The sequence below is a fragment of the Populus nigra genome, chromosome 6 (assembly GCF_951802175.1).
Source record: "Populus nigra chromosome 6, ddPopNigr1.1, whole genome shotgun sequence".
Taxonomy (NCBI): domain Eukaryota; kingdom Viridiplantae; phylum Streptophyta; class Magnoliopsida; order Malpighiales; family Salicaceae; genus Populus; species Populus nigra.
The window spans coordinates 9,361,417-9,433,505 of record NC_084857.1 but is presented as its reverse complement, the minus strand read 5'-3'; the positions used below and the strand labels follow the sequence as shown (position 1 = coordinate 9,433,505).

Here is a 72,089-nt window from a genome sequence, read left to right as displayed (position 1 = left end):
AGACTTCTGGGTTATGTGTTCCAAAATTGCTGGAAATTACTCTTGTCATTTTGGGTTTGATCAGTAACAAATGAAATGAATTCATTTTGCGCCGGAAAAAAAGAAGACAGGATTGATAATTGAGCTACAAATTCATTCTAATTAAAATAAATTTAACTTTTTAAAATAAATTTTAAATAGAAAATTCATGTTCTCTCTGTCTTTAGCTCTTCTGCTCCCATTAATTTCTTTAACTCTAGATTCCATTGTTGTAAAGGGAAAATCTGAATAAATCTTTTAGTTTTTACGTCTTAATTAAATGTGTGTTTTTTCTAAATAGCATTGTTAAAATCTTGAAAGATATGTTGCAATCGGATCATTTACTCTTGAAATAAGAATAGGAACTACATGCACTTGAGGTCTTGACTTAGTAGTGGTGGGGCTTGTTCCCTTCCTTTGCACCTGAATTCGAATCTCATTATGCATTATGCATGTTTGTCATCTCCGCGGTGCCTTACATGCTCACTGAGTTTGTAGGATGTTCAGTGGACCGTGGGATTGGTCGTGGTGCGTATAAGCTGGCCCGAACATCAACGTAAATAATAATAATAAAAAAGAATAGGGAGTACATTAATAATCAAGAACAGTTTTCTTTTCTGTTTTATTTTTTATTCAAAATTCTATAGATTTGCTCTTAGTTTTTATTTCATGTTTGGTTCATATTTTTATATTATCCGGATAAATATATAATTGGTGCTTCCTAAACAGTTTTCCCAAAATTTCTTTACTGGATCCAAGAATTAACGAGACAAATGTCTACATAATGAAGCTTCAGAGGTGAGAAAATATCATTTTTGCAATGATGCCGTCCCCTGCAATTCAATATAATATGGATGCCATTTCTGCTTCTTCTTTTTTCTTTTTAGAGTGATTTTATTTTTGCAATTCAAAAATATTTTTTAATTATTTTTTCTAGTATTTTCAAATTATTTTCATGTATTGATTTAAAAAAATAAAAAAAATATAATTTTTTAAAAAAATGCTTTAAAAAACCAAAACACAAAAAAATCCAAAAATACTAGAAAATCACAAAAACACGGAAAATTCGAAAGGAAAATCCGAAAAAAACCCCGTACCACAAAAACCTGCCACCTGTAACCCTCTACACACACACTGAATCATGTTTAGTTAACTTAACCAAATGAGGCGGTTACTTTCTAACCCAACTGACTGGTCCCCATTTCCCTCGTCTTTCCAGTACATAATCACACGCCCTCTCACCTTTCCATATATACATGTCCTAGATCCGTCCACAGACTCACTCTATAAATATTTCTCTCTTAAAAGGTTACTCCTTGCTATCCTTGTAAAATACAAACACTGTCCGTCCTCCCTTCTATTTCCCTTTATAAATTCTCACCTTTCTCTCTCTTTCTGTCTCTGCAGTCTCATCATCAGGCAGCATTAGGAGGTACTAGCTGCAGCAGCCTGCTGCAGAAAGACATTTATCCTCTCCAGTTTGCTATTTAAACGCTTTCGTCCTCCTCTTCTCCATTTTGCCGTTTCCCTCTTCTTAATTTACCAATCAATGCCACTTACTTTCCACTACTAGCCCTTTTCAGCAAAATCACCACTCCCTTGTCTTGATTGCTATATTTCAGTCGAAAATATATATCTAAGAAACCATGATTAGCTGGAATGATCTCTACAACGTTTTGTCCGCTGTGATTCCTCTATATGTTGCCATGATCTTGGCTTATGGGTCTGTTCGGTGGTGGAAAATTTTCAGCCCGGACCAGTGTTCCGGTATCAACCGTTTCGTGGCGATATTCGCAGTGCCACTACTGTCATTCCATTTTATCTCCACCAATGATCCCTATGCTATGAACTTCAGGTTCATTGCGGCCGACACGCTTCAAAAAATAATAATGCTGATCGCTCTGGGAATTTGGACTAATTTCACAAAAAATGGAAGCTTGGAATGGATGATTACCATCTTTTCTGTCTCGACTCTTCCGAACACTCTTGTCATGGGCATTCCTCTGTTAACCGCCATGTACGGCAACTACTCGGGAAGCCTAATGGTTCAAATTGTGGTGTTGCAGTGTATCATTTGGTACACTCTCCTCTTGTTTCTTTTCGAGTATAGAGGTGCCAAGATGTTGATCATGGAGCAATTTCCTGAAACTGCAGCCTCCATTGTTTCGTTTAAGGTTGATTCTGACGTGGTCTCTTTAGATGGCCGAGATTTTCTGGAAACTGATGCTGAAATCGGTGATGATGGCAAGTTACATGTGACTGTCAGGAAATCCAATGCCTCCAGGCGGTCTCTTGGGCCGGGTTCTTTCTCTGGAATGACTCCTCGGCCATCAAATCTTACTGGAGCTGAGATTTATAGCCTGAGTTCTTCAAGGAATCCTACTCCAAGAGGGTCTAATTTCAACCCTTCAGATTTCTACTCCATGATGGGAGTTCAGGGATTCCCTGGAAGGCATTCAAATCTCGGCCAGGCTGATTTGTACTCAGTACAATCTTCAAGAGGGCCAACTCCAAGGCCGTCTAATTTCGAAGAAAATTGTGCTCCAACGGCTACTTTATCCTCTCCTAGATTCGGGTTTTATCCAGCACAGACAGTACCCACGTCTTATCCGGCACCAAATCCTGAATTTGCCTCTACTGTCACTACTAAAACAGCAAAAAATCAGCAGCAGCAAAATAGCAAGGCAAACCATGATGCCAAGGAGCTGCACATGTTCGTGTGGAGCTCGAGTGCATCACCAGTTTCTGAAGGAGGTGGGCTTCACGTATTCGGTGGGGCTGATTTTGGTGCATCAGAGCAATCTGGACGGTCTGATCAGGGCGCCAAGGAGATCAGGATGTTAGTTGCTGACCATCCGCAAAATGGGGAAACCAAAAGTACATTAACTCACAGCTACATAAGCACAGCTAATTAATTATCCAATTAATCAGTTAATCATTTTACACGTTTTGATGTTTTAGTCTAACTTGTATTTGTATTTTTAAGCTATTCCACAACAAGATGGAGATTTTGCTGGCGAGGACTTCAGTTTTGCGGGCAGAGGAGAAGGAGATGACGACCAAAGGGAAAAAGAGGGGCCCACTGGACTTAACAAACTAGGGTCCAGCTCAACAGCCGAGTTGCAACCAAAAGCAGCCGAAGCTCCAGATTCCGGTGGCAGTAGGAAGATGCCTCCGGCAAGCGTTATGACCCGTTTGATATTGATCATGGTTTGGCGCAAACTTATTCGAAACCCCAACACATACTCCAGTCTCATTGGTCTCACTTGGTCTCTAGTCGCTTTCCGGTTAGTTTATCGATTTTGTATATCTATAGTTATTTTTTCCTTGGTTTAATTAATTTGAAATGTCACCAATCTTACTTTATAGTATACAAATACTATGATTGATATATTTGGTGTTTTACTAAATGATTGTTTTTTTAAAAAAAAATTGCAGGTGGCATGTGGAAATGCCTAAAATAATAAAACAGTCAATCTCCATACTGTCTGATGCTGGACTAGGAATGGCTATGTTCAGCTTAGGTGAGTGGTCATAATTATTGTGATTTTCAGATAACGTAATCATTTTTTCTTTAACCTTTCACTGTCTCCTCGGTCACACAAGTGCTCAAACGATACATTCAGTCGATATTGAATTAAGGGACCATTCAAAAGGACACATACTCATATACTTACACAGTACCATGCAGTAACATACTATGTTATATACTTGTTCCTATATACGCAGAGTGTTTTTTGGCTCAGGTCTTTGTAGAGACCAGAGAGTGGATGTGGCACATTTGTTACCACACTAGGGTCTAAAGGTACTGTAGCTCGGTAGGGCATCATGGTACAAGGACAGGTTTTACATTGGTCTAAGTTAAGGGTATGGGTGCTACAACTCACAGTTGAATGGATGGTTGTGAGTTGTGACCAAATCACAAGAAATCAAAGGGTTTTTGTCCTTGGGACTATAAATAGATTGACCATCCGACATATGGGGCCAGTTTAGCTTGCGGTCCAGGGACGGTGGGTGTAGGTTGTGAATAGTGATAGATGCCCGTTCCAGCTCTCCTATTAGTGAAGGTAGTTGAGTTCATGAGAGATTAAAGATTTTAGCATCTAATTAATTTCTCCGTAGATGTACTGATTTAACTGGTTGTTATTGTGAAAGGTCTTTTTATGGCTTTACAACCGAAGCTAATTGCTTGTGGGAATTCGGTTGCCACATTCGCCATGGCTGTTCGATTCTTGACTGGCCCTGCGGTGATGGCCGCTGCTTCAATTGCTGTCGGCCTGCGTGGTACCCTCCTTCACGTTGCTATTGTTCAGGTAAAACTTACTTTCACAGTATAATTAATTAATTAACTGTAATGATTATTACATGTACCTGTAGTTAATATTCTAATTGCTTCCCATTATGAATTATTGTGAATTTGGTCGTGAAGTTACACTATTAATTTATTCTTACTCAATAGGCTGCACTGCCACAAGGAATTGTTCCATTTGTGTTTGCCAAGGAGTACAATGTCCATCCAGCCATTCTTAGCACCGCGTAAGTAAAATATTGCTAGATATATACTTGTATAAATTATTATACATCTAAATAGTATATATGTGTTAGTATATCAAAAAAGAAAAGAAAAACTAATTTTTTCTTCCATATTTGGTGTACAGGGTTATCTTTGGAATGCTGATAGCATTACCTATTACTCTTGTTTACTACATTTTCCTTGGATTATGATCGATTCTGCTTAGCAGTAGCCAGAAGGGGAGCAAAATGAAGAGAATTTGGATTACTTGCTGATCGTGTGTCACATGTGGCAGTAGCATTGATTACTGCGCCAAAATATATGTTCTTATAACAAGAGGATCGTTACCAGGCAGAGAAGATTGTAGTGTGAAGAATTTGCCAAATTTTCCAAGATTCTTGGAGCTGAAAATATTTTTAACTTAGTGGAAGCCCTGATTTAAGGATCATGCAATCATTAGGAGCCAAAGTTCGTTCATTTTCCTAAGGTTTGGTCAGATGAACAAAGAAAAGGGGGGGGAGACATCAAAGAGGAAAATAAGGGATAAAGATATGGCAACCACTGATATTTTAATTCTCTTCATTTCCGATATGGATCGAGGTCTGTAAGTACAAAAAGACAATGAACAGTGAATTAACCTGTGAAGATATGAGGAAGAGGAGAAAAGGGTTTTCCTTTTAATATTTTTTTTACTATTTAGTGTTCCTTTTTTTCTTCCTAGTGTTTGCTTTGATTGTCCGTATATCCAGCAATTATTTGCGTTTGTCGCCTTTCATTTGGGTTTGTAATTTATATAGGATTATCAATTATGATCAAAAGGAAGCAACATTGATCATTCACCTTGTTAATATACTAAGTTGATGGTGTATTCTCTCATTGAGACAAAGACTTGCTACATGTTACCTGGGTCTCCAAAACCTCCTATATATCAAGAAAAAGGCATGTAAATATGGAGTAAAAAATGCGAGGGGGGAGGGAACTCCTGTCTATTCCATTGGAACCCCCTTTAGGGGTCCTGATTTGAGAAGCTGAGCTTGCGATATTGGAAAATATATAGAGATAAGATCGAAGAAGAAAGAAAGCTGGGGTCAAAAGCAGCTAACCTTACCTTTTCTTTTAGCTATTGATGCGCCATCAATCCTACCCTACCTTTTATAGCCAAGCATAAGATTACTTTAATAGGGTGGTGGGTTGGTGACAATGTCCAACTTTCCTGAGTTTTTTTTAAAAAAAAAAAAATTGACACTTACTGAAATATTTTAGGAAAATTGTTACATTAAAAAAATAATATAATTTTACATAATCACTATTTAGATTTATAATTTTAAATAAAATTATTATTCTGAATCAAGTTATTTAAAACCTCATCAGTTTTTTTATTGCCGGAGCTCTTAAAAAAAAACTAAAATAAAAAAACTAAATAAATAGATGGAAGTCATGTTATTGATGGAGCTAACTCATCCGCTCATTATTGCAGAAGATATAAATAAACTCGTGTGTTATTATGCTGTGATAACTTTTAGTTATGAGTTTTTTTTTAATTATTATTATTATTATTATTGGAATATTATTTTTCCTTGATTTTAATATTATCATTGTCAAATATCTTTAAACTTAGCAAATTAAAACAACGTTTAGCACATTAATTTGGGGTTATACTTAATGAACAAAATGATGTTAAAACATCTCACTCTAAATTATGGGTCTGAGGTTTGGTATTTTAGTAACTGATTTTAGGTTAGTTTGAAATTAAAGTTGTCTAAGGTTGGATTTAGGATAAATTTTGGGTTAGGCCTAGGTTATGATAAACAACACGTGTTATTCTTATTAGTTGTTGTTAAATATAATCATAATTTCCAATTAGCAGTTATATAAAAGTGTGCATTATTTCCAAATACTTTTTAAATTTTATGTTATATCCTCACAACTTTTACCAAACTGTGTTAGTTTGGTAAAAAAAAAAAAGTGATGGCATGATCAATCACATTACTTTGCACATTGCTAGTTACTAATTACTAGTTACTAATAAACCAATAGTGATCGTGTTTATAGTTTCATTACTGTGCGCAGTCATGGCATTATTGTAGTTTTATTGATGTTTAAAAATTATTCTTATTTAAAATAAAATAAAGGTCGTGGTGTTTTATTGTTCAATTACTATTCATTAATTTGGTAGCATTATTTTAATTTGTTTTTATGTTTCGGTAAAGATTGAGTACATGCATGTGAACTCTATTCTGGTCCTGTGCTTCATCTTCACTGTATTTCTATGTTGTAAAAAGTATTTTTGTTTTTTGAAATATTTTATAGCTAATTTTTCTATCATGCAAGCATGCAAACTCAAATAGATATAGCGGTAAAGCGTGGACACTATTTTGTTGCTATCTATTCTTCAAATGGTTAATTATTTTGATGAATTAATTTGGAATAATATTTTATTAATATCAATGAAGGCAGCATAAATACAATATTTTTTTATATATAATAAATATAGAAAGGATAATAACCATAGTGATTGAATTTATCTATTGGGAATAAATCTTGATAACGACAAGAGTTGAAAACTCTCTTAAAATCCAAAACTTGAATCGCATTAGCAGTAACTTATAGCGTCGTATGCTCACGGAGGAGTTGAAATTATTACAAAATAATAAGAACCAAACCAGGTCTTATTATTGAGAGATCCCTCCTCCTCGACGACAATCATCAAGTTTTTTCAATCAAACATGGTACTATTACTAGCCAAAATAAAATAAACCCCAACATGCAGAGACCCAGCAAAAGAAACTGCCGTTAATTTATGGAAACAAAGATTCAAATCTAGACTATAATAGAGCTGAAAACTACTTTTCTAATGATCCAGATCCCCTTTATTAAATAAAAAAATAGAAATGGAAAACGTAAAAGAAAAAAAAATGAAGAATAGGGTATAGAGAGAAAAAAGAAGAAGAGAGACGGCGACTTTAGGGCTGGCCCGCGAGCAACAACCCTGGAAAAGGGAGGAGAAAGGAGACGTGAAGTTTTAGTTCTTAGAGAGAGAAGAGCTTCTCTAGAATCTTGAGTATTGAGTACTAAACAAGAGAGATTAATCATTTGAATGAATTAACTATTATGTTGTGTGTGTCGAAATTATGTTTCAGACATGATTAACTGAACCAGATTAGCCGATGATGTTTTCAATTTGATGGACTGGAACACATATTTTAGTCCAATCGAATGCAAGTAATTAAAAATAGAATCGAAAACATGATGCAGTTTGGCTTTCCCCACTTATACATGGATAGGCTTGAAATGATATCTTTACGTGACAATCGATGGTAATAGAAATGATTTATTTGAACTACCTAGTAAAATCTATGGAAATTAATGAAGATTTGGATCATGAAATGATCATATAAGAGGTCCATAATTTGCTATTATTACATGATTGGTAGTCAGACTCTCGGGATGCAACGTCATCCAGATTTTACATCGCATGTTTAGTTGTGTGGTGGATGTGATTAAAATTATTTTTAACATGAAAAGATTATAATTTTTTGGGTTTTAAACTCTTTCTTGAAACTGTGATAATTTATGTTTTTAAAAATTATAACTACAAAAACTACAGCAATCTATTGGAATGAGAAACTGAAAACATTGCTTCTCGATACAGACTAAATATGTGATATTCCGAAATCTTCAAGATGCAAGTTATTGGAATTTTCATGAAAAGAACTTCTGGGTTACGAGAGACCATCCTCCCATCCCATCATTATATTTTAATTGGTGGTAAAGATTCTAATTTCTAAAGGCAACGCATCTTTAACGCAATTCAACCCATATTTTTATCCCCTTGGGTCCTCGAATGCAATTCTTGGATGGAACAAGGCAGGGAGAGAGTCGACAGTACCCAGGAACAAATTAATTAACTGCGATGCATACATGGTAGATAATCCTTGATCACTCCATATATAATAAAGTCCAATTAATCTAACCAAAGCTTGACATGTAGCACCGATATTCTCATCAATCAAATAAACCACTTCGGCAAGCAATTGCCATCCCCGAGATTTTTTTTTTTATATGGATTGTAGCTTTAGAAGGGAACATACTTTCCACAAAGTTGGCTTCGAAACTCTAGCTAGCTCGCCTCGTAGATCCACCACCGTTAAGTTTCATGGTAACGAGACACAATCTGCCAACCACAACCATCGAAGTGAAGATCTTATCCTATTTATTCAATTATCAATTAATTAACCTTGGAGTTCGAAGAGGAGCAATTAAAGAGGGGAAGACCAACATGCCATGCCACAGCCAGAAAGCGATGGCTCCTAGCGCGGTGAGACAGGGAGCCATCGTGGCTAGTACGGTCTCACGTGGGATTGTAGGGAGACTGCAACAAACGGTGTTATCAGCCCCACGCGTGGTGACTTGAACCTCATATTCCTATTGCTACTCTCAGTGCTAGCTGCTAGACAGTCCTCTACAAAAGGTGGACCACACCTAGCTAGGTGATGAGTTGGTAGCTAAAACTGGTATTAAAATTCAACGGATTGCTTTTAAGCTTTAAAGTTCAACAATTACACGATAGCCTGAGTCAACACAGCCTCGATTGACTTTAAGTGCTCTATGTCTAAAAAGGACCAGGCCTGTCTCCTTCATTTCAAGAAAGATTGCGGAGAAGTTTCTTAATTACCAAGCCCAAATACAGTGCTATCTTATTTTTAAGAAATTTATATTTCACAATAAATCTTTTTTCAACATTAGAAATTTTGCTGGTATTAAAAGACAAATGCAGATAGAAGGTGAACTTTTTTGAAGAGTTAATCATGACATCCTGATAATTAAATTGCATACTTATAAATATTTAGTCCAAAATACACTCTCTTTATAGAGCACCAATGAAAAATAAAATATAGGATAAATAGCCTAGTCTATCCTGCTTCAATTTGTCTTGTATTTATTGCATTGGTGATATTACGGTACATCTCTAATATGACATTTTATCATATGATGTATAATTCAAATTAATAGAAACTGTGTATGTAAAATGCACTTTGTTTCCAAATTATTTTTTAGACCAATTTATCTTCTTCCAAGGAGCTTGCAACCATATACTATAAACATGTGTTTTTTTTCCTTACGTAATGGAGAGACAAGACAAATACATGCTATTTGATCCCAAAAAAACTATTAATAATATTGAAAGAATAACAGTTTAATTAAAAAATTAAACTCCCAGGTCGAATATGATTATAGTTTCAATTAATTGGGATCACATTATAATTGAAAGATTTAGCTAAAATTTAACGGCATGATAGGCGCCATCAAAAGGATTACACTGGAGAAAGTATTATAAATATAAAAACAAATTAGATTATCTCCCCGAGATATAAAGATATTTTGAATTTTACAAGCAATACTTGTAAACCGGCTTTCTTTGGAAGGACCTGAGATCAATAAAAGTTGATTGAACCTGGGCCCAATTCTCATCGCAAAAGGTCCACAGCTCAATAAGCCCATGGTATCATCGAGTAGAAGAGATTCGAACCCCAAACCAGGTACGTGACTACGTGGTCATGCCTCCTCCAATCCCATCTTGTGAGGCAACTTTCATGGACCACCGGGCACCAATATCCCTAGCGATTTCCGGCTTTTGCCTCTGCCTAATTGCAGCTCACATCTCCTTTTCTTTTAGCCACCTTTCCACTGGTCTAACTTCTCAGGAGACTGGGACTTTCTCCCAAGAGACTTTAATACCTTTAAGTTTCAAGAAACAATAAAAGAGACATAACATGCTAAAGCAATCTACTAGTTACAAAGCATGGCCAGAGCAATATGACAGCCGAACTTCATAATTAAAAATAAATAAATAAAAAATGACAACCGAATTGAATTCATGATTCCCATCCAATTTAAGCAAAGAAACACACTCAAACAAACAAATTAAAGTCAAGCCAGCATAGACTATATACAATTGGCATATTCAAGAGCATGATCGATCCCAATATTACAATGTGCATGCTAGCAATAATATAACGACATGGAAGAACTTGTTAGGTTTCAAGTCATTTCTTTGCCAAACGAGTTGTTCATCATGATAATCTTTTCAGTGTAAAATTTAAAGAAAAGGGTTCTTTTCTGTTGCCCTTCCTTATTAAAAAAGGAATGTCTCCATCTACTTGTTTTCTTCCAATTCCCGAAATTCGATCAAGTTATCATGAACATTCTTGAGCAGATCATAATGTCTTGATTTGCCAGTCTTGGACTCTTCTTTTTTATGTGACGTGCCCATGAGATAATACTGTCCCTCTCTTTACTGACCGCTTTCATTAATATTTCCAGGTAATTAAACTTGATGATATCTTCTTATTGATTTATTTATTTATTTATTTTGTTTTTGAATTAAATACCTAGTCATGATTTCCATCTCTAGAGGTAGGCATCAAACAGAAGCGTCAGTGACCATCCGATCTTTATCAAGCATATCACAATATTCGACATGGTCAAATAAATATGACACTACAAACTTAGAACTCACGCCCGTTGGATTGAATTGATCTTGCGTGGCACCACCTTGGCACGGACAGCGAGGCATGATCATCGTACAGGTTATGCACACGTGGCCAAAACAGTGTGTGCGTGCGGGTCCATTCTCATGTGGATGCCATACCTTAGTTATGTGGCGTTGGTGTTAAGAAATAGTGATTGAAGCCAAACATATACATGCCTCCAAGGTGGTGTATTATTGCAGGTTAGGGGGTAAGAGAAAGGGAAAGGTTGGAGAAGATAAGATCCAACTAAGGTAGGGACTCGTGAGTATGAAGTATGGCTGCAAGCAAGCGCTATGAACTTTCCTAATTGCTTATCCAGTTTTTTATCTTGAAAACAAGGACATGGACCCAGTTTATTCAAAGTCTTCGCCTAGCAAGAATTTGTGTGGATGATATATATGGAAGAGTGGAAAATATGTCCCCGCCGTCGCTTCCAATTGTTTAAATTTGAGTATATATTGATGCTGAAACACGTGACCACTCTTAATTTTACTGGGAAAACTTGTTTTTTGCTATGTATCTTGCTAGCTAGCTAGCTAGCTAGGAGGCTCCTTAACTGGCAGTCCCATGTTGTTGGATAAGGTGTTGAATAACCGATTATTCACTTACCTGAAACACTTTCTATAAAGGGATGTTGTATCTTTAATTAATTTTTATTTTTAATATTTTTCATGGTTGAGAAAAATTGTGCGATTCAAATCAACATATAGGTAAAAAATCATTTTAAACTCACACTATTTGGTGACTGAGAAGGAAACAAAGGGGAGGAGATGATAGTTGTTAGTTTCTGTGTTGTTTTTTCCTCCTCCATTTTCGATCTTTCAGCAACTCTACAAACGCTATCATCAGCTCGCATGTAACTTGAAGCCGTCACTTAAGAACCTAAAAGAAAACAAAATTAATTAAACGCACGTAAATCCATAGTTATTACACTTGAGTTTTATTTTAGACGGTCAACAATATATATTACTTTCGGATCGGCTTCCGTAAATAATTACATATATTAACTAATAAAAAAAAATTAATGGCGTTCACTGCTCATATGAACAGTTAACCGGCAGCCCAGTGTCAATGTTATGCCTTCCTTAGTTAAGGTAGCAGCCCAGGAAGTTAGCCATTTTCAGTTTGGTTTAGCCATCAGTCCAATGTTCATTTTTGCTTAAACAGTGAATGTGTTTAATATATTACTTTAATTATTTTATAATAACTTCGTGTTGTAACTTACTTGGTTGAAGCAAAGCGAGGATGAATCTAAGATCACGGGTTAGATTCTTGTAAAGCACACTATTTGCTTGAAAGAACATAAACAAAATCATGAATTAGTAACTGCTTCCGATCTCTAAAAAAGAGTCTCAATTGTCTTGCACTTTCGCTTTTCTTTTGAAATGAAATATTTACAAAATTTTCATAAATAGGATAAAACCTTATTATATGGTATTTTTTTTTCTTGTTTTTAATCAAGTCTTTGAAAGGGTTTAATTGATTTATGATTTATGTTTTATCATAGACGTATGTGGACTTTGCAATGGGCTGTTTGGATTTATATGGCCTCTTTTTGTTATTTTTTTAAATTTTCATTAATTAACATGATATTTTCATTTAATTTTATTATTTGTTGGTGGTTATAGTAAATTGATTCTGTATTTTTCATTATATAATAAATTAATTAGATCTAATAAAATTCATAACTTGAGTCATGAATTTGATGGGTTGATCAAGGTCAACTTAACTTATTTTTTTTTCTTTGAATTATTTATTTGGATATGTCCAGTCGGTAAGATTATACTGTAAAAACTTTCACATGATTTAAAAGTTGGATTTTTTAATGTTTCAAGAAATTTGAATCAAACCCGTAGCGAATGAATCACGTACAATATACTTGTAAACTTATATTTTATATGACAATTTGCCACAAGCAATACCAAGATTTATGTAATTTACCATTTGAATGGTGGTATCCACATGGTAGAATATTTCTAGAAGTCTAAGCTGGGTCAGCCAGATATCTGCATACATGCACGCGAACATTACAAGTGTATAAAGAAGGTGTCATTGTGCAGGGCATGAACTAGTTTAGATCCATTAAATTGCAAAATCGAAGAGAAGTAGCGTGCAATTTGGCTTTCAGTCAAATATTTTAATTGGTACTCCTCTTGTTCTTGAGATGTAGAATTTTGTGTTAATTAATAATTAATAACATGGTGGCACGTGCGCACGTGGATGCAAGAAAGTTGCCACCGTTAAAATAAAATATACAACTTAACACAAAACATGATAACGAAGGACCATTTTGTGGGGTATGGTAATGAAAAGGTCAAAATGATATGACGAGGCCAAACAGGAACTACATATGCGGTGCTGTCCTCGTGTGCGTGGCCTCATTCTCCTCTGGACACGGGGGCCATGCTTCTAATTAATTTGGTACCTCGATAATTTTTTTATGTACAATCAAACCCTGTCATTATCATGATTCATTTTAAAAAAGAAATCGCACGAAGAATTCAACTCAGTTAATTGGACGAGGTACACGGCATTCGATCACACTGATAAAAATCTGCAACTCAATAGTTTGCACGAAATGTTTGTCGAATAACCAGTTTAGTTTGAAAATCTGGTGCTAGCGGGGATTGGACCGAAAATCAGCAATCTCCCACCCTTCCTTTTTCTTTTTTTCCTATCTGTTTTTGTCGTAGAGTAATTAAATCTGGTGCAAGTGGGGATTGGACCAAAAACACACAAGCCGTGGTTGAAATAAGAATATACACATGCAAACAAAAACTAATCAAGACATTGAGATTGAAGGGGAGAAAGGTCATGATCGTTGCAGGGTAAACTGCAGACACGAGCCGGGGAAATGGACCTACAATGGCCGGGACCATCGATCGGTGAATTGAGACCTTCTGAGAGGGACTGAGGGAAAGAATGGTTCGTTTTACAAATCATGTCATGACAACACAGCATCTAAACACCAATTTTTCTCAGGGATGCATCTTGTCAAAGACCCCGTGTCCCCTCTAAATTGCACCACTTTTTTTCTTTTGAGCTTTCTGAATTCATCTTATCATGCAGGCTTGAATTTGGATGAGGAACTGTGACAGAGGCTTTCTGGGCTTGTATGTGATTTTCGACCAACAGATGGATTCTTAATGGGTCTGATGGTTAGCTCATTCGTCCCTCTGTGAATGGGTTCAAAAATCTTGGTTTCACCAGACTGCCACAATGGCCCAACATTGTCTTTGCATGGCAGTGCTCATGTGGCCATGTTACGTGTCTCTTCTTGCACTTTATAGCTTCACTTTTCCTATCAAAATTCAGTGATTGGCCAACATATGATCACATGTAAAAGACAACATTTTCCATGTCTGGTATGTAGTAGATGGTCCCCAGAGAAGAGATTGGAGCGGCTAAAGGCAAGAGCCTTTCCTTTTCAAGTTATTTTTACCACTGAGTTAAAGGGGCGGCCACTCTTAATTTCACTCTTAGCACCAAGTTAAAAGGATGGAAGCTCGAGACGTAGGAAGAGGAGGCATGAGAGTGAGTGGCTGGGCTAATCTGTAGGGCCGAGGATATGTGGCTGCTATAAAGAAGAGGACCTGACACCATTATGTTTGATTTGAATCGAGGGTCCACAGTATATTAGCCGTAACCTTCTTTCTTTCTACTGCCTTAGCAATAGCACTGAACACAGCTCGCTGGAGTTTTCTTTTGGTCCCCTACTCATCATTGCAGTCTACAGATACAGAAGAAGCATTTTTCATTTTTCCCATCACAAAAGAATAAAAAAACAAGTGACCCAATGAAAACTGGAAAGCACCGGTCATCGGTCGAGCTTCCCACTCGGTATTATAGCCCATGAAATCCTAGGTAGGTACTGCTGCCTGGGCCTAGAAAAAGTAAAACTACTTAGCGTCTATCTTGAGCAAAGATTAACAGCACAAGGCTTCTACTTAGCCAATTTCTGGACAGATGGTTACGATTGGGCCATCAACCCGTATGAGAGCCCATTTTTTGTGTGTATTTGGATGACAAATGGACCTAGACGTCATAACTAGCAGCCAACTGGAAGCTCTTCCCACTTGTGGCAAAAGGTTAACATCCATGCCCAATAAAATTTCCAGTCTAAAGGTTGCGAGTCTAGTCACACAAGCATGTCTTAAGATAATTGGGTCAAGCCTAATCAATAGGCAATGGTTTCGTAACCAGATGACGAAATGGAATCCCTAATTTCACTCAGGGACTTGATTCATAGTGGCCAAGACAAAATTGCGGTAGCTATTCCTGTAAGAGGCCTAAATGACTGGCCTAAAGATTACACAATTCTCTTGGTTCCATGAGATACTCGTCAAAATAGCTAAGCCATCGATCTCCAAACAACGACATTGATCTTTTACTATATATAAATTTATTTTCTTGGTTTATCCAACACTAAATTTCTTGACACGGGAGAGAAATAAGCACCATCTTCTTCTTCACAACATGCCTTCTTATTGCCAAGAGAATAACGAGTTCGGTGATGATACAGAAGGTGGCAAAAAAACAGATGTGGATTCACCACCTGAAACTACTGTTCAAATAATCCAGAAGGTACTAAAAAAACTCTTATCTCTACTTTTTTTTGTTCGCTGTATAAACTTACAGTTACCATCTAGCTATACCAAAGAAAATTAAGAGTTATGTGACTAATAAGTCTCTTCTTATTGCCAGATAATAGCAGAGGTGGTAGGGACATTTTTCTTGATTTTTATGGGTTGTGGATCTGTCGTGGTCAATCAGATGTATGGTTCTGTAACATTTCCAGGAGTTTGTGTGGTATGGGGTCTAATTGTGATGGTGATGGTTTACTCTGTTGGTCATATCTCTGGTGCACATTTCAATCCAGCAGTCACTGTTACTTTTGCCATCTTTAGACATTTTCCTTACAAACAGGTTGGTCTTCATATATATTCGTTGTTTCTTTGTACAGGTCGCTCATGGTGGCGGAGCACATCTCATCAGGAGAGGTGTTGATTATAAAGACTGATGAACTTCTTGCTAAATGTGTTTTTTCTTTCTTGTACTTGCAGGTACCTCTATACATGGTGGCACAATTACTTGGATCACTCCTTGCTAGCGGCACCTTAAGCCTTCTTTTTAGCGTGACAGACGAGGCTTACTTTGGGACAATACCAGTTGGACCCGACATCCGTTCTTTTGTTACTGAAATAATCATATCGTTCCTTTTAATGTTTGTTATCTCTGGTGTTGCCACTGACAACAGAGCGGTTAGTTACTCTTAAGCATGCACGTTTTATTTTATTTTATTTATTATTGGAAAAAAAACATGTCTTTTGTTTATTTTTATTACAGTAGCCTGGGATTGTTTAGCCTAACTGACAAGTAGACCATCCCTCTTGGTTGATTGCTTAAATCACAAGCAGCACAAGAACGCCTTGCCTTGCATTCGAAAGATTGATTACTAATATCTAACAGAGTATGCTCAAAATGTGTACATATAAACTTTACATCTAGCAAACGAATATGATTTTAATTCTTCGATTCTCAACTCTTGCAGATTGGAGAATTAGCAGGAATTGCAGTTGGAATGACAATTATGTTGAACGTTTTCGTTGCTGGGTAATTCACTTGCTAGCTGCAATCCAAGCTGCCAGTGTCTTTTTGAATAGCAATTCTTTACGTGACTCTCTCTTTTTTTTTGTGTCCTTAAAATTGTGAATTACAGGCCTGTATCTGGGGCATCCATGAATCCTGCTAGGAGCTTGGGGCCTGCAATAGTGATGCGTCAATTCAAGGGTATCTGGGTTTACATTGTCGGCCCGCCCATTGGTACCATCCTAGGAGCGCTCTGCTACAATATAATTAGGTTCACTGATAAACCTCTCAGGGAAATAACCAAGACGGCTTCATTTCTAAAATCTAAGAATTGATTGTCGCCATCCCCACTTTCTTTTTAGCCCGGCTCATCCTACAAATTTGCGATGCAGCTTCTAGTTTCTACTTGTACGATCAGTGATAAGACCAGTACAAACTACAAAGTAAGTAAATCTGTACTGGATAAAAAGAGAGAAAAAAATAAGAAGAAGAAGCATATATTAGAGAAATATGAATTGTTGGGAAACAGAAATCCTGGTATAGGAATTTGTTTAGGCATTAGACCATGTGGATGTAATTTCAATCCTCCAATGTATTGCAGGTGATTCTATCCAAGCTTCAATTATACACTCTTTGTTTTTTTATTCCCGGGTCATGTCTCATGAGTTCAATGTCTATGATAGCTTTGAGCTCAGAGACATTCCATGTGGATTGCAGCCATTACGTTTTGGATGTATACGGCAAATGTCGAACAGAACGTTTGGTGGGGAAGAAAAAGAAATCGTGGAGGCATAGAAAATACTATGTTTCTGTATTTAGTGTATTACCTTGGTTCTGTATCTGACGTTTTGATTATCCATTCCACAGACACAACAACAACAAAAATAATAATAAAAAAAGCTCTACATCTAAAAAATATTGTAAATTTATATGAGACTGCAGAGATTTGATATCTTACGCTGCAACTAGTATTGCTAATTTCAGTAAAGTGATGTAGGGCTGTTTGGGATGTGAAGCAAGACTAGTTCGAACAGGGGTAAATTGTGCATTTAGCAAACAAAATAAAAAAACAGGGATAAATTGTATTTAGCATGTAAAAAAAATACACGCGCCGTCTGGATTCTCAGATTTCAATTACTATGACAGTTGAAAATATAAGATTCATGTTTTTTACTTCAAAATATATTTTTAATTTATTTTTATATTTTTAAAAACTTAAAAAATATTATAAAAACCTTGTTAAACTAATCCATAACTTAAAAAAAAAATACCTTAAAACCTGAAACCAAAAATCTTTTTGAGCTCATATATGTTTTTCAAGCATTTTCAATGTAAAAAAACACTTAGTTTAAACTTTTTTTATCATATGAAACTACTTAACATAAAAATCAATCATTTTTATAGTTGGAATAGTCATTAACAACAACTTTCTCTATATGCTGAAATTCAGTAAGTTTCTCTCCTCTCACCTAAAAAGAACAGGAAAAAAAATGAAGTTTGGTACATAATTGCATTTTTGAAATTTAAAACGACTAATTATCCAAGATCTAAAAAATATAGGTGATGAAAATGAGCTTTAAGATAAAAAATATAGGTGATGAAAATGACCATTTCCATGGAGACACGCGTATTCTTGATGTCCAATGTTCATTGCCAGGCGGTACTTCCAACATGAGAGTCTGTACGTTCTTCGAGGAGCTGCATGCGTGCAGCTTGGCTGACCTTCCATTCCTCCTTCCCAACAACATATGTTCGGCTGAACGGGATTGCCTGTCCTTCGACGGGAATTGTTATGCGCGATAGCCCTTCGAATCCTAAATTATCTAAAGAGGCGTGTAACCGGAGGAAACAATTTGTTTTTGTATTTTTTTAAAAAAAAATTATATTTTAAAACTGTTTTGAAGTATTAATGTAAAAAATAAATTTTTAAAAAATATATTATTTCAATATAATTTTAAATATTTTTTTTTAAATTAACCGATACTACATTCTCGAACACCATTATAATACTATTCATTTCACCAAGATCTACAGCAAGTGGGGAAAGGATTTATATCAAATTTTTTACCATCCCCAAACAAATAAAAAGTCTAAAAAGCACGGGAGTGCTTAGTTTATTTTGTTTTTTACGTTTAACGTATGGAGCTATTTTTATTATGCAGATAATATTAAAAAAAAAAATCTTCTTGACAAAATATATATATTTTTTGTTTATAAAGACAATCAAGTCATTTTATTATATTAAAATAATATATTAATAATTTATCTCCAATTAATTTTATAATTCCCAATAAATCTCCAGGAAAAAAGATTTTACCTCTTATCCTAGATGTATTCAGTTTTTTTAAGAAGGGATTATTTTATTGTTTAAATCACTGTGTCTTGTACTAGAGTGTTTCACTTTATTTTTTAAATTACATGATTTTATTGATTCAATCACGTGTCTTGGGTCCCCCCTTCCTGACTTTGATGATCAGGATCAAACGTGATAGTATCGACCATGGGGAGATCTGAACTCGGTTTACAAGGTCATGGGCGGCCCGGTACCATCCATGTGCCGCGTACCCGCGAGACATGCACGGCCCATGCACGTGCAATAATAGAATTCAGGATTTGTCCCTATTAGTAGTTGTAGATTACCGGTTTCCCGCCTCCGGTCCAGAAGGTTAACGCAAAATAATTAGATCCATGGGCCCCTTAATCAAACGGCTCCAATCATTGCATCAATCCATGGCTCCATCATTCGTCTAAAAGTTTTAGGGTCCCACTCTGGAAAACAATGTCAGATCCGCCACTTTTGGGTGGTTCGCTCTTTTTTTTAATCTTATTCAGTGGTGAGATCAGTGAAAATCTCCTGTGAAAATTATGGTCTTCTTTGAATGATTACGGGTTAAAGGTGTGTGAGGTTGTACTTCAATCACTTTAAATATTTGGGTAACTTTTGATATTAAAATTAGTTTGGGTAGGAGAAAATAGTTACAAAAAATATTCAGGTATAAGTAGAAGTGAAAATAAATTCTTTGTTTTTTTTTTTTTTTTTACAGGAGGAGAAGATGATCTTTGAGGTTCAAGACTATTTATATATTATTGACCTCGTAGAATGATAAATGTGGGTGTCACCTATGGTTATACAAACATTATTACAACGTTACACATTACCATCCTGTTATTTTTTTATTTATTTTGTTAGGAAAACATTTACTAACGACGTTACATTCAGTTATTGTTCTTCAAAAAACTTCTCATTAGTAATTTCTATTATATTATTAAATTTACAAATAAAAAAGACTCGTCAAACAAAAAAAACTTACTAGTATTATTGTATAGGTAATTTCATCGGTGAATATGTCATATTACCAACACATAAAATTATTTGTAATTCCGTTGATGATTTATTTTATATTACCGACAACAAAATCTATCAGTGATTTATATATTGTCAGTGGCATTTTATGTAATGTTTTTCAACTCAAAAACTTTTCGACATGCTTGGTTCGTCGATGATTCTGTCAGTAACGTGTTTGATATTGTTTTAGAAAATATCCAAATAAATAGACTAGAAAAAAATTAAAAGAAATAAAACTAAAATAAAAGGATAAAAAAAACAATAACATTTTTTTTTAAATGACAATACCACCCTTATACTACCAAAAATTTATGTACTTACAAATATATATCAATAAATAAAGTCACAAATCATCAGTTGATTTTATTTATAATTAGTATATTTTTATAAAATGATTATTTTATAAGATGAATAAGGATAATAAACAGGACAATGAAATGAACAAAAAAATATAACATCAAAATATATTTATTTCCAACACTTACACCAACTAAATTTTAAATTGAGACTCAATTTAATCCCAAAAGACACATTATTTAACATATCCTAATCAATTTCCTCCAAGTTAACCCGAAATCCTAAACCAAAAATTAATTATTTTCTAACTGATACCCAGGTCAACTTTAAACTGAGTTGAGTTCAAATATAAAAACAATTTATTTTTATGCAAAACACATCCTAATCAATTATTCTAAAATTAATATCAAATCCTAAATCACAATATTATTTTCTTTTAACACTTGCATTACCAGGTAAACTTTAAATTGAGACTCAATTCAACGACAAAAAAAAACTAATTATTTTATAAAAAAATAATTTGTAATCAATTTCTTCCAAATTTACACCAAATCCTAAATTGTAATTCATTCCAAACATGCTAAAATTTTAGACATAACTTTAAATTAAGATTCAATTCAAGTCAAGTCCCAAATAGATATAGGTCAAACACCTTTTTTAGAAGCTGTCCCTGCCAATATATTATTTTGTTCACCAGCACAGGACCATTTGTTAACCAAACGACACCCTTGTTTGCTAACTTCTTCTTGCGGTGGCATGAGTCATGAGGAGTCTTCCACGATCAAAATCATTCAACTGTTCTATTTCATTTTTGTTCACGTGAAATAAATTTATAAATGATATTTTATATATAATTCAATAATTGTTTTCGATGATAATGGATATTCAGGATTTGAAAAATTAAACTCTGCTAAAAAAAAATCTCAAGAGTTACACCGCTAAAAAAACACCTTTTTGGCCACTAATTTTAAATTTTAAGTTAAAAAAATAAAAAATATTTTTATTTTATTTTATGGGCACGCTCCATCAAATTGAGCCAACCTATGTCACTAGCCTACAAAATGAAGGAAAGAAATTCCCAAGTAGCCGTGTAATGCTCGAGTTTTGACTTCACAAGGAACATTTCATTTGTTGTTCGGACCTTGTTAACTGAAACGTATCACATAAGTTATAAACTTGTTTAGCTATTCTTATTTATTGCTATGACGAGACCAACTAGTAAGAGAAATTTTTTATTTTTCTTATTTTTCAGAATCACACAAAATAAACGAGTAACTAATGATATTTTTATTGTTTTTTGTAAAAAAAAGAAGAAGAAAAAGAAAAAAAAATAGGGTAGAGAGAGAGGGAAGGTCGATTGTCAAATTATAACTTAAAACTATCGATAAGTTTATTTCGTTGCTAATATCTTTTGTAATAATTACACATCATTTTTTTCATTTATTTATTTCTAATTGTAACTTATTCAATATACACTAATGGAAAATTTTTACCAATATGTATCAAGGAACACAATGAAGAAATACTTTATTGGTAAATATTATTGTAATTTACCAATGAAATTTAGAATTTTTTATCAGTATTTTCTGTTGTATTTGTTATTTTTCTAGCAGGGAAAGCCATGGAAAAACAAAAAAAAATTGCTATGGTTTTGAGTTTTTATGAGTTGTTTATTGATGATGACAAATCTCTAGAGGACAAGTGGCCAGAAGATACAGTCTCATACATTAATTGCATGTACAATTTGTTTTCGTGGCCAGTAACGTATAAATCAGGTTTGATTAGAGAGAAATGCATTCGAGTATAGAAACCAACGTCGGGTATACCAGTCGTATCCAAGGTCGGTATGTCCAAAACATTGAGTGTTTTGGAATTCTCAGGCCATCAATCAAGACTTTTAAGAACCTAAATCGAATTTTGAAAGAGTAATAGGCAAGCGAAATGTCTAAGCTAAATGAGAAACCGAATGGAGGTAAGGTTTATTTGCGATATCTGCACGATCTTTGTGGTATATATCATAACCCCTGGCCACCGTATAATAGACACTGAGGACGACGGTGGCTTTACATGTGGTTCAACGGTGATGGTAATCCTTCTGACCTACCACAAAAAGGCTCAGCCTCTCAATTTTATCTGTTCCTTTCTTTTCTTGAAGGTGTTATCTTGTCAACGTCAGGCTACAATAAAGAGGAAAAGGGCGATATTGCACTCACTTCTTCAATGATTTTCCCTCTCCTCTTTCATTTTTATTGAAGATAGGATACCGGCTGTAGGTTTTCTGAAGTCGCTAATCAACTGCATTATGTAGCGACTGTAGCCCATCCATAACCCTAACTCAACGAAGCATGCTCTCTAATGGCTGTTGAAAAATAAAGATCCTAAGAGTTCTAACTCTCGCTTTCACATCAACCCTAACTCCCTGCTGAAGGCCTTGTTTGAAGGATCAGATTGAGTGGAAGCTAATGCCAAGTGCAGCGATAATCATGATAATATAAAAGAAATAAAACAATTAATTAACTGAAATAACTATTAATGGTAGATAATTGGAATATCATGCAAACAGTCTCTATTTATATTTATATATTTAATTTAGACGTTTGCAATGAAATTCATTTTTTTCTTAAATTAAGAATGATTTTTTTTTTTAATAAAATCGATAGCAATTTCTCATATCAAATTTTAAGTAGATTATTCATATAAAAAAAAACTGATATTATTAATAAATAAAAATATTTTCCCCACCTCTTTCTTAAAATTAAAATCCCAGATGATGGAGTAGAAGCAAAGCTAATTACTAATCAAGAAATACAAATTATTATAATTTCTAAAGAAGAAGGACTCTTTTTTTTGGGGAAATTTGAGAAGAGAAAAGCAAATAATAACTGTTAATTCACGTTACGAATAGCAATACAGGATATGATACATATCTCTCACACACAAAACTTTCTCAGTTAAAGACAGCTGGAATGTCAGCAATTTAGTAGACTGCCACGTGGTCTACTAATCCTCCGTTTCTACTCCGTTAGATCAACCGCTCTGATCCAAAACCGAACCGTCGATCCCCAAATCTGAACGTGGAAACTAACGGAGTATTACCAAAAAAAAAGAAAAAGAAAATGGAAACAAGACAAAAAAGAGACTACCGGCACATGACATGATTAGGAAGAGATGGATGGGTGATCAACTTTTCAAGCGAAGCAAAAGCGTCCCCTTTGCACACTTTTATCTCAAGTCTCAACTGAAAAGAAGAAAAGAGAGCATCAGATCAATCCATGTCCTTGCTGCTACTGATCCCTCACTGCAAAGCTTAGTGCTTCATTTTAAGTGATGGCGGGAGAATTTCAGGAACCATTTAGCCTCAGCAACTGCATTAGCTTTGAGGTAACTTATCTTGTTCTTGAAAGTTATCTAATTTTGTCTTGACGTCTTATTTTTATTTACTTGTCACCCATCAATTTTACTTGGAAAACTTTCATGTTCTCTCGTTCTGGGAGGAAGTTATCAATTTTTCTTCATTGTTCAGCAAAAAAAAAAAAAAAAAAAAAACTTTTAGTTTGTGATACTTGATATTGGCTTGCTTGAATTTTTTTTTTGCTTGTTTGATGATCTGCTAGCGAGGCTATATTATGAATTTGTTAACATTTCTGGATTGGACAGGTAGATTCTCTGCACTCTGGGTCCATATCCTTTGGAAGATTTGAGAGAGAAGACTTGTCTTGGGAGAGAAGATCGTCTTTTTCTCACAATAGGTATCTTGAAGAGGTTGAAAAATGCTCAAAACCAGGTTCTGTAATCCAGAAGAAAGCTTATTTTGAAGCCCATTTCAAGAAGAAGGGTATTCTGCGTCCGGATTCACTTGATGGCCTGAGTGGGAGGGGATGCCAGAACTGCGAAGATGACGAGTACGGAAATTTGGGTCAAGGAGAAGAAGATGATGATATGAACGGAAGTTGCAATTATTCTCACCGTGAGGATGATGTGCTGGAAAGTGTGGACTGTGACGAATTTGATTATGGAAATCAAGGAGATCAGTTTGATCATGTAAATGATGAGAGTCATCGTGCTTGCTTTGATGAGAGCCCTGAGGATCCGGATTATCATGGACAATTAGAGGTCATTGAATGTGAAAGAGAGGATCGTATTGTTCTGTCTTCTGAATCTCCAGTGGAAGCTGCTTTGGATGATGCTAATGTTTCGGTCAAAGGTGTGGGTGAATATGTTAAACCTGAGGAAGCACATCAAATTGAAACTGGACTTGACGAGTCGCATCTCAATAATGACAAACAAGAGATGGAAATGAAAGATAACATTAATGATAATGTTGCTAAAATAGATGAATCATCTGTGACAATTGTTCTGTCCCCAAAAAGTGGAACTGCCAAGGATCTTGACAACACTAGTCCAGTGCATCAACAAAATCTTTCTCCAAAGGTGTGTAAAGAAATAAAAAATACTACATGACTAATAAAAAATAAACGAAGCACGTATGCACAGGGACACAACACGAACAACAAAATGGCAGTAATTCAGTTTAATCTTGCTTTCTGCTATGTCAAACTCATGCCTATATGCTCTTACTACTGTTATTCTTGCTACTGCTGCTGTTGTTGACAATTTCCATCCTTGTTATCATTTTATAATCGTGCTAAATTGACCCTGATATGCGTTTCTTGATATTTTGTCATCCCAGCTGAGAGATTATGTGGAAAGTAAATCCACGAACCCCAGAATGAGGTCTCCGATTAATGGCAGTCAATTCCAGAAGATCCTTAACAACGTGTCAAAAACTACTGCAAAAACTCAGAATAGAGGAGAAGGAGAAACACCACAAAGAGCAAAATCAGAAAAGCAGTCATCACGAGCTACCACTCCTACTAGACGTGTGTTGCATAGAGCTAAAAATGAAGAGGTGAGCATTTGGATTAATTTGTTATCGATATTCTAAACTGGCTGATTTTTCATTTTCAATTTGACTTTATAGTTAAAAACGCTCTTTTTGGCTTTTGCTTTTATTTACTTCAAATTTTATTTTTGTGCTCAGAATTCTGAAAGTGGCAATTTAAGGTTACATCTTGTGAATAGAAGGTACTTTCTGATTCGTGCAAATTGCAAACCTGCATCTTCCATGTTTTCGGCCTTTAAGATGTCTGTATTGTTGTGCAGTGAAAGGGCATCAAGAGTAAATAAATTTGAATCTCCACCATCTAGATCAAAAAAAGTTGAACCTATGTCTCATCTAAGAGCGAACAGGTCCATAACATACATCATCAGTTGATGCTCTAATGGTTTAACATTTTTTATTTCCTGAACTTAGATATAGAGTAATTGTGATGCAGAAATAAGCAGATTGTTAATTCAATAAAGCCAGACACAATGCCATGCGCTGCAGCCTTCAGTTTCAAAAGTGATGAAAGAGCAGAAAGGCGAAAAGAGGTGACCAAGCTTGCTGTTGTTCGGAATTTAACTATTCTGTGGCTAGCAGTCAAATTTAAATGCTCAATCCTTTTCTCGTTTGTTATATGATTCAGTTCTATATGAAGTTGGAAGAAAAATTGCATGCTAAGGAGGCAGAAATGAATCAGATTCAAGCAAAAACACAAGTACGTAAAAAATTCTCCAATAGCTGGCTCTTGTTGTTGTCAGTAAGTGCATTGATATTGTACTTGCTCTTGTGATACTTCATTATGTCAAAAGAAGATTGCTACATTATACGCAGAGTCTTCTACAAAGCCAAATTTTAATAATCTTCTAAAATTCTCTAATTGTGATATGGATCATCCCTCAATGAGAATGAAGCTTGTAATGGACTCAAGCGTATCTTATAGCAATTTGATATATCTTTTCCATAATTCTATCTGTATCTGATGCATGAATTACTGTGTTTGTAGGAACAGAAGAAGGCTGAAATTAAAAAATTCAGGGAAAGACTTAATTTTAAAGCTGCACCCATGCCTTCATTCTATCGTGTTGCTGTATCACCAGGCTCTGATGGGAACAAGGTACAGCGCATTAGCAGTTTTGGCATTTTGATGCTGTCTTATTATAGCCTATATCTATGGATACATAAGTAATAAATTCAATCTGCAACGTTGTGTGGGTGTGTGCTTGGTAAAATATTGTGGTGTTTGAAGTTTTTCTGCTTTCCATTACAAGTGATCCTAATTATTGTAGATATGAGATCTGCATACCGTCTTAGTTAATCTTAGGGTTATTGTGTACTTGGTTTTACTCAAAAACTGTGTTTTACCCTGATCTCACTTGTGGAATTGGTTTGCTTCTTGTTTTATTTTAATGCAAGTCTCATAAACTTAATTTGATATGAATCTCGCCAGCAGTACATATGTGCGTGCTCATTCACATATTTACAGATATATATTGTTGTTGAGAAAGAACGATGTAGTGGACAACTATTTATGAAGAGGAAACTAATGTAAAATGAGAAAGTAAATAATTTTAAAGCGCCTAGTTAGCTTCCTCCTGCTGTTCAGATTGCATCATGTTGACTTCTTGAAATTGCAAGAACTACACAGCAATTTCAGTTTCATAGCATTCGGATAATATAAGTTGCCACCAAGGAGTTGTAAATGTTGTTGGTTCGCCTTACCGTACATTCACATTGTACCATCTTCATCTTAAGATGCTTTGAAGTGTTGTGTGTTTACTTGATATTTGTTCAAAGCATATTTTATCACCTCATAAAAAGTTATTTGCCAAGTGTCCAAGGTGTTGATAGAATGGTTCCATCTGTTAGACATGGTTTGAAGCTGTAATACTAAGAATGGTCAAAGCGAAATGAGTGTAAACTTACATGTGGTTATGCTTGTAGGACTTAGTTATAAATCAGAGAGAGATTGGTCATGGATAGAAAAAAGAAAGAAAGGTCAGTGAAATGACTAGCAAGTTCTTGTATTATTATTCTCTCTCCCTGGGGCTAAAAAACACGCACATCTATAACAAACTTGAAGGATGAAACCCTATGGAATGTATGGGGAATCCTATATGAACTTTCTACTTATTGTTAATAATAGCATAGTAAAAGAAAATGTGAGAAAAAAAAGGTGTTCTCAAGAAGGAAGGTATGTGTTGTCATCAAAATATGGTGATAGAGATTTTATGAGAATGTCATTAAATTAAGGTGGCTTTCATCACCAGATCATTAGTTATATTCTCTATAATGTATTTTCACACCCATCAATATCTTCATAGTTCAGCCTCAAGCCCTTCTTTGTAATTTTGGAAGTATGACTGTTAAGGCTGATAGTTTGTTCTTTTCCTCGAGCAGTTCTGTGTTTTGTTATCTGCGCTTTACACTATTAGTTGGCAGAAATAAATTCAGCTTTTGTACTTCTATCTCAGGCTTCACCATCTAAAAACAAACCAGCTAAAGTACAACACAGGTCAACAAGTCCAGGGAGTGGAGCTGCTGCTAGATCACAATTACTTTCAAGGACTGGAAATGACCAAGTCGTCACTGCTAATGAATCTGTAAAACCTACTAACCAGCGGGATCCCTCAGGAAGGACTGATCATCAGGCAAGAAATGTTTCTGGGGCTCGTGAAACTAAACCAACCAACAATAATAGGCGCAAGCCAGAAGCTGTAACTAAAATTGGTGTCACTGGTAAGAATGAAAGAGGGAAGGTGAAGGATGCTAGTTTGCAAAGGCATCAAGTATCAGAAAATACCAGAGTATCAAAAGACCTGAAGGTTGAAGGGAAAGCAAAAACGAGAAGCCACAGAAGTAACAGCGAGATGTTGAGGAAAAGTATAAAACACATTGAAATTGGAAGCAATACTGGAAAGGGTAATCTAGCTGTTGGTGTAGCCATCCTGAATTGAGTGATTTTTTATATTTTCCAAATATACGACACAGTCGTCTATCATGATATTGTTAGCCTGTTTGATACCATGAATTTGAATACAAGTCCAATGAAGCGAAGGTCAAATCAGGACAGACAACAGCTATTCATTATCAGCGGCAACGAAATGACAAATTGTCTCAATCAACTGACGGTAATAGCATTTTCCCTCCATGTGTGCAGCGAAATCAACAATGTCGATGGAATAGGTAAGAATGGCAGCTTGTTTCCTTTCATTCTTGCTACCTCACCAACAGAAGTGAGTCTAGTTTGTATCAGGTGCCTTGCCTCTTGCATTACAATCTGTGCTGAGCATCTGATATATATGAATGCGATAATGGCAGCAAATCATATAGTAAAAACCATGAACTTTATTTGATTTTCTTTTTCAGGTACAATGAACTATGTGTAACCCTTGTTTACGCGATGAAGCATTTTTTATACTAATTCATTAAAAGAAAAAACGAAGCATCCATATATTATGAAACTAGATTATGTCCAACCTATGAATGTCTTGAAATGGGGGAGGCTTGATTCGCCAACTTACATCGATGGTCTGTATCACGAAAAAAATCTACAACGAAGGACAATAAACAGAATGGAGAAAGAAGGTATGCCAGGAAATGATGTCACAAACCTTGGACAAATCACCCTTAAGCAGAACTTCTAAACTGTGGCAACAGGATCGCCCTTATGCAATAGAGAGGCTGCGTGATGATGCATCCCATTAAGTCTATAACAACAGGTATTTGCATGCTAAAATTAGGCTTTAATGCTTGCATTTGATCTACTGGTAATTATTACAAAACTTGACCGCTACCTCAAAGAGTGGTTCCTTTCATTGATAGAAATGGTGGGCCGAAAATATTAAAGTTAGTCTTTATTTGTGCTTGAAAGATGTGGCCATTATGCCGGAGAAAGTGTGATTTCTGCTCCAGCACATTGAAAATAACCCTCTCGGCTAAATGGAAAGTAGGACCCAGGAGGCATATCCTTTGCAAATTTAGCCAAGTGATGGGTAAAGAGGCCATTTGATGCGTGTGTGTGTGTGTGTGTAAGCTAACCTGTAGGATTACTTAACTAATTCCAGACTTTTACAGATTGACTAATATTAGTGTTTGCCTGATCATTTAAAAGAGAATCTGATATTCTTAATATTATATCATGAGAAATGATATTCTTTACTTTTAAGGAATTTCATCCTGCTGATCATGTTGCAGGTATACTTCACATGAATCATGATTTGTGTGACCTATTTTATAATTCGCCAAGGAGTAACCAAATGCAGTAGAGAAAGGACTATTGAGAATTAAGATATGCATCAAGTAATTTTGTTTTTGCATTTCAAAAACTTTTTTTTTTAAAAAAATATATTTTTTATTTTTTCTTTATTTTAAATTAATTTTAAACAAACGTTGGACTCCATAATGGAGTAAATATTCTTAGTTCCTAAATCTCCATAAAAAGAATTACTAGTGTCTTTGAGAGTATATATAATCGGAAAAAAAAAGAGAGAGAAGGAAAATAATGCTACTAGAACCATGATTTCCTTTCTCTCAGGGTAGGTGCATAACCCTTAATAAAACTATGATGCTTTTATCAAGAGATTCAAGACATGTAAACAACACCAATGTAAGACATAAGGCCTCCGCGAATTCTAGAATCATGAATGTTCTAGCCCACCACTATGGTTCATATCTGTATGATTAAATTTTCTCATTCAAACAAAACAAATGACTTAATCGATGTTAAATAATTATTTTAACCAAAATTATTGAGGTATAAATAAAATAAAATTATAAGATATAATTTATTTTATTCTAATGTAGTAGTTATAAAATCTCCAAGAACATCGAGAAAAAAAAGATTTTCAGGAAAAAAAAAAAACAATACCACTGTCCATAAGAAAAAAGCAAAGAAAGGAAAGCAGATTACTTTATAGCTTAATTAAGAATCACCAAACGAAAAGGCAAACTTCTGGGACCACCTCCTCCGCATCTTCTAACACTTCACTTCGTCCCTTTTTTTCTTTCTATATATATATATATATATATATATATATATATATATATATATATATATATATATAAGTTTATGCCAGTTATGTTATATTCGAACAGCTTTCATACAGAAAACGAATCCATGTTTTCAGTCCAGCCAGAAACAAATTTTCGATGTTGGAAATTTTACTTCCCATATATACATAACGTTTGACTTAAGGAAGAAGATCCCTCGATCTCTAGTAGTCGGACCGATCCCTCGATCTCTAGTAGTCGGACCGATCCCTTTATAAACAAATATCCCTGATGTTTATTTTCCGAGCTAAAACAAGTAAATACCATATCCTATTTCCCTTTATAAACAAATATCGAAGTTCTTGCAATAACAAATTAAAAATAGGAAACGAACAACTAGACAATTCACTTGCAAGTAAACCCTAGCCAATCGCTTTCTACGTACAACTAGAAAAAACGTGGCAATTAAAATGTTGATACTGTATCCTCTCCCTCGCATGACATAAATTCAAATATTACAACTAATTAAACAAAATTATATATTTATTAGCATACAGGCGATAAAATTGCGTACATCAAATTTTTCAATCACTTTAACAGCCAAAAAAAAGATACAGAAAAGCTAAAGCAATAATATTAGATGTGGCCATCATAAGAGTTGACCTTGGAAGACTGGTTGCCGAAGAAACATCTCCTTGATGAGGAGGCTTCCTGTAGTAGAAGGGAAAATATGGCAAGATAGGATCAGGAGGTGGAGGCCCATTAAAGTTGTTACCAAAAGGTGGTGGATAGTAGTATGGTAAATTTCCAGTCGGGGAAGGGTATAAAGGAGGTGAAAATGTCCCTGCTGACTGAGATGGCGGAGACGGTGGTGTTGTGACAATCGGGGTACCAGTCCCGGTGGGGGGAGGATAACAAGGATAAGGACACTCGCCGCTGTCGGACGTGGTCAAGCTAGGAAGATTGACAAGTATGGATGTGAAGAAGAGGGCGGTGAGGATTAGGGATAAGTTAAAATCCATGTTGCGAGGGAGGAGATAGAGGAGAGGAGAGACTAGAGTGACTGATGAAAAGAAGGGGGTAGTGGGTGATGTTATGTGGTGTGACTGATTATAAACTTTTGGTTATTTAGTGTTTTGTCATGGCTCACAAAGTCAGGAAAAAAAGAAAAGGAAAAGGGGGCTAGCTAAAGGAAAGAAGGATTAAAAAGCAAGTTATCTCTACTATTGAGCTAGTGTCTTTATTTTGGTGAAGAGGTTAAGCCTAGGCAGGCACCATGAAACTCTGAACTTGACCCCCAATGACCTTAGCATGAAGGCATGGATGGGCTACTGAGATAATGATACAGAAAGCTTGTCGCAAAGATGTGCAAATTGTCATTTAAGTAATGCTCATGAGAAATAACCAATCAATTCTTCCTTCATCTGTTTATTTTTTTCATGTTCTAGTCTCAGCTAGCGCAGTCTTAGCTTCACAAGATGTGGCCTAAGAAAATTAGCTAGGACTTCAATGTTTTCTTCTGGTTACAGCTAGGCCTCCGTTTTGAAATGTAACAACATATTTGTCCTCTAACCAGATAAGATTTTTCTTATGTTTATAACTTGGAAAGATTCCCTAGGTATGAGGTCATTTTCAATCATCTACTTCCTTTTCTTAAAAAACTAGAATTAATTATAATGTCTCATCTACTTCCTGATAGTAAATAGCAACGACAGTGGATGGATTTAAACACTCTCAAATCACTACTTTGACTCCAAACCCTCCCTTTCACTGATACTCTTCCTCGCCCACTCTACCAAAATTTGCTGAAAACAGGGGCTATGTACTTAACTGTATTAGCGTTTTAGTGATGCGCTTGGTCACCGGCCGGACAATGACATAAACAAAAGATTTATATGATCAGTATATAAACATATATATATTTATCTCGTCAACAAACCATAATAATGAACATTGATCTACAAATAAAAACAAGTTTCCAAGGCAATGTTGATTTGAATAACAATGCCTCACATCACAGTTGCCAATGAGTGATCTACTTGGCTCAATGGTACTCACGTTGCCTTTTCCTCTGGAATCTGGAGTTCAAGACTTCCTTTTGTAAGGGGGAAAAAAAAACAAGAAGAAGAAGAAGACACCTCTCAGTTCGAAGGATAGCCATGGTTTGGATGACTAAGTGTATGTATTATATACTGAATGCTTCCTTTTCTAAGAACTGCTGCTCCTGTTGGTATAAATTATTTAATTGTACGTCACAAGCAAACTTTAGTTGTTGATTTTAAAGAGAGTGAATTTTTATATGGCAGAAGAACGTACTGGTTGAAATTCGTGTATGCCGTCTTGGATCATCACACACTCTGTCTTCAATATTCAAAAGCATATGCATTTTGAAGATCTCAATTTAATTTCCTTCGAGTTCTTATGTGGGTATGGCTGCCTGGAACTCATCAAAATTGTGCTTTCCTTTTCCCTCTTCAAGTTTTGATCTTGAAACGATGTCGATCGATGATATCTGAGCATAAAGATTCAACAAAATCAATAATTTTTTGAGAATTATATCATCCAAACAAACCCATCGGAGCCACATTAAACAGGATCTACTACTAGCTGTGAATTGAGGTTTTAGTTAGAAATGAAAATATATACCTACTCTACGATCATATCCTCTTAAAGATTGTGGTACTGTTCAATTATTGAACGAGCCAGTAGAAAAAGATAGCAGCCAGTTAAAAGAGTCCAATCTGATGACTTGTTATTTTGCTGGCTCTGAAAGTCTGATTCCATTCACCAAAAACTGATTCCCCAGGCAATAAAAAATCATAGGGTGGAGCTGGAAAATAAACAAATTGAGTGATCTTGACGTCTTCGTTAACTTCCAACATAAAATAATTACTACTACATTTCATGACCATATAATGGCTTCCCATATATAATAATTATTTATAGAACATCCACATTAATATTGGAACACACTAGAAATAAATAACTAATTAACCCTTACGCGATCTCCAGATAAAATTAATTAATAGCCCCTTCCTTTTACGGTCGCAATTAATTGGATTGCAGAAAGTGATCATGCAGTGTTTGAAAAATCGTGTTTTTTTAAAATTTAATTTTTTTTAAAATTAATTGTTTTTGTGTTTTTAAATTGGTTTAATATATATATATATATATATATATATATATATATATATATATATGTTGATGTGAAATATAAAATTTTAAAAATAAAAAAAATATTATTTTAATATATTTATATAAAAACAAAAACTTTAAACCATAACCCTACAACACTACCAAACACCACCTTCGTCTTTTTCCTCAATTTCATCGTGTCCATGGAACTAGCTTCGCAGTAGTTGCTTTCTTTCTTTCTTTCTTTACTTTTCCTTAAATGAGCACTTATTTTGACTTGTAGGAGGTAGTAGTTAAAGCTAAAATAAAAAAATGGTTCCAATTTCCAAACCCATCGAACATTTAACAGCTGTTAGTGTGCGTGTTTTGTTTTCATTTTCGTCCAGAAACAGAGTAGCTGAAATGAATTACTACAGGTCAAGGTTCTCAAAGCACAAACACCAACCTCTCATCCTATAAGCTTTATAGGATAACCTTCTTTGGGCTGTTTTATTTCCCTGGCTTGATAGCGCAATCCTTAATTTAATTTTCAAACTGAAGAAAATAGGATCATCGATCGAACCCCAAAAGGGTGACTGACAAAGTTAGTAATTTTCTTTATCTTCCTTCTCCGTTCCTAGTGGAGGCGACTGCGCCTCGTTGATTTCATCCATGGCAATTAATAAGAAAGAACAGTTCTTTTTAGGAGCTGTGGATTCTCTCTACATGTGTGTGTGTGGGTGTGATAAACTCAGCTTGTCTATCTATTGTCTATACACCCATTTTAATCACACAGACAATATTCAGATAAACCACACAGACAATATTCAGATCGATCAGTTCCCCTTTATTAGCATTTCTTTTTCTTTTTGTGCAGCAGTACAGGTTGCTGTGTTCTATTATTTTCGACCAAGAACAATTGATCATCGTACGTATACATGAAAAAGGTGAATTCTACTTTTCTTCTTGACATTTTCCAGTCGGTGTGCAGGACGACTTTTCCACCTCTCTCAGTTGTTTTTTTTTTTAATAGTGATAAAATTCTACCATAAGTAAAATTTATATAAAAATCTTTAAAATTAAATTAAGGTGTTAAACAAGTACAATAAAGGCAATTTTTAGAAACCGTGATATTAAACAAACTATGGACAAAATTAGGACTTCCCACGCCACTTAATTATGTAATCAATTACCATTGAGCAAGTCAAGTCAAGATAAGAGTTATTTGGTTTCTGACAATTTTATGCACTGATGCCGGAAAAGTGCAAAACATTGGCGTGCAGTTTCATAATTAAGCAATTATACATCAGTGTGACGCCCGATAACATAACAAAAATATAATAAATTCAAATGCACCCATTACTTGCAAATTTCATAACCAAAACCAAGTTCATATTTGGCATTTTAATTACGGTTTAAAAAAATTATAAATTATAGTTTTCTTCTCAATTAATGTTCTAAGAATTTTTTTTGATGGGACTTATACAAAATTATGACATATATTAATTAATTAAACACTTTCAAACTCTAATTAAAGTAAAATTGAGTTTCAATTATATTTAACTATATTTTTAAATGAACCTTTAAATCAATTAAAAATAATGCAGTACATAGTATTTATCAATTGAAAATGTATAAAAATGATATTTTTTATATTATTTTTATTTTTTATATCAATACATTAAAACAATTAAAAATTATTAATTTAGTGTTTTTTCAAAAACAAATATTAAAAAATACTTAAAAAAAACCACGTTAACAAACACTTCTTTAGAATTAGTGAAAGATAAACTTGAAAAAAAAAAAAGGCAAAGCTAATCAATCAATCATGTTGCATAAAGGGGGGAAATAACCTCGTCATTAGAAAGGATCTGGTCTTTGTTTAGGCAACCAACCTGGAAAGTCATCAATTGCTAGATGTTCAATGTCCAGGTCACCTCCTCGAAAATCGAACCCCATCTTCAACGATTTTTCGCTACTGAGATCTTGCAGAAAGAGGTCAATTTTGGGCATATCAGTGGAGAGGTGAGCAAAAGTCGCAGATTATTCGGCAAAAAATGACCGTCAATTAAGAACCCAATTGATATTCATAGCCTGGCTTAAATTCATTCTTCTTAACTCCTGCTACTAGCCATCTTCTGGACGGCCCTGTCTTTACTTTCTTTGTGACCTGTTCTTGTTTTTTATTTAATCTCGTTGATTGTCAAAAAAAAAAAAACTATATTAAACATGATACATTATTATATCTGTAAAATTAACTATGAAATTAAGAGACCCAGATGAGAGTCACGGCTCCTCTAAAATTTAAAATGCTCTCTTAAAGTTGAAAAATGATTTTGATAAAACTCTTACAATGTGTTTGGAAGCCAATTAACAGGGGAAAGAAAGAGGGAGGATTGAAAGTGAGGGGAAAGAAACATTTAAAGAGAGAAAACAGCTTTCTCTTCGATGCTTGGATGGAGGGGAATTTGGAAGGAAAGAATGGATAGTGAAAATTGATGCAATTACATTTGTATCCTTCATGGTGGCCAGGGGAAATTTTTGTTAGGGTTACAATAGGTAATTGCACACGTTTTCCCTTCACTTTTTGGTGGGCGCACGGGAAATTTTTCCTTCCTTCCTTCCTTCTCTCTCCCGAACAGAGGAAAGACTTTCTGTCCTTATTCTCATCCCCCCCATTCCTTCCTCCGACTTTTTACTCTCCCAAACAATACGTTGATATTTTTATATATATAATGGTCCCTTTTAAATTAAAAAAATCACTTTAATCCATTTTTTAAGTTCTATCATGAATTAGTTTGAATTTTAACTATTAAAATTTCATTATTGCAAGTAGTAGGTAATTCGAATGTTTTTAAAATTATGTGTCTTCTTTACTAAATGGAGCAACCTAAACCATTGATTTTCTATCCGAGTATTAAAATCAATAAAAAAAAGTCTGGTTTACATGGGGACGCTAGTTACCTTGGCAACTATATGCGATGTTTAGAATTGTATTTCAAACATTATTTTATAAAAATAATTTTTTTATTTTTTTATATTTTTATATCATTTTTATGTGTTGATGTTAAGAATATTTTTTTAAAAATAAAAAAAATATTATTTTGATGTATTTTTAAGTGAAAAACACTTTGAAAAGCAACCGTTTTTCTTTTCTTTAATTTTTGTTGTGTTTTTAAATCGTTTTAATATGTTGATGTTAAAAATAAATTTTAAAAAATAAAAAATATATTATTTTAATATATTTTTAAACAAAAAAATAATTAATTTTTTTAAAAAATATTGGAACAAACGTGCTCTGTGCTCCCAAACATTCCCCAGTTAATTTGATCAGTCTTTGATGGTTTCTCTGCAAACTAGAGTAATGCACAACCACTTTAACCACCTTCTTGTAACTTGCAAGACAATTTTGGACCGAGTTTACATAGTAATGATAGAAACGAAAACCAAAAGGAAAAGTAAAAAGGGGAGAGAGAGAGAGAGAGAGAGAGAGATTAGGCTTAACTACAAGCTGGCAGACTTCACCGATGACCCACCAGACCACTGTCTGTGACTGGGCCCTACAATTTGGTGAAACCGAAGTAGATCTCAGAAACTGTACCTGACGACATCTGACACATTTGTGATCAGAACTGATTTTATCCACTGACACCAAATCAGATGGTTGTCATCTTCTCTTTGATTTCGAAGCATTTTCTAGTAACCAGGATTCGTGACATCTGGGGCAAGAAGGCCTTGCAGGGACAGATGGCGCCATGCCCAGTTATCCAAGCTCTGGATTTAGTGCATCCAAGCTATGGAATTAGTGCAATTATTCTATACGGTTGTACTTCTTGTGATTATAATTTAAAAAGATAGATTTAAAAAAATATAAATTGTAGTTTTTTTTGTAATTAAAATTTTAAAAGAGAATTTTTAACGAAATTAATGTAAAATTACAATATATATCGATCAATTATATATTTTTAAAACCATGATCGAGACAAATCATAATTTTAACTATATAGATCTCACAAAGACGGTGGGTCAACTATGGCTTTTAAAAGCTTTGCATCTTGATAACCAAAGATGGACTTAGAAGGGGATTTCTAAGAGAGAGGAGGGGGCGGCCCAAGTTAACACAGATTATTTTGTCTTGGGATTTTTTTTTTAATTTCTCGACGTGGAATCAATTGTTTTACACAAATCCCAATGATTGTGTAAGTTTTGTTTGAAATGACTTTGGGTTAAAAGTATTGAAAAAGGTTTATAACTTTTCGAATGTTACAAGTTATTCTCATGGTGATGGGCCCCTTTTCAATTTCTTCTTTGATTTTTGGATCTCTTGCCATAGACCACTCTCCCCATCTGATGACCATTTGTCCAATGAAAGCATTAATGACTTGAACGAGTTTATTTTCAGAATAAAGGACTGCCTCTTGACAAAGACAAGTTTTTTATTTATTTTAAATTATTTTTTTAAAAATTATTTCAATATATTTTCAAATAAAAATCATTAAAAAGACAACACAATTCTAAATACACTCGCATTATCTAGTCAACTTGATTTTTTCCACAAACTAACTAATCAAGGTATGTCCATCAAGAACGAACCCTACATTTTAAAATTGGAATCATGTGTCCAGATTATGGAGGAGATTCCTAAAGACATCACCGACTAATGGTGGGCCTAATTGAAGGCAGGTTTTTAATTAAAACAAACCAGTGTGGAGATGCATGCTGGTGGTTCATCCATTAAACCATCCCAGGCCAATAATCAAAGATAAATATTACAATATATATATAGCACCTAATTATTCTTGTAAAAGTTTACATTTAATTTATAGACCCAGAACCCAAAATTGATCGTATACTTTTCTTTCATTTATCAAACCATAAATCATGACCAGATTAGCAACATCAACATAACTAATTAAAGAAAACAGGACGGAATTAAAAGAAATTAAAAATTGTTGCTGAAACGAAATTACGAAAAGGGAAGAGAAGACTGTTATTCAAGATACTGAACAGTTTAGAGATAATAAAGCAAGAACCAAGAACATCTTAGCTATGAAGTTATATCCTTTTGGACACGAAAATTCTTTATCTTGTTGTCCCTGGACTCTTTGATCACGCCATCTCGATTAACTTCTATAAATTCAGGCCTCAAACGCCAAATCTTACAAACAGTGATCCTAACAATATCCCCAATCCAATCAAAACTTGCAAAGTCACGGTTGGCCGGCCAGCAGCCGAGAAATCGTTGTCAATAGGGTACAAGTTCCCTGGTGGACCAGTTACGTAAATAAAGGATGGTGCGGGTGGGGGTGGAGGGCAGTAACCTGATGGTGGCTTCTTTGGAGTCGGTGGTGGCAACTCTGGAGGAGGAGGTGGTGGTGGACACAATACTGGTGGAGGAGGCGATGGTGGTGGAGGACTTGGATTACATGGCGTGCACTTCTCTTCAGTTGGTGCAGGCACGGTGGTCTCATCAAGCTTCCTTGAATCTAAGCCGTGAACGGGTGCCGCAACAAAAAGAAACATGCTTAATAGCATCAAAGAGTTGAAAAAACTCATTCTTAACAGCATAATGAGGCTAGCTAGAAGTTAGAGAATTGCTAGAGAGATCAATATGGTGGAAGGATTGAAGGAAAGGGGGCTTGATAAGAGCTGTTTATTAGGGTCTTAGGTGCATGGAACTGTGATATAGCCACTAGTCTCAAAAGGTTGTACGGGAATTTGGTGATATTTGATTATTAGTATTCAGAAATGCAGTGAGGGAGACTTGTTTTTAGGGACCTTTTCTCTTTGTTTCTTTCTCTCTCCCTCCTTTGCTAGGGTGTTGCCTTTTCTCATACGGCAATCCATAGATTGCACGTGGATGGTCCAGCGTTTGGGGCCCACCATCTACACCGTTCCGATCAATATATTTATACATATACGAGTACGAATTCTTATAGTTTCTCCCAGTCATTGTATAAAAATGCGTGTAATTTCTTTTCATGACAAGGAGAGTCAAATAGAATTAAATTCAACACTTTTTCCATATAATTTTCAAAATAGTTTTTATATTAGTTTATTTAGTTTTTTTAAATGATGATTTTAAAATCCACATAAAAAAAAATAAAGATGAGAGCAAATTTTATAATCAAATATATCTTTTAATATTATTATGTGTGTATAAAGTTGAACTTCTCTTTATATATACTTCATGCATTGAGGGATTAATATATATATAAAATATACAATTATTAATAATTGATCAAAGATGTAATACAGTCCCTTCCAGCTTGTGCAAATCATACGCGTGTGGTTGGTAGCAGCACTATCCTCTAATTGTTAACTAAGCTTTCTTCATCCAGCAGAAATTAAAAAGGACATGGTTACTGTATCTTGCCAAGATTGTTATGGCAATTAAAGCTATGCAGGGTGGAATCGTATACCTTGCAGCGAAAATAAAGCTATACCTTTCTTGAATAATAGAAATTTAGCCAGCCTAGCTCTGCTGTGCTTGAAATTCCGTATTCTTTGCGGAGATCTTAGAATAAAAATGTATAAGATCAAGTAGCAATATAAATATATCCGCGAGCAATACGCCGTATAAAAATGTTTTAGATCGGGGTGTCCTTAGAAAAAACTACCCCAGTTTTAACCCACGGTTTACTTATTTAAATTAAAAGAAAATAAAAAAAATATAGGAGACGTGATTCAAAATAATTGATAGTTCAGGGGTCTTTATAAGTTATAGGCAGATGAAAACAACATCAGAATAGATTTCCCTTGATTACTCTCCCTGTTTTAATAATTTATTAAGTTACATTGTGTGTTTGCGAAATAGATTTAGTTGGAATAAATAGTTAATTATCATCCTTTTTTTGCATTAAAAAATAACTTTTACATAAAATCATAGTTTTTAAACCCAGCTCGGTAGCCGGTCAGGTCCAAGATCCGGATTCTGGGTTTTGGCAGTCACCGAGTTGTCCGGGTAATTTTTTTTTAAATCAAAACAACATCGTTTTATTAAAAAAACAAAAGTCAACGGGTTGTAACTGGATTTTTGACCAGGTTTTGCCAGGGTCAACTTGCTGAGTCAGCCAGGTCACACCAAGTTTTTTCTTTTTCTATTTTTTCTTCAATCCGGCCAGCTTACAACTCCGGATTGGCCGAGTCTCAGATCAACCAACCTAGCCGAGTTTCAAAACCATATTTAAAATAAAAACTAGACCCAAATATCAGATGAATAATACAACGTGAATTGCGTTGTACGACTTTGAAGCCCATATAAAAGCAAAAAGAATTCTTCAAATATTATATGAATTTGAGTCATATTGTGATTTGATCAAGATTTGTTTTCATCAAACCCATAGTAACAGAGCAATTCGGTAATAGTTAATTATTGGTTCTAATTCAGCTGACTTTATAGATATGGAATGTTTTGGATAAATTATTAACACAGAAGCAATTTCTTTCCCCACTAATAATCTCTCTTAATTGATTAATTTTTTCCATACATGTTTGGTACCAATTTTATTTTCGGGGCAATGCAAATAGAAAATGTAAATACATGTGGAGATTTTAAAATTCGTGGGGGGGCTGGCGCGGACCTTGACTCTTGATCCTATGCTCATATTCTCTCTCAATGAATCTCTTGTAGCGAAAGCCCATCGCTCTGCAAATCTAATTGAAAAAAGAAATTTAATTACTTGCTTAGGAGAGTAGAAGTAGAAGTAGGAGTAGAGGTAGGAGTAGCAGTAGGAGTAGGAGGAGTAGGACCAAGGGCACTTTCATTTGTCAAAGCAAAGAGAGAAGAAACCTACCGGTGGCTGTTTAATATTCCTCCCCCGAGCATACGTCGAAGTAGCCACCATGAGGTTAGTTGAGAGGAGCTTGACTTTCTGAAGTCATACAGCCACCATAATTGATTGCAACTAGCATTTGTTTTTGTTTTTTTTTTTGAACTTATTAACATAAATGTCTAGTATATATTTTTATTAATTTTATAAATTTTAAAATTAATAACTATATAAATATCTCATAATTATTATAAAATAAATTTAAAATTTAACTGAGTTATCCTAAAAATAAATAAGCATTAGTTCATAGAATCCATGATGGTGCAAGCAAACCATATCCATGTGTCAATTCAGACGTTCAAAAGGCCCTTTTTAATACTATAATATTTACATTTACCAATTCTATTTACCTGTACATAGTCTCCAAAAGTGTTTTGCAACGAAGTAAGAAAAATCTGAAGGCTTTATTTATGGGCCTCTTTTTCTTATGTGAAGAAATACAGGTCTTTATTTTATTTTAGAAAGAAGAAAAATAAATGTCAACAATTAACGTTTAATTTCCAAACCATCGATAGAAGATAAACGCCAGAAACCAAAACTTGGCCCGTGATTCAAGGAAGAAAATTCATTGGTCCAATATTATGCCAAGTCAATGGTAAAATCCAGAGCATTGACCTGCAAAACATTAGTTTTTTTTTTTCTCTTTGAAACTATTAATTACTTTTCTCTAGAGAAAAATAATTAATAGTTTTCAAACAATTCCGACCACCTACAAAGTACACATTCATAGAAATAAAATCTCAACCGTTAAAATCAAATCAATACCTAGAACTTCATTATGGGGCTCGATTTGATGTTTTTTTTTTTTTTAATCTCCCAACAATAAATCTTAACCTTCTCTTGAAAAGATTTTTTTATAAATTATGAGAGGCTGTAAGAAAATGATTAACCTCTTCTTGAAAAGAAGTATATTGTCTGAACACTAGCGGATGTGCTAAGGAACCAAGGCAGGAAGAATGCGATTGCGTGGACTTGAACTTGAAGATAAAGGAGATAAAAAAAAAACAAAGGGGACAAAAAGTTGGGGAATAACAGAATCCGACCACAATCATGGATGAGTGAAAGTGGGGAGAGTAGTTAACACTGCCCACCGGCCCATTTGCTTGAAGCATCTTCCATCCCCTTTCCTCTCGTTTTCTAGTCAACATCCGAATCATGCACCTTAATTTTGTATTTAAGCGTTGCTTTTGGAACCTTCCTACCTTAAACCTTCTTTTGGATCTCAGCATCACTGTTCCATGTCAATAATTGACTCAGGGGCTGTTGAGGAAGAAGAGAATGGACCACGAAAGGAATAAAACCCCACGTCACCATTTGGGTACGTCTAGAATTGAGACACGTTGTTTTGGGAACCTATAATTAACATGGCGTTCATCTAAAATATTTGCATCACTCAACCCGTTAAAATCAAATAAATTGCGTATTTTATATATGATAATAGGTTAAAAAAATTTAAAAAATAAATATCATAAATCGAGTAACAGATTAAAATTCTTAAAACTCGATCAAGCCAACTCAACCTATATATACTATGCAACTCATTATTTGTTACAATTAAATTAATTCTTTTATTTTAGTTGATTGATTTAGTTGATGTATTAACCCTATATTATCTGTTACAACTTATAATAGGTTTTGGGTTAATTTGTTGCACTCAAATCTTAGCTAATTAAGCTTAATCCATGAAAATTAATAATATAAACATAACATGTGAATATCAATAAAAAATATAATTCGGTTGATATTTATAAAATATTAAAAATTAGATTTGATACAATATAGACTCAATCCAATTATATTCATTAACACCTCTACTTTCCGTACACATTTATTTTCTATATATATATATATATATATATATATATATATATTATATCATTTTTGTTGTTTATTAATTCAAAAAGTTACCATGCTATAAAAATCATGAAAAAGAGACATGTACCACATGTCTAATCAAATTAATTAAAACTGATAATCTAAAACAAAATCAATCACAATTCATTATGGACACCATTAACGCGATAAAATACATTTTAATGCTTAAATTTTTATATTTGATTCTTGAGGTTGTATGTATTTATATTTTAATTCTAAATTTTATTTTTCTTACCTTTTAGTCTACATACAGTAAGAAAGTAGTAAGAAAATTGCTAAAAATGGGAAAAGGAAAGTGCCATACCGATATAAATATAAATTCCATGTCAATAAAAATGATCTTATTGTCATAATAGTTGTTATTGGATATGGGAGTTCAATAAAAATCGATTCGGTTTTGGTCTTTAATCATATCAAGAAAAGTTTATTCAAATATATAAAAGAATTATTTGATTTTATTTTGAATTTTTAGACTAATTAAAGAGTGTTTTAACATTAAAAATAAAACTAGTAAGATCTCTATAGTGTTTTTATGTATTTTTAAGTGAAAATAAATTGGAAATTAGATTTTAAAAATATAAAAAAATCAAACCCTGATTTTTTGTTCATTAGAGATCATAAAAAATTATTATAGTAGAGGAAGCATTGTATACAAGGCTAACAGTGTATTATATATATAAAAACTAGAATAGACCACTCATTAAATAAAAAAGAGACACAAGCTTGAGTCTTTTTCTTTGAGCATGTGCAGGCGTGCTCATCCTTCTAGACTGACGCATACCTGTATTCTAGATTTTTAGATTTCAAAGTCAAATATTTTTATGTATTTCAGTTCAAGTCAAATTGTCTACGCGCTTGCAAAACAGTTTATGTATTTCAGATAAAAATTCTAGATTTTTAGATTTCAAGTCAAATTGTTTTTGTTAACAACACTACTAGTATGTATTCTACTCGTTTTAAAGTACCATACCTGTATTCGTTTTATTAAGAAATAAAGTGGTGGGAAAAAAGAGAGAGGAGGGAGGTGAGAGATCAAGCCATGTAGTTTTCTTCCCGCGTCGGTGATAGCCCAGTGGCAATGGGCTCAATTACAATAAAACCCATAGCTTCAGAATAATCTACACTTTAAACATCTTATACAATTGGAGCCGAAGCCCGGACGGACCAGACGTCTTTCAAAAGTGGTTGTAAATTCCGTTTCCATAAATATTTTTTTAATTAAAATAAAATATTTCAATTTTAAAATGTTTTGGAGTTTCTCTCTATATATATAATTTAAATTTAAAATAAATTAATTATAAATTATATAATATAAATACAATATGAAATAAATATAAATTAATTTAAAATAATTTTAAATAGTCAAACATTAAATAAATCTTTAACTTAAAATAACTTAAATTAAATTAAATATTAGAATATATTAAAATATTATAAAAATAAAATATTTTAAATATAAATATTTTAAATATAAAATTAGATTAATATTATCAAAATTAATGAAATCTAAAACATTTTTTATTTTACTCAAATTCTTATAAAATATAAATATAAAAAATATACTATTAATATAAATCATATATATTAACAATAAATTTAATTTTAAAAAATTAATATCATTGTTATTAAAATAATAATAAAAACTTTTCATATTTATATAATTTAATTAATTAAACTAATATTTAATTTAATTTAATTTAATCTAATAATTTTTCAAGAGCGGAAGAATAAAATTAAAACATTTCAACAGAAATTTAACTAAAAAATTCAAAACAAGCCGAAATTTAAAATAAAATAAAAATTATTCTGTTTTATTTTATCTTTTTAATTAGTATACCATTCCGAAAAATATAAAAGAGATTTGCCAACCTTCAAATCACACAAGACATTTTAGAGTTCAAAACCGAAATGCTACCATCACTGAACTCAAACATGTAGAGGGGACAGACAGTAATTCCATGGATATGTTCGAGATTCCTGGTGGCACAAATATATACATCTCCTGTCAACGAAAGACAAGGATTAATTAAGAAACCAAACCATTCCACCATCCACTTCTCCAGTAGCCCCAAGCACCAGTCCAACAATTCAAGCAAGCAACAGCATGGTCGTTTCAAGAGCACATATTCTTGTCACCACAACTCAGAAAAATGTCGGGAATTTGAGAAGAAACAGTGCTGCTCTCTGGGCTAAACAATGTTGATCTCTTAGCTACAACCATACACTCCCCAGCCTGAAAGACTGAAATGCGAACTTCCCCTGTCCATCATTGGATCTACATCACACCTTGCCCTTTTTGAATTTCTAGGTTCTTCAAGAATTGAGGGTGTACAGTACCACGATGAAGTTTCAAATCCCTGAGCCATTTCCAAGAGCATTGTCTGCAGCTCCTCCATGCTGTAACTCTTGTCCTGTGCGCAATTCTGCGCAATTCATGAAGATGGTATTAAAAAGAGAAGCACACCGATCAACCAAGCTATACATTTCAGAAACAAATTGGCATAAAAATTGCCACAAACAAGATTTCCACAACACCCAAATGATAAAGATTCCTTTTCCCTGTCATTAAAGGTCAGTTAATTTTAGAATGTAGAATTCAATCCTAGCGAAAGGATGCTTCAGATCTTGGGTGTTTTAGCATCCTGTCCAGACAGCACAAAGTGCCAGCAGTGGGACATTAGTCCCTACACAGTGGCTTTTGACTTGAAGATTTCCGAACTACTCCCCCATGTTGATAAACTTTGCACACTCTCTTCCACCATAATTTTAGAACGCTAGTGATGATGATAAGAAGCAAAACTCTTATCCACCCTTTTTTTCTCTCCTAAAAACCAAAACCAAAACAAATACTTTCATAACTTTCCCTGCTCTCAAAAGGAAGGATGCTTCTCAAGGCACCAATTTTGTTCACTACAAAGATAGATTTACCTTTATAACAATAAAAAAGAAGAATGGATTGGTTTCTGATTCATTTAAAGATCTGATTCCTATTAATGCTCTACAGCAACATAACTAATTTTGTTTTCTACAAAGATGAAGTATTTTTTATTACAAAAAAGGAAAAAGAAAAATTGATTTCTGATTCATTCCAAGATCTGATTTTTAATGCTCTAAAATATATTTGCACTTTACATTGCAATGGGTTGATCACAAGATTCAGCAGAGAAACTATAAATTTGCAAATTGGGAAACTCAATGAGTAGTAAATATAAAAAAATCATAGATCAAATTCATACCTGTCTCTTATCCTGGGCCATGAGATTCAATATTTCTTGCACAAAATCAGAAAGGCCCTGGCAGACACAAGCAACCAAACAATAATCAGCCGAAGCGAGCGTTAATGAAAAAGGAAAACGTATTAGCGAATCAATGCAGTGGATTAAAACTAGAAACAAAATTGAACTGACACCCATCACCTACCTCATCTTCTTGCTCTTCGGGGTCATATAATCCTGCATCATACATTGTTCTTTTTCTATGATCGGATAACACTGTCAAAACGAAGCATCAAAAATTAAAGATTCGAGGAAACAAAATTTCTCACAAAAGCATTGTCAGTAGTCAGCTGCTTTCAGAGAAGTTTAATTAATTACCCGCATAGGCTTCTTGAATTTGCTGGAATTTACGTTTGGCTTCACCCAAAAGCGAAGGTGTTCTTGTCAACCTATCAGGATGCCATTGCTGCACCAACAAACAACCACCCATAAATAATATACCACGCAACTTCAAAAGAAATATCAAAACAAAATCAATTGATACATACCATAGCAAGCTTGCGATAAGCACGCTTTATTTCATTAAAAGAAGACTCGGAACTAACACCAAGAATGCTGTAATAAGACGGTAACCCTTGTTGCTGATCAGCCCCCATCAAAACTTGTAAGCTAGCCAGCCAAGCTCTCAGAACGTATTCAACTTTACCAAAGTCTTTGGGGCGTTGGGCTTGTATCTGTAACAAGATGGTGGGTTCAAGAGATTTGGTGTTCGAACACTTATATATACATAGAAAATTGGAATAAAATAGTAGTACTAGAAAGTATCAAATTAAGTGATATGGAATGTTCGAGAAGGCTGGCAATGAAAAATATCTGGAGTGTGGATAGTTCGGGAACAAAGATATTAGATACTAGCTACAATCCTGGATTTTTTTGGGCTTGGAGGCTTCTCGTGTTCTCTGTTGATTTGTTTTGGACGGTGATGATGAGATGGCTACTGGAGTGATATTTTTTCTTTTTCCAAGAGAAAGAGGGATCACAGGTTCTGACACGTTTGTTTTTGAAAAATCAGGCTAATGATTGACGTGGCAATTTCCCCGGGCTTGCAACGCTTTGTACGGATTTTTTAAATTCTAACATAATTTAATAAAAGCTTTGAAAAAAAACACATAAATTAGAAAAATAATATATTTAAACACGTCCGTGTTTTTAATATCTATTTTACAAATATATGTTTAATGCAAGTTAATTAACATGTATAAAAATTAATATAAAATTTTATAAATATGTAATAAGATTCAAGATCCAATAATTAATAAAATCTAAATCTTTTAATAAGTGCACCTGTAATTTACAACTTTTATTATTGCTACTTTTATTCAAGTTAAAAAGAGTAGGCGTGTAAGTAGAAATATTGAGAAATTAATACTAGAAACAAATTGATGATGCGATTAGAGATTCCAGGTATTATTAATTCTGGTTTACCAGAGAATCTTAATTAAGCTTGGTAATAATAATGTTTGGTTAAGACATTGAGTCATGCCATGTATGTGAAAATCCTAGGTTTTCTTTAACTTGAAATTAGAGATTGGGTGTGTTTGGTATTCAGAATGCTGTTGTGGTTGTGGTTTTAAAAAAGTTATTTTATAAAAAAATATTTTTAATTGAAATTAGTTTAGAAAAATATATGTTTGGTTAAAACTGTGGTTGAAATTGAGGTTAAATAAAAAGTAGTATAATGTGTTTGGTTAAAAAAATATTTTTCAAATTGAGGTTATAAAATAATTAAAAAATATATATTAATATTAATAATTTTTAATTTAAATATTATAAATTTAACTACTGTTATTACTTCATGAAATAAATAATATTGATATCAAATATTTTTTATTATTCTATTAAACTATGTGCAATGTCATCACATACGAAATCTATCCAACAAGGATTATATTTTTCATGGTTTCTTAAACGCACAACAACAAAAACTGAATTTTTTTTAACTGGATCGGACACCGCAAGAACATAATTGGAATTGCAATCAAATTTCACAAATGCTACGTCATCATGCGATATCTTTCTAATTTATGTAGTGTTATTAAATAATATTAAATACTAGTTTTTCAAGTAAAATGATTTTTTAAAAAAAAATTTACAATTTCATTACGTACAAAAGTCATTCGACAAGAACTACAGTTTACATGATTTTTTGAGTGTGCAATAAAATTAGATAAAATATTATCAGGAATAAAATTGAGATTACAGTACGAGTAAATTTAATTCACCTTAAACTAATTTAAAAAAATAAAAAAAATATTGTTCACGTTCATGTGAACAATGCGAGTAAAATCAACTAACTGCACTGGTTTTTCGAGGGAAAAAAAATAAACTAAACTTTTCGCACTGATTTTTCAAAAAAAAAAAAAGTTCACGTGAACAGTGCGATAGTGGAGCATGGCTCCACTGTTCATTAAAAATACCAACAAGAAATAAAATGCTGCTTCTTCAAATCTTGCGGTACGATAATGAAAGTTGGTGGGTCCTACCAAGCAAAATCATTTTTTTTCGCTTTATAAAATAGTGATACGTGTGGCTGCGGGTGAGGTCATTACCAAACAGTTAGCATTACTACTTTCTTTGGTTTGCCAAAGATTCGCCTTTTCATTGTTGTTAAGAAGCAGTTTTGATAAACAAGACGATATTTAAGTACAAAATCCAATTTTATATAAAAAGCATCCCTATTTAAAATAAAATAGATAGATATTTGGACGAATCTCTCATTAATTACTTTTATCAACACATTTCAAGGTGCTTAAATTTTTAATGCTTTTGAATGCGTTAGCGTTTATAGAAAAATTGCACCTCTACCTATTCTAATCTAACTATCTAATTAATTAAGGATTTTAATAAATTAATCTAACACAAATTATTTTTTTATCAAGGATTTCTACTTAGACTAGATTTTTTAATGCAAATACCAAGTAATCTCACGAGCTTTATAAACAATTCCAATTTGAAAGATTTGATGAATATATCAGCGATTTAATTTTCACTTTTACAATAGATAATTTTAATGGTCCCATTTTTTGTGAGACCTTTTAAAAAGTAAAACTTCACATCAATATATTTTCTTCCACCATGTAGAATTGGATTTTTAAAGAGTTTAATTGTTGAGTTGTTGTTATAAAAAAAATACCATATGACCTTATCTCTTGAAATTAAGTTCTTTAAGAATTTTCTGCAACTATAATGTTTGACATGTATATGAAGTCGTGGCTACAAATTCAGCTTCTATGCTAGATAAAATGGAAATTAATTGCTTTTTTAAAGACCATGAAATAACTCCTAAACCAAGTTTAAAAACATACTCGAAATGCTTTTTCAATCATATTGATCTCCTATGTAATCATTATTAGTAAACCCAATAGAATTTGATTGTTCTACCTTTTTCTAGAATAACCCAAACTCCATAGAACCTTTCATGGACCGAAGTATCCTTTTAGCGGTTAGAAGATGAAATTATGTTGGATTCTCCATGTATCTACTCATAAGGCTTACTGAATATATTATATCTAGTCTTATTGTTGTTAAATACATTAAACTCCTTATAATTTGCTAGGTAAGAGTACCATCAACCTTTTTTCCTACATGATTCTTATTTAGTTTCAAACTAAACTCAGTTGAGGTACTCAACATCATTGCTCCATGTTCAAAATTCAGCTTCGTAAAATATAACATCTCGACTAATAATAAATTTCTTAGTGATGAGATTATATAGTTTATAAGCTTTTGAATGATCACTATTACCAAGAAAATGCATTTTTCTCTTTTATCATCAAGCTTTTTTCTGTTTTGAATTGGAACATGGGCATAGGCTAGGCACCTAAAAATTCTATGATGAACAATTGCCGGTCTTTGTCCACTCCAAGCTTTCTTTGGCGTCTTAGCTTGAACACAAAGTGTAGGATTTCTATTCAAAATACAAATACTTCAATTTACTATTTCAAGCCAAAAATCCTTTGGTAAGCCACTTCTTGTCAAAATACTTCTCACCATACCCATAATAGTGTGATTTTTCCTTTCATGAACTCTATTTTGTTGAGATATATAAGTTACAGTGAGTTGCCTCTTAATTCCACAAGTCTTATAAAAATTTACAAATTCATGCGAGCTATACCCTTTACCATTATTCGTTCGAAGAACTTTTATTGGGCGGTTAGTTTCATTCTCAACAACTGCTTTATACCTCTTAAAGGCTTCAAAAGCTTCAGATTTTTCTTGCAAAAAATAAACCCAAATTTTTCGACTATAATCATCAATAAAAATGATTATATATCTTTTACATCCATCAGAAAGTGGATTTATCAGCCCATAAATATTGAAATGAACAAGCTCTAATGATTTTTTTGCTCTGATATCAATTGTTAGAAATAAAACACATAAGTATTTAGATGAACCTCCCAAACTTTATTGATTAATCACTTTTATAAACACACACTTCAATATACTTAAATTTTGAATGCATTATCCTTTATATTTATAAAAAAAATTGCACCTCTTTGTAATCTAGCTAGGAATCTGAGTATCTAGTTAAATAAGAATTCTAATAAACTAGTTTAACACAAATCATTCTTCATCAAGGATTTCTATTTAGCATCTAAGATTCCCAACTAAATGGGTAACATAATGGGTTGGGGTTTTCAATCTATTATACCATTGCTTTATATGAAGATTGTTGTTTTAAGAAAATCTTTAGTAGTCTACCAGTTAATGTAACGAAAGTATAACTTCAACCGTCCATTGGGAACCAAAAAAAAGAGAAGGGTATGAGTTTTCAGATTGAATTTGAATATGAGTTTTTAGAGATTTTTTTAAAATCGATAAAAGTCCTTAAATTTAACAACGAAACTTAAAAACAAGCTTATTTATTCCTTGAGAAAGGATACATGACGAACGTTTTCACCATCCCCCATTCCCACTTGGCGCACCAAGTCCTCTTGCGGGAACTCTTCCCTTACAACCTTACACATTTCCTTCGTTCTCATATGTATGATATTTGGTTGCTCATTTTGCCTACGTATGCTTGCTTGGATATTTTATCTATTACTTGAAAATTTCACATGCATCAAGAAAACTCCTCTGAAAGATGATGTTCAAGATATTAAAATAAGCAAGGATCATACAAACCAATTCCACACAAGGAAGGTTAGATAGCGCGCAAGACCTTCCTCGAGGGGAGATCATCATAAATGGTGCGCCCGTGCCACACATTATGGTAAGAAGTGGACCTTCCCAAGAAAGATGCTATGAATCATAAAGATTGCGTTTGATATCAATTTAATTATCATATTAGAAAAAAGATTGTTGCCATTAAATACTTCAGAAACCATCAATGGTCGTATTAAATTATTAGCTAATGCTTTTTTTTTACAGAGTTGCTAACAACAGTTCCTCTCATCACCCACTCCAAGACTTGGATTATTGATTGGATATATGATTAATCCATGTCAATTTAAAAGTAAATTGTTTTAATATTAAAACAATATTGCTTTGAATAAAAAATATTTTTTTTTAAAAATCAAAATAATTTTTGATTAGCTAGATCACTTAAAATGCAAGTTTAATCGAATCAATTTTAATTTAATCTTTTTAAAAATTTGAACCGTGAAATAAGTCTATCCATCAAAGCCGGGTTTAATAACTTTTAGAACATAATAAAGTAATCTCGGACACAAAGAAGTTCGTATAAGATGAAAGGAAACATGACAGAGATCTCACCTTCCAGCGTCTTGGTCTTCCATCTTTTCGCCAAGATTTTCTCTTGATCGAAACTTCACAAATTAACTGAGAATATTCAATGGAGAAGCCTTCAAGTGTCTTGGCTCGAAGACGATTCATGTTGCTTCAGGCCTTTGAATTAGTTGCAATTATTTACACTGAAGAAGCCTTCAAAACTTAAATAGGGCGTTAAATTCCATGCGAACACTTGCCAAATAAATAGTCCTTTGCTTGTGCCCTACATTCGTCATGTGTTCGACCTTAAGGTTCTTAAAGTTCTAGAACTATCGATTTATCATTCTTAGTTTTCCTTTTGGATAAAAAATGGTTTGCTTTCTTTTTGTACGAACCAATTATTCCCAAAACTTTTCCCGTGTTGTTCTTGCACATATTAACAACCATGTTTCTCTCAGAAATTAAAAGAAAAGTAGAAAAAATAAAATTAACAAGATAAAGTCACATTGTTAGATATGGGCAATTTCGATAACTTAATGATCAAGAAATTCGTGATAAAAAGAAATGCTAAAAATTGTCTAAGGTCTTTTTTAAGGTTTATAACCTCATGTATGTAATTTATAATAATTTATAATTATTTGGAGGTTGCAAGGGGGGAATGTAATAAGGATCAAACTCTATTTATTACTTTTGTGATTCTTTAAAGGTTGTTTGGGCAAAAAATGATGGTAAATTTTGAAAGAGTTGTTTGTATGATTATAAGATTTTAGGACTATAATATAGTTGTGCATTTGCGCATATAGCCTGTTTGGAATTAAATCACATATGAAAATGAACTCAATTCCATATATTATTTGAATTCAATTGATGATCTATTATAATTTTTATGTTTGGAATAAAATACTAAACTATATAATTGAATTCAATTATACTATTCAAAATTATTATAAAATTAAATTGAATTAGCAATCTTCACTATTTCCCCTCAATTTAGAAATTATTTTTGTTATATAATTTTTTTTTTGTTATAAGAACCCTTATGTTTATTTAAAATGACATGAAATATAAGCATTTTAAATAAAATACAAATAGACTTATTTCATATCAATTTTAATATTTGTTGGAAAAAAATTCAAGAAACCTCAAAAGTCCAAGAAATGAGGAAACTCACCAACACTGGCCTATCTTAACCAATTTCCAGCAGCAAAATCAAGGCCAAAAAACAAGTTAAACCATTATAGCAATGTTTAAATACAACTTTAGCAATGTTTCAAGACCCTTATTAAATAAAAAGTTTAAAAAATAAATAAAACATATTTATCAACTATGTTTTATAAAATAAAAATCGCCACTATTTAATTAACAAAATGTCTCATATATGAAATAAAAATTGGCCGATATCTCACTTAATGATGTACATTAAAATTTTTAAAAAGCCATGTTTATAATTTTTTTCAAGGCTACTGTACATCTTAAGTCAGCTCTAATGCAGATTCTTTGAGACTGTGGAAATAAGTGTATCGAAAGAACTTACTTTATTTTTTCTGATACATAAACTTCAATATTCACCTAGATCTATAAGTCTTTCTTGCATCACACATGTAATCGCGCTTTCCAAGACCTTTGTTATTAATTATGGTCCTTTAACTCCTGATATTTTTCAAACTTTAGTTTAAAGCACAGCTTTTTAGGCACTCACCATCTACTGAAGGTCGATTCCACTTCCTACGGGTCAGATTTCTTTTTTCTCCTTGTAGGCAGGAATATCAGACCAGATCTAATATATATATATATATATATATATTAGACCAGCTGACAGTCATACAAAAAGCTTTAAGTATGAAAAAAAGAAAAAGAAATTAACCACAAGGTTCGTTTTATACTATCCACTCAAAGCTTACACCTAACATATAAAAGAGTACATCCTATCATTGCATATAAAAGCACTCCTTTGGATTTATCGAAGGGATCAGATTCATTAGAGAACCTGGAAACCAAAACTAATTAAAGATACAGCTTTCATGCGTGTTTACTATATATATGGATACAAATCCTGTATAGTAATTTGTTAGACTATTACTTCATGATCACGGGATTTTAATTCTGCATAGTGTAGTTATATTTATGGTAATAATTAATTGATCTGTTTTTGATGCATCGTGTTTGGAGAGCAAAGAAATTCTAAGCTAATCAGGGTTTAGTTTTAATTAATGAATAGTCCTAATCCATGTATTCAAGGTCGAACAGACAACGAAACAAAGGCTAATCTGCAAAAGACTGCTCACCTGGCAAGCATAGCATGGAATCCACTAACCCAGTCGTTGACAATTCCTTGTGAATCTTACATGTTTATTCTTAATTTTCTGGTGAGCTGCATGGCTCCATATGGTACTGAACCCACCTGAAAACAGTGCTCAATTTAAATTACTCATTCAAAGTTCAAACTAACCTAAAGCTATAGCATACTAATCACCTTAATATCATTAAGAAATTAATTAAGCTCACTTAAGGATCGCAAAATTCGGCAACAAGATGATCGAAAAGAAGTGCATACCTGCAGCGAGGTTCCTTAGGCCGCAAATTCAAACCCATGTAGAGTTAATTGGTGGTGTAATATGTTATGGCGCCAGGTTGATTTTTATAGAGATAACAAGCAATTAAAGAATCTGCAGGGTTGAATCGTGTGCTATTGTGTATCCGCTACCTTCGACACGTGAGAAGCTTTGACCAACGGATGAGACATCATTGTTCGAAACGATGCATGTGTTTTTACCCCCCCCCCCCCCCCCCAATCAACCTAACTCAAGAAAATGATTGAGTAAACAACACTAGTCAAAACTCAAGATTGAGGAGATAGAAATGAGGATACTTACTCTAAAAAAGAAGCTAAGATAGCTAGAAGGAAGCGATCAAGGTTAGTTGTGCTCGTGTGATTCTTTGAAATGCTGATAGAGGAAAATATCATAGATTGACATGATCCTACTTTAAGCTACCTTCATCACCCATTTGCTTAAAATTCTTGCACGTAAAACTTAGAAATTACTAATGCATCTGCTCACTGTGACAAAATTAGTAAATATAAACAGAAACACTAAGAGATTTTTCTGTTAGTATATTGCAATGACTTTTATTGATAGAATTTTTTATTTTTGTATCTATCGGTAAACACTGATAGAAAAATTCCTTGATATATATAAAAGAAATTGCAGTGGAAAAATAAAAAATAAAAAAAAACCAAATAGTACAATGGTGTAACTTTTATGGACAACATTACCAATGGAATCAACTTGATAGTAAAGTACATTCGTAAATATGCTGACAAGGAAATTTCATTGGTATATATTGAGGGAATTACGAAGGGTATTACACCGGGATTAAAAAAAAATCACATGGTGATGCGATATTTTTACCAACATAATGACCAATAGAGTTACTGATGGAATAACTTTGTCAGTTATACCGCCAGTAATATTTAATTTATGACCTTCTGCAACAAACAACCACACTCCAATCTCAACAAACAATCTGTCGTTGGTATATTCTAGAGAGAGTTAGAAAAGAATTATTGTAAATACCACTGCTACTGCTTAACTCACCGATGAGATTATATATGGTATTTTATTAGTGATATGTTATATTCACTGATGGATATACCGACGAACAAATAAAAACACCGATGACATTATATCAAGTTTTCGTGCTGGTAATATGTTAAATTTACCGATAGAGATATCGACAGACTCACTAATAGACCATAAATTACCGACGAGAGTTTTTTTTATGAATTGTTTCTATTTGCAAGCTTGTCGGTAATATACGTGCCGATGGATTGTGAGTATAAATACCGATAGAAATTTCTATTGATAAAACTGTTGAATCTGGTAGTAGCTTATCTAATAATAATAATAATAAAAAAGCATATATAATGATGTGATGATACACGAAAAAACTATACATATATTTTATACAATATACATATCTTCATAAATATCTCTATAAATTAATATCCCAAGTATTTATATTAAATATCTTCCAACTTAAATATTTATGACATATTTATATAATATATTTATTTTAAGAAAATCTATATAAACATGGCTTCATCTCTCTGAACTTAAGGTCTTTGAATGCCAAGAGGCCGACCAAAGCTTATATTTTCAAGATTCATCTTTCTAGATTTCAAATCTAATACAACACAAGTATAATATAAGATATAAGTATAGCCTAAGAAACATTTAAGCTCAACGAATACTAATATTTTTTGTCACCTATATATATATATATATATATATATATATAAATTATACTGATTTAAACTTCCAAGTGTTTTTATTATGGATACCACTTGCTGACAAAATACTTCAAATTCAATTTTATTGGTCATGTAAATCGCCCCCATATTTATTTATTTTGGCTTAGTGTATCTTCCACCCCTTATCAAGATGTACATCCATTCGTACGAATATCTTCCACCCCTTATATATCTACCTTTCTCTGCTTTAGCAACTCTCCAATTATCACATGGAGTCCCAACAACCATCCTTTTCAACAATTTACTAAGGGAGCCACTACCACTGCGACCAGTACGTGTGGTGGAGGTTGCTGCTAATCCATGTTATCATAGTTATGAAACTCAGAATACTATATAGCGGGTCATTTTAGTAATTTACTGATCAAGGGTCCATTGAAATTGAGTTTTATTTAATTATTTTTTAATTAAAAAAATATTTTACTTATTTTAAAAAAATTAAAATAATATTATTTTGATAAATAAAATTAGATTGATTAATTAACCTGTAAATTGATTTACTCAATTGATTATACAAGCTTTAAATTAGGTATAATATCATATTGAGTCTTATAATTATGGTTAATATATACAACATTCTAATAGTGGTTATCAGTAATTATCACTATAATTTATTGATAAAATTATTATGTTGATAATTCTATTGGTTTTAGATAAATTTATAATAGTGACATGTAAAAGTTTGTGGATATTAAAATTCATGAAAATCAAGCACCCATTCTCTCTCTCTCTCTCTCTCTCTCTCACACACACACACACATATATGTGTGTGTAGATGTGTGTGTGAATGGATATATATATATATAGATGTGTGTGTGAATATTTTCTTGAATTTTAATATCCACACACACACATCTATCTATATATATATATATATAGATGTGTGTGTGGATATTAAAATTCAAGAAAATCAAGCACCCATTCACACACACATCTCTCTCTCTCTCTCTCTCTCTCTATATATATATATATATATATATATATATAGATGTGTGTGTGTTGAATGGGTGCTTGATTTTCTTGAATTTTAATATCCACAAACTTTTACATGTCACTATTATAAATTTCTCCGATGTTTGTGACTAGGATTTGAAAGTTCTCCGATGTTCTTAATTAATATAGCAGTTGTGTTTCTTTGGGTACTTGGACGCTGGTATCTGCAGCTATATATATCAATATTTGGTAATAGAAAAAAAAGTGTTTTTTTTTTGTAGGACCCATTAATTTTCGCTGTCGTGCCACAAGTTTAGAGTAGTAGTATTTGCTGTATCTCGTGGTGATTTTTCAATGAACAGTGGAGCATGACTCTATTGTCGTACTGTTCATTAAAAGAAACAATTTTTTTTTTAAAAAAACATCAGTGCAGTTAATTGATTTCACTCGAACTGTTCACGTGAACATGAACAACATTTTTTTTTATTTTTTTAAAAAATTAGTTTAAGGTGAATTAAATTTACTCTTATTGTAATCTCATTTTATTCCTGATAATATTTTATCTAATTTTATTGCACGCTCAAAAAATCATGAAAACTGTAGTTCTTGTCGAATGAATTTTATATGTAATGAAATTAAAAATTTTTTTAAAAAAAATTGAGTTTTACTTGAAAAACTAGTATTTAATATTATTTAATAACATTACATAAATTAGAAGGACATCGCATGATGACATAACATTTGTGGAATTTGATCGCAATTCCAATTATGTTCTTGCCGGGTCCGACCCAGTTAAAAAAATTCAGTTTTTATTTTTATTTTAATTGTGTTTTATTCAAAAAATTAGAAGGATATTGCTTGATGACGTAACAAAAAATTCAATTTTTGTTGTTGCGTGCTTAAAAAACCATGAAAAATATAGTCATTGTTGGATATATTTCGTATGTATTGACATTGCATATAGTTTAATGGAATAATAAAAAAAATTGATATCAATATTATTTATTTCATAATGTAATAATAGAAGTGAAATCTACAATATTTAAATTAAAAATATTTTTTAATTATTTTATAACCTCAATTTGAAAAGTATTTTCTTAACCAAACATATTAAACTACTTTTTGTTCAACCTCAATTTCAACCATAATTTTAATCAAACATAAATTTTTTCAAACCAATCTCAACTAAAAGTACTTTTATAAAATAATTTTTTTAAAATCACAACTATAATATCAACCTCAATACCAAACATACTGTTGATCTGGTTTGCTAAATATATAAGTTCCTGACATTGTCTTCAAAGATTTAAATTTTAGAAAAAAAAATTACAAAAACATAAAAGTTATATAATACATCTACGTACATCAAAGAAAAAATAATAAAATATTTTTTTCAATTTTTTTTAATGACGAGAGAGAAAATTATTTGTTAGTGGAATTGTTCGATACGCTTGGTCAATATGCAGTACTCAACATAGATGGAGAATTAAACATCAATTAGGATTTCTTTTCTTTTCTTTTCGCTATTTAATGTATTGTTTTTTCTTTAAAAAAATTACTATAAGGAATTCCTTTCATAACTAATGTGTGAATTTATTTATTTATGTTTCTCAATAATTGATGTTTCCTTTGTAATCTTAATTATATTCATCAAACGAGTCTTTACTTTATATATATATATATATATATATATATATATATATATATATATATATATATTCACCTTACACATTTAAAATTATATATAAGAAATCAATAAAGAGAAAGTGGAAGGAACTTTTATCTTTATAACTTAAGTTTTGTTAAACCAACATAAGTTGCTGTGTTTTTCATGGAGCAAAACCAACATAAGTTTTGTTAAACTTGTAGATGTTAATTTCATAATCATTTAGTGGAAGGAACTTTTATCTTTATAACTTAAGTATTCAATGTTACTCTCTAACCATTAAATGACCTTTTTTAAAAATCTGCTTTTTATTTTTTTCCTTATGGTTCCTAATTGTTTTGCTTTATTTAAATGCAGACTTACGGAAATAAAGGGGTATTTGTAAGTGTGGTTGTTTTTTTTAAGTGTTTTTTATTTAAAAATGTATCAAAATAATATTTTATTATTATTTTTTAAAAATTATTTTTGACATTAGTATATTAAAATAGTTTAAAAATACTAAAACATAACATAAATATTTTTAAAAATATTTTTAAAATATAAAAACAAATAATATCTAAGATAAATACGGTATGGTCAGTTATATACTAAAGGTTAGGATCTGACAGGAACGGATTTTAGTGGTGGGAGTTTGATTAAACAAGACTTTAAGACGATAGTGACTTTGATATTTGTTTTCTACTTATGAAGAAGGCAACTTTGTATTTTTGAAGGACTCTCTGGTCCAAGTTATATCATTCGGGACCCTTCTCAAATTTTCTATTTAGGGATCATAGAATTGCTCCTGGTTTAGGTTATTTTAAGCTATTAGCACCCATAATTAAATGTTTTGGTAAAATAGCACGATTTTAAATTTTTTTTGGTAAAATAATATAATTTGAATTTATTATGTTTTTGAAATATAATATTTAAAGAAATCATGCTTGTAAAACATTGTATTAATTAAATATCATGTTTCAGAATCATGAGTTCATTAAATATTGAGAGGTTCTCCATTACAACTTCATTATATTTTACTGGTTATGAACTAGACATCTAATTAAATGTTTAAAAATTCCATTAGCTAAATTTCTACAGCCCAACCAAAACCCAATATCCAAATATCCCCGTCATCTTATATATTTAAAGTGTTCTTGTGAGATTTATGATGAATTATATCTTGTTTTCATGTTATATAAAATTTAAAGACGTTTGTGGGTTTTTTAGAGAGAGAGGGCTGGGTTATCAGTTTGTTGCAGAGAAAGAGAGAGATGGGATTATGCGTTTGTGTTCTTTAAGATGGGGAAGAAGGTATATTTCACAATATTCTATATTTTAGAAGCATAATTAGTGGTGTTGTCGTGACATTTAATAAATATTGTTATTTCCAACTACAACAAACTTAAACTATATTATTTTAACAAAAATAAATAAATTATATTGTGTTATTCTCCCAAAATTTTGATTTTATTGTGCTATTTTTTTTAAAAAAATCCCTGGTTTACCCTTGTTAAGAATTCTTCATGTGAGAGGCTAGAAACTTGGAATTCGCGGATCAATCTGTAACCCACCTTATATAATCAGGTTAGAGTTAAGTAGTATATTCATCCGAACTTAAAACAAGAGAACACCCAAATTTCAACTCATGCCCAAGCACCTACCTAACTCGATTGTCAGGTTTTTCTCATTTACATGCAGGGGCGACCCATTCATGTTAACGAAATTCACCGTCTGCTTTTCTATGATCGGGCAACTAACAAGCTAGATCTCTAAGGTTACAATAAATCATCAATCTAGAGACAAAAGTTATAGAACCTATATATGTGTTTGCTGGATCCTTGCCTCCTATATACATAAGAACTAGAAAGATCCCATGTTTTCCCAGCTTAATTATTAACAGAGAGCATACAATTTCAATAAGCTGAGGGACATCTAGTTGGTGCTAATTAATGTCATGAAATGAAGAGCAACAGCAATACCGTGGTCAGTTCCAAGTAAGAAGAACTATATTACCATCATTGCTAGTACAAACAAGAATGTTAACTCTGAGGGTAACTCAACTGGTCAGGTTTTGAATGTATTTTTCAATGATCATGAGTTTGAGTTCGTGCTCTCTCGAGGTTATTGAAATCTCACATAATCGTTAAATTCAGAATCCATGAAATTAGTCAAAATACGTGTAAATTGAACCAGACATTCACATTAATAAAAAAAAAATATTAATGTTGTAATCAGCCGAGACCGAGTTTAAGGATCATTTGGCAATAACTCAAGGTCTCTTCTTAATAAAAATATCCAAAGATAAATAAAATATATTTATGAATTATTATTTATAAAATAAAGATTGACTCCACTTGATTAACAAAGAATTCAAGTACAAAATGAAAATTGATTAAGGCTACATTTGTTAGACAGACATAAAAAATAATAAAAAAAATTTATTAAATATTTTTAAAGGACCGTTTATAATTTTTTTCAATTTCTCATTCATCTTAAATCAACTGGTTGTCATTGAACAATGAAGTCATGACAGGATTGAAACCCTCTCACCGTAACAATGAAAAGGAGAGAGAGATCAGAATGAATCAAAGAAAGAAGAAATTAAACAAGGAGGCTTGAAAAATGTAAACTCTGTATCTTGGTAGACATCATTTTCAATGTTGAATCATATCATCTCGAACTCTAACAAGTTATTGTATAACTTCGTAATTATCTTCATGAACAAACGAATGGAACCAAACAAAAAGGACTCCAATATTCTTCGAGAAAAATCACTAAAAATAAGAGTAATTACGGGCACATAAAATAATCATCCGCATCAGATGATTCACTCCGACTGTAAGGATCAAGGCTGTGATGGCATGGAGAAGGTCCTGAAGGCGGCACTGGACCTCGCGCAAGCCGGTTATCAAGCATGTAATAATAACTGGCATCCCTAATCGATCTTGTGCATCTTCCCGTGGAGACCAATATTGCCAGGACAATAACGAAGAGAAGAAAAACAAATCTCACGCCCGCCCGCAAAGAAGACATGATCACCTTTTTTCTCTGTTCTTGCTCAATTGATCTCCGGAGTTACTCTTGGTGTCCTATAAATTGAATGTGTACAGAATGTATAATAGAGAGAGATTTGGAGAGGGAGAGATAGCGGGTGAATTAGAATGCCGTTTTTGTTGGACTAAAAGGGATGGTTGGAAAGTTAATAAATTTGAAAGTGAAGAAATGAAGGGAAGAGTGGGCTAATATAATTTGCATCTTTGAATATTAACTTGCCGAGTGAAAGTCATGAGTCGAAACCAAAGCACTAGCAGCCATTTTAGAAACAAGGGAATAGTTGATTCTGATATTCCGTAGCTTTCATTTTATACAGCGTGCTATGGTACAGGAGTGCTCTTCAAGGTTAGTTTTCCACCCTGGTTTATGTTTTCAAAAGAGAGAGTTGAAATTCAATATATTTATAATATAGTGTGTTTTGCTGCATGAGTGTTTGGATCCCTTAATTTCAATATTCTCGTCAACGTGATTAAAGAGCATGATTATCTTTATGTTTCAAAAGTATTTCTAAAAAAATCTGAAATGTTTTTGTTTTTAAATTATTATTTTAATATATTTTTAAATAAAAAATATTTTAAAAACCAATTTTATCATGACCCTATCATAACCTAATAGCATGAACCTCCTGTGTCTCTCGTGTGAATGGTTCTCAACTTCTCATAAATTCCCTGCCCACTTCAATTAGCTTATGATTAATTTGGTACTTTATCCACTTTTGAATGAGTGATTCTCTTCGTTCAGCATGGTCGGTTGCCTTGGTTATGGAAGAAACTCCTTCGAATCTTCTATTGAAGCCACCACCGCTCATCGTGGACTGAAAGTATTTGCAACTTATTATATGGGCTTATTAAGGATACAGGCCCATATTTACTAGGATATAGTAATTAAACCATTTGTTAATTACTCTAGCACTCTTGTTTTGATGATATAATTACTTGATTATATGCAATTTTAAAATAAAAAAAAATTGTAGAATAGGCATTGAGAAAAGAAAAAGGACTATTTTTTTTTTATCATAAAAAGGGAATTATCTAGGGTAACTAATTAAAAAATTAGAATAATAATAAAAACTCAACTTTGATTAAAATAACATAATTTTATAAACCCTTAGAGATTAAAAAAAAAAAAAACCAAGTCTCAAGTAGAGAAATTAAATATTTGAGGACTTTTTTTTAATCATAAATAGTTCAAGGACTTACTTTATAAAAGAGAAGGTAAGAGAAGAAAACCATAACCATATTATTAAACTGCAAGATTTTATCTTTTCAAATGTGCAAGAATGTGAAGGATGAAGACTACTCATGTATTTATCAATCAATCTTTTTTTTTTTTGGAAAAATAAGAGCCAAAGTTTAAAACACGATGATGACGAGGGGTTCATGAAGTGGAAACTGGATATGTTTTTTATAAGCGCCGAAAGTTAAGCCCATCACAGACACAAAATTGGACCAGAGTTGTAACCTTCAATTGGGTTTTTAAAAATAATTCAGAAATGGGAATAGAGAGAGTGTGAGAGAGAGATAAAATATTGGTTTTGAAAAAACACAATACTTGTTCTTGTGGAGATGAATTTCGCTTCCTAACCCAATTGATGCTGCATAGGTGGAGGGTTGATGTGCATGTTACTTTGAAGTGCTTCAGGCAAATACACAATTAATGTCTCGGATCATTTTTAGTTCTTCATTAATTTTACATCAGTTATATCCAACTTCAAGGTTTGTTTTGTTGTTTTATTCAAAGAAAAGGCACATTTATTTATTTATTATGCTGGTTGTACTGAACATTGTTTTATTTATTTTAAGTAGTCTGGATTGTTTCAGGCGGATTGTTAAAATGTCTGTAACTGAAACCAGTAATCCTGGAATATCGTTGGAGTCGATGATAATAAAACCTCCTTCACGTCCTACATATGACTTGAAGGGTGTTATCAAGCTAGCCCTGGCTGAAGATGCCGGGGATCGAGGTTTTGATTCATCCCTTTTTAAATTTTCATTTTTTTAGTCGATCTTTGTTCTCCTCACAGAAATTTTTTTGAATGAGTTCGATGTTGTGTGTGTTCTAGAATGTCTGTCTCTTTTGCTTAGTTGAATCCTCAGTTCGTTCGTTCTGATCCATTTAGTTTTGACATTTATGTTATGTTGTTGAGAAACTCCTAAAGATGGGTCCTCGATTCCTTGTATAAAGATACTTCTGAAGCAACATTTGTGGTTTAATGCAGGAGATGTGACTTGTTTGGCTACTATTCCTTTTGACATGGAAGTTGAAGCCCATTTCTTGGCAAAGGAGGATGGCATCATTGCTGGAATTTCACTCGCAGAGATGATATTTCATGAGGTTGATCCCTCGCTAAAGGTATCGATGCAATCACTCTGTGTTTCTTTTATTGGTGTGGTTTGCACCGTTGATCATCTGAACATGGTTGGTAATATATTGTAATGGATTTCAATGTAGATCAAATGAAGTGTTTTTGTTCCCGTGGCTGGTTTACAGAACAGGGGGTAACTATTCCCCTTTCCCTTAATCTTTCTCCTTGAATTGTATGTGGGATTTGATGCTAGATCTCCCAACACCATGACAATGGATTTACCAACTTATCAAGCCAGCACACATGAACAAATTGTGATTCTTTTAACCAGTGAATTTCATATGAAATCCAAAGTGGGTTTTGCATATGCAGTTAATTGAATTTCAATCTTGCAGACCTGGAAAATTGGCTCATTATGTTTGTTGCCTTGTGCAAAACTGCTTATATTGTTCATGTATCTTGCAGACAATGGTTGATGCTGCACACCCAGCGTGCATTTTAGATACACGAAAAACTGCCCAGGTTTACATTTGGTTGATAAGTGGGCGGTATGGTTCATCGCTTGTGCTCCATAGTAATAATCTTTCCATTGGCTTTGTGTATAGATTTTTCTTGACTTGTAACATTCTCTTGTTTTAGGTGCTAATTGATGGAGGTCGGAATCACAGAATGGGTTTATTTGATATGGTTACGAAAAGAGATAAGAGAGAAAAGAGATAATCATATGGCAATAGCTGGAGGTATCATAAACGCCATCAAATCTGTTGATCGGTATTTAGAGCAATGAAACCTTCATATGGAGGTTGAGGTAGTTTTTTCACATTTTAAATTTTTCTAGCAGATTTTAAAGGATCAGAAATAGTTTGATAGTGGGGTGGAAATTAATCTGCAAAACTTTTTGTGCGTGCGTGCCTTGCTGAATCTTTGTTAGTCTTGATTTTTTTTTCCCCTAAAGGTCGATACAAGGACTCTTGAGGAAGTAGATGAGGTGCTACGCTATACATCTCAAACAAAGTCATCCTTTACCCGTGTAATGCTAGATAAAATGGTTGTACCGCTACCTAATGGGGATGTTGATGTATCTATGCTCAAAGATGCTGTGGAGATGATCAATGGGAGATTTGAGACTGAGGTAGCACTTACTATCAGCTATGCTTTATTTCCCTACTCAATATGTGGTGTTTTAGTTTAATCTGAGGAATTTCAATTATATCTAATTTCCTGGGGGGCACTTTTATTAAATTTGACATGTCTTGTGAGGACACAACTCGTGTCTATCTTTGTTCAACAGTCATGTAGAAATCTGTGCAAAACTTCCCATTATTTACATGATAGATATACATGACTGTTGATTGTTGTGTACTTTTGTCAATAAATTAGCATCTGGTTATAATTTGTAATAATCGTTTTGCTTTTTATGGACACCATGAATGATCATGTACGCTGTATTTATATAACTAGACAATACAAATTCAGAGATGCTCACGTATATAGTCGTGTCTCACGAACAGAATTCCAGGAACTGCTATCTAGAACTCCTTATCTGTGTGAAACAATACTCTTTCTCATGTCCCGCAACCAAAATACAGTTTATCGTGATGTCCTCTATGGAAATGTGCTCTCTCTGCTTGATTTCTGATCCCCTGAATAGACAGAATATAGTGGTTGCAATTGAATAAAAATATGTGTTCAAACTATTTGAAACTGAATAGATACCTTTCATCTCTGTTTTGCATTTTTTTAAAATAAAATAACCCTGTGAAGCAACATAAAACTTGCCATCTGAAATGTTCTGCAAGTTTAGTTGTCGTCTCTAGAAGACTGTTCGATTTTCTTCTCTTATACTTATCACAGCCTTTGCCTAGCTGTCTAGGATCTTTTCCATCAGCTTGTGGTGCCAGTCTCTCTTCTTTATCCTGCCTTGCAAATCTATTTAACTGCATATTGCCATGTTATCTTCAACGCTTTGCTTTGTTGCCAACTGTGATATACACCATTATTTGACCTGAGCATATGTCATGCATACAAGTTTCGTATTTACACGGGATATGGAGCTTATGTTGCGTTCTTGTTGAGGCTAACACTGATAAAACTGTTTCACTAACAGGCATCTGGCAATGTTACCCTTGAAAGTTGAAACGGTGCACAAAATTGGACAGGCCGTCTTAAACAACGCCGTGTCCGTGTATTTCTGTGATCCCATATACTGCAACTGCATCGCTGCATCCTCGTCCTAATTTTCATTGCAGCTCCCATTCTCTTACACATTCATCCCGAAGACGTAAATTATTCATACAAATAACATGCATGCCGCCGAATACTTGATCAAGTTGAATTGGTACAGGTTCTTTTTTTTATTTTTGGGTTTTTTTTAAAAAAAATCTAGTAAGGTGGTAAAGTAACAAAACAATAATCTTCATCTCCCATCAACACCCCTACAGAAAATTCATCATAAATTTAAAATCCGAAAATAAGATTAATACTAAGTATATCCCAGAGACCCATCATTACATGCAAGACTCGTATTATTGTGTGACAAAAATTGTCATAAGGCCTTCATCAAAAAAAGAAAATACCACTACCATGGATTGTCATGATGAACCCAAGTTTTCATATAGCAAAATATTGCTTCTTAAGAATTATAAGATATTGCATGTATTTGAAATGGTGCACATATTGGGCCCTGCTATTATCACACAGCCGAACATTTTCTTCTTCATGTATTATCTTCTTCTTCTATTTTTTGTCGTATTTTTTTCCCATTCAAGGAGCAGTGCGCATAAAAAGCAAGCAAACAGGGTCGGCTTGTCCCTTCAGTATCTAAAAAGGTGGAACACGGTCACTCATTCTGAGGCACGAGCAGGGCATGGATTTTGAAGGAGACCATACCCCCGCAAACCATAGCTGCTGGAATTATCTTGAGTACTTATCTGATTTGAAATATTCTATCCTTTTACATTTTAACTTTCAACCAGGGTGCAATTATAACATAAGAATTTGAGATATATATATAATTTGTAATTAAAAGCACCATTTGAATTTGAATTATCACAGGTTATTCTATGTGACAGCAACTAACTAGAATATTGTATATACATTATCAAGTCCCAGTCATTAAAGAGTTAAGTTGAATTATTTTTTTTTAAAATTAAACAAAAAAATCTAAATCTTTGAAAAACTCGTTTGAACTGCGTTTCTAAATAAAATCTATTTTTCAAAACATTGATTTTTTTAGGTATTTTTTTAATAATTTTAATAACTTAACATAAAAAATAAAATAAAATCTAAAAAAATTTATAAACATATATTTTTAATTAAAAAAAAGTATTTTTACAAAAATATAATTCAATGATTATCAAACACATCTATAATTTGTTTTTTTCTTGATTAATTTAATGCAACATGATGTTCAGGGGTGGCTGGCAGGCCCCGGCCCCGGCCCCTGCAAAAGTTTGCCCTTTTAGCTTTAAAATTAGTAAATTTGAACTTTCAACCCTTTTTAAATTTTGTTTTCTAATTTGGCCTTCCCAGCCTAATATCCTTGATGATGCATCGCATGGTGTACACGTAAGTAAACAAACACATTCTCATTAAAACTGTGATTTATAGCGAGAGAAGACAGAATCGTGCTTAGGTTAATCGTTACCCCACAAGCACCTCTTTTACATCTATGCCTAACATCTTTGAAAACTGATGCAAAAATGGCTTCAGCATGCGTTTTTCCTTCCACCAAAGCTCGCTAGCAGCCAGCATTGAAAACGATTCCTTTCGGATCATAATTCAACTAATTGCATCTAACAAAAAGAGATTTGCCCTCACCTTTTTATTTATATTATTTTTTTATGTCCATGGATCTTGATCAATCCTCTCTCATTCTCTTATCATAATTCTCAATTGTTTTTTTTTTTAAGTGTAGTTGTAATTGTTTTTTAAAGTATTTTTTATTTTGAAATATATTAAAATAATATTTTTTTTATTTTTAAAAATTATTTTTAAGATCAACGCATCAAAATAATCCAAAACATAAATAAATTAATTTTTAGTAATTTTTTTTAAAAAAAACACAGGATAACCTGCGTTTGCAATCAATCTGTTACTCCAGTGAAGCTCTGGTCATAATATATATATTTTTTTGTTGAATAGAATATGACTTCATCTCAAGTGGTAGGGTAGAGTTGAATAGACAGCGGAAAGGGAGAACAGAAGCAGAGGGAGATCAAAAACAATGTCAATTAAAATGGCACAGAATAATTTTCAACTATCTTGATATAAAGGTGGACTGGGCTTCGGATCACGAAAGGATTCGTAAGATGTTTTTGTTGAGTCTTGGTGCCCTGCCCTGCCATGGAAATAGCTTTGGCTAACCCTATTTTAAGCACGTCATATCTTGCTTGCAAAATCACGAAAGGAAAATTGGTTTTGTTCAAGCCTCTGCCGGGAAATTAATAGCCATTACTGCCCTATAGCAAGTCGCTGCCTCGCATTTATGCGGGTTGTGCTAGCTAGCTAGCAGTTGGCGTGGCTTGCCCATAATTTCTTCGTGAATCGTCAAAACTGGATTTGGACACTGACATGGAAGGTGGGAAACGCAGGGCAGTAAAAGCATAACCATCCACCACTGCCCTTAGGTAGCTGTTAGTTATAAACAGGCCACTGTAAAAGTTATGCAGATCTCATAGTAGAAGGAAAAATTAAAACTGACTGTTTTTTCCCCTTTGTTTGGAGTCTTGAGTTTGGAAAAAGTATGTATTGATCTCTATTTTTGCACATAAAAAAGGAATTCGAATTCAGAGACTTTTTAAAGGTAAATAATGATATTAATTAATGCAAATTGAACTGCGATTCATTGATTGATAACAATAGTACTAATATTAAAATAATATTACAATATAGATTAAGGAAATTTAGGGCTAGTCTAATATTATTGCTTAATCCAGCCATTAAATCATCATAACAGACAAGGAGACCTGTAAATTAATCATGCTGGGCTCAAATCAACGTTAAATAAACTGACAGACTCGTCTCTCTTGACAAAGAGTCAAACCCTGTTGGTATGAAGATTATTAAAGATTCATATTAAGATAACAGGTTATGTCTCAGGCATATTAATATAAATTGGTGATGTACGGTCATCATTTTATATCTAGAAATATATAAAATGTTTTTCATTATTAAGAGCATTTATACCTTATTTTTTAGAACGTATAAAAATTAAAAACAAATATTTTTCTATATTGAAATTTAAAACTCTTTCTATAAAAAGAACATTTGAGTACTTTTATTATTAACCATATTAAATCTTAGAAAATCATCACATATAGATGTCCCCATCAGTAGAGACATTGCCTCTTAATCGAGGATATTAAGGAGTCGGTATCGACTGTCGAATGTGCAGAATATTTCTGTCGCCACAAGTATCTCGTTTTCTTTTTAATAGATGGATGGGTGGTTGGGGCAATTAATACTGCCATTGCAATCGGGATTGAATTCTTTTTATTTATTATTTTTTGATATATATATATATATATATTTGATCTACATGGTTTGATCTCAATCGCCCATGTGCTGTATGCTATGTATCTTCTTAAGTGAGAATTAATATAGTCCTTACACAATTGTGTTTCGAAAATATTTTTTATTTTATTTTAGATTAATATGTTTTTAGTGTTTTCGGATCATTTGAATGCTAAAAATATATTTTTAAAAATAAAAAATATTTAAAAAGCAATTCTTATTATATTTTAAATATTATCTATGATTGTTGTATTGAATCTGAAAACCGAGAAGGATTACTTAAAAAATGGTGTCTTTCGTCAAGTTTTTTCCTCTCGACAGTTTAATTATTCTACCATCCACCAGATCAACACTAATCTTTAAAACGAAGTCAAGTGTAAAGCCTTCAGTTTTTCTTTTCACCTACAAAGCAAAAGGTCGCTAAAAGAGATGAACATTAATCCATTACCATCAATCTAAAACCCAACATAAACTGAATGGTACTGTATGAGAAGACTCTGTGAGCATTTTGGGTTCTTGTTCTTGAGGTGGCTGGCTACTTTCGGCTGACAGCGATTCTCCTCCTCGAGGAAGCGTAAAACAAGAGATGACATGACCCTGCTTCCGTAGCTTGTCTGTGGGGTGGCCTAGGGTACCTCACAGCCGGGGGCTCCTTTGGAGGACTGTCTGTACAATAGGTAAAAATATTAATGAAACTGTGTTTTTTAAAATAATTTTTTTAAAAAAATATATTAAAATAATTTTTAATATTAACACATAATAATTTAAATATGCTAAAAAATATTAATTTAAAATAAAATAAAAAATAAATTATTTTAAAATACTTTTAGAATGTGAAAACAAACAAGGGTATAATAGCACTACTACTGCGAGACTCTAGAGCATGTTTTCCAAGATGGGGAAGTTATAGCAGTAATGTCCAGTAAGAAATAACCTTTTTTTTTTTGTAATAGTTATTAAAATCTAAAGGGAAAAAAGAAAGTTCCAGAGATAAAAAGATGAGGTGTATTTTGACAACGATTATGAATTTAGCGGTCTCAGCACTAACTCTTGAAGACTGGTAGTTAAAAGTAGGGTTTGAATTTTCACAGAGAAAGAAAGAGCAGCAACCAGACCAATAACATACAAGTCCATATCCCATCTAATTACGACCTCTTGATTTGTCATCTGCAAGCAAGCAAACACGTATCGATTTCCACACAGCATAGCATGCCTTGTCAGACTAGCATCTTGCTTTGCTAATCTCGTGAGCATGATCGAGATATTTACCGACTAGTTAGTGAAAAGATTGAGAGCGTGATCAGCAAAGATTAATTAAAAAAAAATAAAAGAGGTGGTACTTTTACCGCACCTCCTCATAGATATATTATTTATTGGAATGCTTTTTTGTTCTTGTTTTTTTCTTTTAGTGAACTATATGTTTTTTTTTAATTGTTTAACATTAAATCAAGTTTTATGATTTATTATTTATATAATTATTCTAATTTTATGATTTTTGTTACATGTTTAACGAGTTAATTGATTGACTTGGTTTTGTTTTCTTGATTAGTATTTTTTTGAATTTCATCATTTAATATTAAATTGATTAGAAGTTAAACTTTATAGTTTTTTTTTAAATTATATCAGCTTCGATATCATGAATTTTTACTAATTAATCTATGATGATTCGGATGATTTATTATATGTTTTTTAGAACATGTTAAGACAATGCCCGTCGCATCGTTAAGATAAATCCATGAGACCATGTTTGTCTTGTTGACAAATACAATTGCAGTGCATGACTTTTTTCTCGGAAAGGAATCATTGAAATGAGCGAACAACAAACATTTTGCAAAGTATGGGATTCAGGTACCGTTTGGGAACGCGGCTGCGGCCGCGTTCCCAAAAAATTTGAAATTTTTTTTTTGTTAAAATTTAATATGGTTTGTACGTTTTGGATCGTTTTGATGTGCTGATGTCAAAAATGATTTTTAAAAAATAAAAAAACATCGTTGGCATGTATTTTGGCACGAAAAGTTATTTGAAAAGCACCCGCAACCACACTGTCAAACACGCTTTCAATCGCATCGAAGGACTCCTGGCTTATAACAAGGAGTGTTTTTTTTTAGTATCATGGTAAGAAAAAGAATCAGTAAACTAGCACAACTAATAAAATAAAATAAAATAACAAAACAAAAAAGATTTCCATATGATATTTTAATTAGATTGCATTGTTACAATTAACAAAACCTGTTAAAACTCAATAAATTAATTAATTGCACCCTTTAAATTAAAGATAAATTTGTTAAAAAGATTTCCTTGAAATATTAAAAAAAAAACAGTGCTTGTTTAACCTTCTGGCTTACCAGGCTAATCTTATTCTCTGAGTGGGTTGATGATGACAACATTAAATC

The 72,089-nt window shown here is 33.0% G+C and overlaps 4 protein-coding genes and 2 pseudogenes across 6 annotated transcripts; 4 read left to right on the top strand and 2 right to left on the bottom strand.

Annotated features, from left to right (window-relative positions):
- The first annotated feature begins 1,276 nt into the window (after nt 1-1,276).
- On the top strand, nt 1,277-5,407 carry LOC133696329 (auxin efflux carrier component 3-like). Its single transcript, XM_062118499.1, has 6 exons — nt 1,277-2,895; nt 3,005-3,305; nt 3,457-3,542; nt 4,174-4,331; nt 4,478-4,554; nt 4,677-5,407. Exons 1-6 carry the CDS (start codon nt 1,665-1,667, stop codon nt 4,741-4,743), a joined length of 1,920 nt encoding a protein of 639 aa, XP_061974483.1. The 5' UTR covers nt 1,277-1,664; the 3' UTR covers nt 4,744-5,407.
- A 10,003-nt stretch (nt 5,408-15,410) lies between these two features.
- LOC133696738 (probable aquaporin NIP-type) lies at nt 15,411-17,015 on the top strand (annotated as a pseudogene).
- Nucleotides 17,016-23,434: 6,419 nt separating this feature from the next.
- Nucleotides 23,435-28,242, top strand: LOC133696943 (protein WVD2-like 7). Of its 2 annotated transcripts, none has more exons than XM_062119242.1 (9): nt 23,435-23,677; nt 23,954-24,727; nt 24,987-25,205; nt 25,338-25,381; nt 25,460-25,546; nt 25,633-25,729; nt 25,825-25,896; nt 26,185-26,295; nt 27,123-27,632. In XM_062119242.1, the coding sequence occupies exons 1-9, from the start codon at nt 23,624-23,626 to the stop codon at nt 27,159-27,161; spliced, it is 1,497 nt and encodes a 498-aa protein (XP_061975226.1). In that variant the 5' UTR covers nt 23,435-23,623; the 3' UTR covers nt 27,162-27,632. The 2 variants fall into 2 exon arrangements, with proteins under 2 accessions (XP_061975226.1, XP_061975225.1); XM_062119241.1 differs by lacking the exon at nt 27,123-27,632 and adding an exon at nt 27,653-28,242 and having other exon boundaries at nt 23,436-23,677.
- Nucleotides 28,243-38,250: 10,008 nt separating this feature from the next.
- LOC133695947 (formin-like protein 20) lies at nt 38,251-39,086 on the bottom strand. The gene has a single exon (XM_062117932.1). It carries the CDS (start codon nt 38,850-38,852, stop codon nt 38,430-38,432), a length of 423 nt encoding a protein of 140 aa, XP_061973916.1. The 5' UTR covers nt 38,853-39,086; the 3' UTR covers nt 38,251-38,429.
- Nucleotides 39,087-44,840: 5,754 nt separating this feature from the next.
- On the bottom strand, nt 44,841-54,628 carry LOC133696091 (uncharacterized). 2 transcript variants are annotated; one of them, XM_062118129.1, is made up of 8 exons: nt 54,491-54,628; nt 54,222-54,337; nt 51,982-53,713; nt 46,755-46,940; nt 46,585-46,672; nt 46,412-46,482; nt 46,228-46,284; nt 45,423-45,815 (listed from the first exon to the last, which is right to left on the bottom strand). In XM_062118129.1, the coding sequence occupies exons 3-8, from the start codon at nt 52,099-52,101 to the stop codon at nt 45,669-45,671; spliced, it is 669 nt and encodes a 222-aa protein (XP_061974113.1). In that variant the 5' UTR covers nt 52,102-53,713; nt 54,222-54,337; nt 54,491-54,628; the 3' UTR covers nt 45,423-45,668. The 2 variants fall into 2 exon arrangements, with proteins under 2 accessions (XP_061974112.1, XP_061974113.1); XM_062118128.1 differs by lacking the exons at nt 45,423-45,815; nt 54,222-54,337; nt 54,491-54,628 and adding an exon at nt 44,841-45,414.
- An 8,716-nt stretch (nt 54,629-63,344) lies between these two features.
- LOC133696736 (nicotinate-nucleotide pyrophosphorylase [carboxylating], chloroplastic-like) lies at nt 63,345-66,511 on the top strand (annotated as a pseudogene).
- The last annotated feature ends 5,578 nt before the right edge of the window (nt 66,512-72,089 follow it).

Bases quoted from the DNA above. Each gene is read 5' to 3' on its own strand.
- LOC133696091 (XM_062118128.1), bottom strand. From the start codon at position 52,101: ATGAATCGTCTTCGAGCCAAGACACTTGAAGGCTTCTCCATTGAATAT. The intron at 46,673-46,754 runs GTATGTATCAAT...TTGTTGGTGCAG, and splicing joins CTTATCGCAAGCTTGCTATG to CAATGGCATCCTGATAGGTT. The intron at 46,483-46,584 runs GTAATTAATTAA...TCGTTTTGACAG, and splicing joins AATTCAAGAAGCCTATGCGG to TGTTATCCGATCATAGAAAA.
- LOC133696943 (XM_062119241.1), top strand. From the start codon at position 23,624: ATGGCGGGAGAATTTCAGGAACCATTTAGCCTCAGCAACTGCATTAGC. The intron at 23,678-23,953 runs GTAACTTATCTT...TGGATTGGACAG, and splicing joins GCAACTGCATTAGCTTTGAG to GTAGATTCTCTGCACTCTGG. The intron at 26,296-27,652 runs GTACAGCGCATT...CTTCTATCTCAG, and splicing joins CAGGCTCTGATGGGAACAAG to GCTTCACCATCTAAAAACAA.
- LOC133695947 (XM_062117932.1), bottom strand. From the start codon at position 38,852: ATGCTGTTAAGAATGAGTTTTTTCAACTCTTTGATGCTATTAAGCATG.
- LOC133696329 (XM_062118499.1), top strand. From the start codon at position 1,665: ATGATTAGCTGGAATGATCTCTACAACGTTTTGTCCGCTGTGATTCCT. The intron at 2,896-3,004 runs GTACATTAACTC...TGTATTTTTAAG, and splicing joins GCAAAATGGGGAAACCAAAA to CTATTCCACAACAAGATGGA. The intron at 3,306-3,456 runs GTTAGTTTATCG...AAAAAATTGCAG, and splicing joins TGGTCTCTAGTCGCTTTCCG to GTGGCATGTGGAAATGCCTA.